Raw genomic sequence first — 71,928 nt, 5'->3', positions numbered from 1 at the left:
GATTTGGGGAGTTTCCTGCCTTATTTATTCAAATACCCTTTCTTTATTTTCTTACTATCTTCTCCTTCTGAGATGCTCATTATACATATATTGATATGCTTGATGGTGACCTCACAAATATCTAAGGCTCAGATAGTTTTTCTTTTTTTTTTTTTTTTTTTGTTCCTCAAGCTGGATAATATCAATGACCTACGTTTAAATTCACTGATTCTTTCTTCTGCCTGCTCAAATTGTCTCTTGAGCCTTCTTGTGAACTTGTTATTTCAACCTTATACTTTTCAACTTAATATTTCTATTTGGTTTTATAGAAATAGTTTCTGTCTCTTTATCGATATTCTCTATTTGATGAGACAACCTCCTTTAGACATGGTTTTCTTTAGTTTTTTTGAAAATATTTATAATAGCTGATTTAAAGTCTTTCTCTAGTAAGCTGATATGGTTTGGCTGTGTCTTCACCCAAATCTCATCTTAAGTTGTACTCCCATAATTCCCACATGTTGTGGGAGAGACCTGGTGGGAGATAATTTGAATTGTGGGGGCAGTTTCCCCCATACTGTTCTCGTGGTAGTGAATAAGTCTCATGAGATCTGACGGTTTTATCAGGGGTTTTCGCTTTTGCATCTTCCTCATTTTCTCTTGCCACTGCCATGTAAGAAGTGCCTTTTGCCTCCTGCCATGATTCTGAGGCCTCCCCGGCCATGTGGAACTGTAAGTCTAATTAAACATCTTTTTCTTCCCAGTCTCAGGTATGTCTTTATCAGCAGCATGAAAACGGACTAATACATAAGCTCTGAGCTTCCTTAGGGATAGTGTGTATTGACTGTTTATGCATGGGAGCATACTTCTTTGGGCCCCCTTTTTTTGGTAAGTTCATAATATTTTATTGAAAATTGGACATTTTAAACAATATAATTTGTCAACTTTGTAAATCATACTACTCCATCCAGGGTTTGCTTGTTTCTGCTTATTGTCATTGCTGTTTATTTAGTGTTTTTCCTGGACTAATTGTGTAAAGTTTGTATTTTTTTATTCTGTATGACTAGTGAAGTCAGCGCTTAGTTAGCTTAATCGACAGCCCTTGATTGGACAGAGACTTTCTCAAATACCTTGAACATATGAGTCTTCCAGTCTTCATAGAGGAACTCTGTGTGTGAGTTGGAACATACCTTCAACATTCTGGCTGAGAATTTACAACCCTGCCTTAGGCTTTACTTCCTGCATGAGAAGTACCTCAGGCTGGCCTGAGATGAGAACTTAGGACCCTTTCAGGTCTTTCTTGGGCATGTTCTCATCTCTGCACATGCATGGCCTTCTAGATTCCCAGGGATGTGTCAGAGCTTTTCAAAGCCCCCTGTAGATATTTCATTTCCCAGTTTTTTTGTTTGTTTGTTTTTGTTTTTTGGTCAGCCTCTTGTTGGCTCTGGAGGTAACAACACCTCCAGTTGCAATATTAAACAATTGCTACTGATTGTTTTTGACAAATGGTAAGGCTGTTCACACAGAGTGAGCTCTTGAGTCTAAGCCCTGAGAAGGTAGCTTTTCAGTAAGCTGTGAGATCAAATAGTGAATTTTAGTTGGGGGGTGGAGTTTTGAGAAGCTCCCAACTTGTTCTACTCACTCCAGTGACTAGTAGATACCAGTTTTCATAGCTGTTAAGGTTGCAGGGCTTTCAGTCTTCAAGGCTCACACTGTGGAGCTGGGGAGAGGAGAATGACATTAGAGAAGTTAAAATGCCACAGGCATTTCACCAAGATTCAGCTGTTTTGCTTGAATAAATTTTCTTCAAATTGTTGCTAGCCTTCAGTTAATTTCCAGATTCTGAAAAAGTTGATTTTTGACTGTTTTGGCAGTGTTTTTATGTCTTTCATAGAGGAGTGGATTTTTGAAGATTTTTACTCTGCTGTTCCAGAGGTAGAAACCTTAACTCACTTTTAAGTGTGGTTTGACATCACAATACCTTTAAAAAAAAAAAACCCTGCACTTTAAAATATATATATTTCTAAATATATTTCATATCTATATATGTATATATAAATAGAAGTATATATATAAATAGAACTATATATGTATTTATGACTGGTATGAAAATTGAACGTGTCATCTTCTAGTACTTTTATTTCAAAATCACCTTTCCTTGCCTGGCATGTCCAGGGACTCATCTTCCTGGGGAACGCAATTGCACTCAGAGGAATGAGACAGTAAACAATTAACAGATAAAGTGCACATGACTGTTAGCAGGAAGCTCCTAGTTCATAAGAATTTGGGACCTTTACTCCACGCTCCAAATTTTTAAACTAACTTTTTAAGAGATTCCACAGAAGTGGTCTCATTTACCATTCCCATAAGTCTTAAATAAATACAAGCTTTGTATCCCAGCTGTATCCTACATAAAAATACCTCAAATTTATTTGCCTGGATGTGTTGCTTGGCAGGTATATTTGTTACATAATAATATAAACTAGACTTTAATCTTGGACTTCCTGAATGAATTTGTGATTCAGCCCCATATCTGCTGACACACCAGCTCTTTTCAGCCTTCCATATGCCCACAGACTGTAAGCCAATTTAAACTTCCTCATGTAGCTGAACTCAGTTAGGTAAACCTGGAGTCAACAGAAATGCTCCTTATTTCTGCCAAATGCACATAAAACAGTCATTTCAGTCCATGAAGGAGGAAAGCCTGGTTGCTGTGAATTCCTTATTATCTCAGAGACTGAATGTCTGTCCTTGTGTAGCTGTGAAGGATTCTATGTTCTCCCTAAGTTGGGGAGATGATGTGAGTGGCCCCTCAGGAAACAGAAACCTGCCCAACCTCCCCTGCCTCCTGCCACTCTGGACTGCCTGCAGTTCTGGAGGGCTGTGTTCTTTGGGCTGCGTCCTGCACCTAAATCTGAACCAGCGGAGGAAAAAAAAAGAAGGGAAAAAATGCCCTTGACTTTTAAAATAGGATGTGCAGGACTTCTGCCAAGGCGCTGGAACAGCAAGCCAGGGAACAGGGTACCCTGGAACAAATGGGAGACCTGGGAGATCTTCACCTGGGAAGACACTGCTGGGGCCCATGGACTTTGTTCTGTTAAATCTTGGCAAGGACCTGTGACAAGGCTGTGGTGTGGGAGCTGCATGATGGTCCATGAAACAGGCCTTCTGGGCCCACCCATGAATGAGCAAGGGTCTGTTGTTCAGAACTCTCCAGGGTCAAATCACAGGATTTGTAAAGAGATTCAGGACATCAGTCACTGGGCCCTGCCTCCTGCCTCAGAGGCCTCACTCACATTTCCTCTGTTGTCAGAGGCAGCCTTAGTGAACCAGGCAAGGGTACATCTCGCTTTCCACCCTCCTTTGATCTCAGCAACTCTCACACTCCTTATCTCAAATTGTCCTCCCTGACATTCTGGAAGCCATGGAAGGGCATTTAGTGTACCTGCCCCATCCAAAGCTGTATTCTCTGCAAGGATCAAGCACATAAAAGGCACTTGCTCAATATTCATCATTAACATTTAAAACATTTAAATGGGTGCTGCTTTTTTCCATCCAACAATAAGAAAAATGGTGACCTTTAAGTGAAAGAGAATAAATAGGATTTTAAAAAACATTTAGGCTGGGTGTGGTGGCTCACACCTGTAACGCCTGTAATCCCAGTACTTTGGGAGGCCAAAGCAGGTGGATCACCTGAGCTCAGGAATTTGAGACCAGCCTGGCCAACATGACGAAACCCCACCTCTACTAAAAATGCAAAAATTAGCCGGGTGGTGGTGCACCTGTAATCCCAGCCACTTGTGAGGCTGAGGCAGGAGAATAGCTTGAATCTGGGAGGCAGAGGTGGCAGTGAGCCGAGATTGTGCGACTGCACTCCAGACTGGGGGACAGAGTGAGACTATGTCTAAAAACAAAATAAAACAAAAAACATTTACTCCTTATCCATGAAACAACATAGATGGAGGTGATGTGTCCTTCTGCTCAGGTAATTCAAGAATTCCCCAGACAAAGGCAGAAATGAAGGAGAATGGCCAAGTATGTAGCTAGTGATTCCCTATGCATAAGCCAGCTGCATACATGCCACCCCTTATGTGACATTCCCACGAACATCTGAGGTGTCCTCCATGGCTCTGCACAGTTCCTCCTGAGCAAGCCATACTCCTTTGTTATTTCCAAACTTGAGAATCTTAATTAGTACTAGCCACCAATTACCTAATACACACTTCACAGCTGATCACCACACTCCAGTGGATCAGGGATTGCAGTTGAGAGCACTGGTTGCTTGAGTTGGGAGTTGATGTCTCTCAGTCAAAGACCACCAGGAACCCACATATAGTCAACAAAGTCAGGTTTACTATTTGCTGCAGCAAAAGAGATTGCATATGGGGGGTGTCTTTGTCTGTTTTCTGTTGCTATAACAGAATACCACAGACTGGATAATTTATAAAGAAAATGTTTAGCTCATGGTTCTGGAGGCTGGGAAGTTCAAGAGCATGGAACTGGCATCTTGTGAGGCCTTCTTGCTGCATCATACCATGGTGAAGGGCATTACATGGTGAGAGGGCAACAGCAGGAGAGCCAGAGAGAGCTCGCTTCTATAATAAAGCCCTTCCCTCAATAACGAACCCACTCCTGTGATAGTGACATTAATCCATTTATGACCACAGAGGCCTCATTAACCCATTAATCCATTCAGGAGGGCAGAGCTAACATTAATTCATTCGTGAGGGCAGAGGGATTAATTTTCCAACACATGAACATTTGGGGGCACATTCAAACCATAGCAGAGAGGAACTGAGGAACATCTTAACAGGAGGGAATTAGGGACAGACAGGGCTTTTGAGACCAGAAAAAGTCATAGGATGATCCTGGAAGGAATGGGTCAGATTTTGTAAACTAGAGAGTTGCTGGAAGAGTCAGTACTCTTGTCTGGCTGTGTGAGTGAGTGGGTGTTAGGAGAGTTTATGCTTACATGATTTGTGACATTCATGTTCTGAATGGGTGCCATTTATGGGTTAGTTCTAGAGCAGCAATGTTGAAAAGTTGTGACTTGTTTCAACTGTCAGTTCTCCCTGACAGCCTTGCTGCCAATAGAGCAATTTTTCACTCTGTCACTGGAAAATGTAGCAAATGAGAGAAATGGACACCAGGAAATGACTCTGCCCACCCTACAACTGTCTCTCACCATGCAAAGAGGGAGAGTTGCATACAGAGATGCTAAAGGAGAAAAGACACCCTGGGCAATTTCTCAGGTAGGGGGACCACCTTGACCTGGAAGGCATTTCTGTGGAATTCCTGTCCATTTGTCTTTTGACTCACTTTTGATCTTGATTATAATTTTTTCCCTTCTGTTTGTCTAGGAGGAAAAGGAAATGTGGGTCATGCATCCTGGTTCTTAGGGCAGAGCCTGGCTTTAATCAGCATGCAGATGGAACCCACATAGTCTTTAACTTGCTCTGTAATGTCACCTGAAGTTAATAAAAGCAGAGATTCCAATTAGTTAGCCTGACTCACTGGTAGACTATAGTGGAGGGAGGCTTCCCTGGCTTTACTGAGGGTGTATCTTAGAGCATTCAGGTTGCTATAATAAACTACCTTAGGCTGGGTGACTAATAAACAACAAAAATTTATTTCTCACAGTTCTGAAGGTTGGAAAGTCCAGGATCAAGGTTCCAGCAGGTTTGGTGTCTGGTGAGGACCTGTTTCATGACCCATAAATGGTGCTTTTTGCTGTGTCCTCACATGATGAAAGGTAGCAGACACACTCTCTGGGTTTCTTTTTTTTGAGACAGTCTCACTCTGTCACCCAGGCTGGAGTTCAGTGCTGCGATCTCGGCTCACTGCAACCTCTGCCTCCTGGGTTCAAGTGATTCTCCTGCCTCAGCCTCCCAAGTAGCTGGGATTACAGGTGTCTACCAACACACCGGCTAATTTTTGTATTTTTAGTAGAGATGGGGGTTTCACCATGTTGGCCAGGCTTGTCTTGAACTCCTGACCTCAAGTGATCTGCCCACCTTGGCCTCCCAAAGTGCTAGGATTATAGGCATGAGCCACCGCACTCAGCCTCTGGGTTTCTTTTATAACGGCACTAATCCCATTTATGAGAGCTCCACCTTTATAAACTAATCACCTCCCAAAAGCCCTATTTCGTAACACCATCACCTTGGAGATGAGGTTTCAACATATGAATTTGGGTGGTTGGGGAAGACATAAACATCCAGACCACAGAAAGGGATAAGAGCCGAATCAGCTGCTGCAGGAATATTGTTAGAGAGGAGGGAGACAGCAGGCCTGGAAGAGGAGGTTTGGGGGAGGGAGTGTTTTTGATCCTGCAGATTCTGAGGAGAGAATGGCTTTGATTTTGTTTGCAGTTCTCCAGGCAAATCCAGGGTGGGGATTAAGAGTCCATAGCCCTTCCTATTCCTGGAGTCAATGAATCTCTTTATGAAATATGCTGATTGAGCCCCTTGTTTCATCTTTTTACTGCTGAAGTGAGTAGAATCATGTCATTACTAGTTATAAAATTAGTCCATGTCTTTTTTAGAAATAGAAAAAGAAAAAAGTCCACAATGTTTGAAAATCAGCGCCCTGAATGTCCCAGTATGACTCTGCCCTCATTGCAAAATGGCTTTCCTCTCTGGCTCTAAATTTAGCTGCAATTACACTAATAAAATCATCATCTTGCTCCAAGATTATTAGCAAAGAAAAGGATGGCTGAGCTGGGATGTGGACTTAAAGTGAAGTGACTGGTTGGAAGTTGGTGGCTGTCTATGTTCCCTAGGATGGGGATGACCCCTTTCAGCAATAGGTGATTTACCCCAAGCTGGTGTTTGGAGGGGAGGTTGGGATACTAGGTGTGTTCATTTCCTAGGGCTGCCGGCACAGAATACCACAAACCAGGTGGCATTCTCTCACAGTTCTGGAGGCTACAAGTCTGAAATAAAGGTATATACAGGGCCACACTTCCTCCAAAGGCTGCAGGGAATGATCCTTCCTTATCTTTTCCTAGCTTTTGGTGATTGCCAGCAATCTCAGCATCCCTTTGCTGTGAAAGCATGACACCAATCTCTGCTTCTGTCTTTTCTCTCTCTCTGCATGTTTCTCTCTCTGTCTCTCTCTCTCTGTGTGTGTGTGTGTGTGTGTGTGTGTGTGTGTGTGTGTGTGTGTTTTCTCTTATGGATGCCAGTCATTGTATTATGACTCCATCTTAACTAATTACATCTGCAAAGACATTATTTCTAAATAACATCACATTCATAGGTACCAGGTGTTAGGACATTGACTTAGTTTGGCTGTGTCCCCATCCAAATCTCGTCTTGAATTGTAGCTCCCACAATTCCCACGTGTCATGGGAGGGACCTGGTGGGAGATAATTGAATCATGGGGGCAGGTCTTCCCCATGCTATTCTTGTGATAGTGAATAAGTCTTATGAGATCCAATGGTTTTATAAAGAGGAGTTCCCCTGCACAAGTTCCCTCTTGTCTGCTGCCATGTAAGACATACCTTTGCTTCACCTTTGCCTTCCACTATGATTGTGAGGCCTCCCCAGTCATGCAAAACTGTGAGTCCATTGGACCTCTTTTTCTTTATAAATTACCCAATCTTGGGTATGTCTTTATCAGCAGCATGAAAACGGACTAATACAGACATAAACATATCTTTTGGAGGGACAGAGTTCAGCCTACAACACAAAGCCTATTACGCTCCTCAGGCAAGAGGCTGGGACAGAGCTAAGGCTGGCCCTGATCAGACTCTTCCATGATGCTGGAAAGGATATTCTAACCTTTGATACAGGCCATTTTAGCCTGAGTTTTGCAATTTAGGTAATCAGGCTGGGCACTGTGGCTCATGCCTGTAATCCCAGCACTTTGAGAGGCTGAGGTGGGAGGATCGCGCGAACAGGTGGTGACTGAAGTGGCATGAGAATATGCCACTGCACTCCAGCCTGGGTGACAGAGCGAAACCCTGTCTCAAAAAAGGAAGAAGAGGAAGAAGAAAAGGAAGAAGAAGAGGAAGAAGGAGAGGAAGAAGGAGAGGAAGAAGAAGAGGAAGAGGAAGAAGAAGAGGAAGAAGAAGAGGAAGAGGAAGAAGAAGAGGAAGAGGAAGAAGAAGAGGAAGAGGAAGAAGAAGAGGAAGAGGAAGAAGAAGAAAAGAAGAAAAGAGGAAGAAGAAGAAAAGAAGAAAAGAAGACGAAGAAGACGAAGAAGAAGAAGAGGAAGAAGAGGAAGAAGAGGAAGAAGAGGAAGAAGAGAAGAAGAGGAAGAAGAGAGAAGAAGAAGAAGAAGAAGGAAGAGGAAGAGGAAGAAGAAGAAGAAGAAGAAGAAGAAGAAGAAGAAGAATTAAGTAATTTTGGGGGAAGGGTAAGGCAGGTGCACGGAGTCAAATGTGTTCTATTCCTCAGTCCACAGCATAATCTCCCCATCAATGACAGAGGGATCTTGTCATTTTATTTTCTCCCTTTCTTCCCTGAGTCAGTCAGGATAGTTATGCTGGAGCAACAGACAACCTTAAAATCATTGTGGCTTAAAACAACAAAGGACCATTTTTTGCTCATGCTTTTGTGCCTCACAGATCAGCAGTTCACTGTGATCACTCAGACACCTGAGCTGACAGGGCAACCTCCACATTGAGTGGGGCCATTGGCCGTATGAGAGGAGAGAGAACTCTGGGGGTCCCAGCATCTGTGAGTTCCTTGGCCTGGAAGAGACTGGCACCATTTCTGAGCCACCACTGGTCCCAGTGCCATGCCCTCCCACGAGGGCACAGACTGCCAGCCTATCATGGGCCCAGAGGTGGGAGAGGAGGAAGTATTAGGCCAAATTTGCTAATGTCTACCACAAATGCCAACTGTTTTGTGCCTTGTCCATCACCTTGCCCACAGGACAGGCTGGCACTGGAGCTTCCTCAGTGAGCATGCAGACAAGATGCCTGCTCTTGTGGAGGTGGGATCCCAGCAGGTCAGGTCTGTAGGGATGCTTTTGGCTGCAAACAAGAACTCCATCTGAAACCTACTTAAATCATAACCACGTTATCTCACATAACAGGAAGTCCAGTATTCGTATGAGAAAGACTCCCTAGAGGGCAATGTTCTTGCCTCCTACAGCTTTCAAGCCCAGGTCTGGCACTCCCTGGGAGCTGGACAGGAATGAAGGAATGGGAGCAGTAAATTACCTTGCCACTCAGGGCCCCAGCAAGGGGCGAGGAGTGAACTCTTCCTCTGATGGAGTTTTGCCTGGGTCAGGTGGACAAACGAGTCAAAGAGGCAGAGATCTTTACTTGCAGAAACACGTCTGGCCACTCAGCCAACCATAAGAAAGGAAGGCAAGCTATTGCGTAAGTGCCACCGCATGGCTGAGGTGAATCCCGGCATAAGTAAGCAACGTATATGACAGAGCACACTTTCCCTCTAAAGAATGCATCTAAAGAGCTCCCTGACCTAAGAAACTAGATTGCTAAGATCTAATTTTTCATTAAACGTGGTCAGATTCAGAAAATCCCATCAGCCCAAATCTAATTTTCATCATCATAGTCTCTTGTTTGCAAGTCAGCTAATATTTCTGTGGTCTGGCCAATGCTGTGTTTTGTTGGAAATCCTCTTTGTGGCAAAGGGTGGCCTAAGTTTCTCATTAGACTTCCTCTAATAAGAACCAACTTCTCCATGAATCAAGTGCCAACTTCTCCATGAATTGGTCTTGACTCTTCCAGTGATCCTTTTCCCCCAACTTCTGACCTTGGTGAACCTGCAGCACCACGCACATTGGATTTTTCACTCTGTTTCTACCATTGTTCAAAGTATCCCCTTGTGACAGATGTGGAGATCTTACTTCTGAACTAGAGGGTAAGTTTTATTTTAGGCAGAAATCATTTGTTTGAAAAGAACACCCAAAAGAATGCATGCAAAGGAAGACTGAAAGGACACAGGGCTATCTGATAAAATCCACTGACTGGAAGCCAGGTTGCATGAGGCACTGGAAACCCAAACAGGAAACCAGAAGTGGCGTTTTCAAAATTGGCCCTAAAATCCTTTGAAACCTCTCAGCTCAATTCAATTTAGTAAGTACTCATTGGCCTATGTCCACCTCCTAGGACTCAGTGGCTTCTTGTGACTACTTTGATCAACAGAGTATGGTGGAGGTAACAATATGTGATTGGGTCCTAAAAGGCCACGTAGCTTCCACATTGTTCCCTGGACCACTCATGCTAGTAACACGAGCCATTGTGTTAGAAGCCCAACTACTCTGAGGCCACCTGGCTCAGAGGTGGGTTTACTGGGAGTCTGAACATGTGCCCAAGGAGAGATATGAGGAAGTCAGACTCAAATGGGTCACTTTCCACCAACCACTGCCTCAGCTTTACCAAGCTCTCCCTGCAGGGAAGGAAAGATGAATTTTTGTGAGTCTTAGCTTGTATATATGAAAATCTCTAAGTGTTTATGAGCTGCATAAATATTCCTGAATGTCTGCTGTGTCCTACACACTGTTCTAGGTGCTAAGCCACATGGAGAGCCCAAGGGTAGATGTTCCAGTTATCAGTCCTAGTCTTTAGGTCATCCCAGCCCAGGCAGACATGTGAGTGACCCTTAGGTAACCCCAGCCCCCAGGCATGGAGTCTTCCTAGCTGACGGAAGCAAAGACATTGTGGAGCAAATAGAAACTATTCCCCTGTGCTCTTTCTGAACTACTGGCCCACCGAATCCATGATAATTCATAATAAAATAATTGTTTTAAGCCACTAAGTGTTGGGATATTTTATGCAGCAATAACAAGCAGAACACAAAATTAAATTCTATCCTTCCAAGCCCCATGGTCTATTGTCTCCTTTCTTCCCACATCAGCATCATTGTTCTCTTTGTAGACAAGTTGTCTTTCCCTTGTGCACATGAGCCCAATATGGCCATCCAAGGCTTTACACCACTACCTCATTCAAACACTCAGGAGAGATTCTGAGTCCTAAGGCCAAACTCCTAGGATATGGGATCCAACTGTCATTGCACATGATTACAGTGTTTGCAACACCCAAGTGACGTGGATGATACACATTTGGCCCTCCATACCTGCAGGTTCTGCACAATCAACCAACTGCATATCAAAAATATTCAGAAAAAAGGAATAAAAATAACATATGTTTTAAAACGTATAGCAACTATTTACACAGCATTTATATCATATCAGATATTATAAGTAATCTATAGATTACTTAAATTATGCAAGAGAATGTGCATAGGCTCTCTTCAAATACTATGCCATTTCTGTTTTTTTTTTTTTTTTGAGACAGAGTCTCACTCTGTCACCTAGGTTGGAGTACAGCAGTGCTATCTTGGCTCACTGCAACCTCCACCTCCTGAATTCAAGTGATTCTCCTGCCTCAGCCTCCAGGTAGCTGGGATTACAGGCGTATGCCACCACACCCAGCCAATTTTTATATTTTTAGTAGAGATGCAGTTTCACCAAGTTGGCCAGGCTGGTCTCAAACTCCTGACCTCACATGATCCACTCGCCTTGGCCTCCCAAAGAGCTGGAATTACAGGTGTGACCCACCGCACCCAGCCCTATGCCATTTTTCTATCAGGGACTTGAGCATCCATGGATTTTGGTATCCATGGGGGGCCCTGGAGCCCATCCTCTGCAGATACCAAGGGATGACTGTAATTACATATATTACAAATACATTTACTACATACTGACAAACCCCTTTCACTGCTTTTTTGTAGCTCTCAACCCTCTTTGACATTACACATTTTTTCATTTACACATCTACTGTCTGTCCCCTTGCCAAAATGTAAGCTCCATGAAGTCAGTGTCTTCAGCAATCTTATCCATTGTAACTTCAGCAAGTAGAACAGTGCCTGGAACGCAGTAGACATTCAGGAATATTTACGCAGCTCATAAACGCTTAGAGATTTTCATATGTACAAGCTAAGAGTCATAAAAGTTTATCTTTCCATCCCTGCAGTGAGAGCTTGGTAAAGCTGAGGCAGTGGTTGGTGGAAAGTGAGCAACCCATTCAAGTCTGACTTCCTGTCTCCTTGGGCACATGTTCAGACTCCCAACAAACCCATCAAGTTGACTGTGACTCTGCAGTGGTATTTCATTGTTGGCTTATTTTTCTTTTTGTTTGCTAGTGTTGTAGGTATAATAATTCTTAAAAAGTGATTTTTAAAACCAATCCAGAATCCTAGCTAACTTTCTACTGCTCAAGTGCCCATGATCTATTTGGCTTGCCTCTTGTCTCTTCCTGGTGGCAGCTGACTGATACCCAGATACCCAAGTCAGGCAGGTGGGCTAGCTGTAGAATACCCCTCCATTCAGGCCTTTCTGTCCTTCCAAAGGAGGGTTTGGTGGGTGGGGCAGATGTGACAACTGGAGGCATCACTGGGGCCTTCTTTGATTCAGGAACAAGAATGCTCATACATTGCTATTGGGGGTGGAAAATAACATAATTCTTACAGAGGAAAAATTGGCCCTAAAGATACAAAGGCAAAAATACAAAAGGACATATGCATATTGCTGCAATATTTTTAATAGCAAAGGGCTGGAAACAACCCAAATGTCAATCAGGAGTGACTGGTTGAATAAACAATGGTATGTTGTCATAATGGAGCATTTTACAATGGAAAACATACTATATGGTTCTATGGAGTGATAGCCAATATTTTAAGCAAAATAGAAGGGTCCAGGAAGGTGTGAAATAGCATGCTATCATTTATCATTTGTTTATATTGCTTAAATGGAAGGATAAAAGGGGAAATTTGATTACAGCAGAAGAGAAGGAGGAAATAGGGTGGAGGGAACTGGTCAGAAGATAAACTCTGAATACATTTTGTTTTGTAGATTTGACTTTGGAACCATGTAAATAGTTTACATAATTATAAAACAAAGTTAAAATTAAAAAGCAATCTCTAAAAATTTCAGGAAAATGAATGAGGTATAATCAGTAAATCCTGATTCTAGTTTGGAGCATGCCACAGAGAGGGGAACCATTCCAAGTAACTTTACAACAGCAAGTTGACTGTCTGTCCCTAATTGCATAAATGCTGAGGACACAAAGAATTGAAGAAAAAAAAAGATTTTAACTGTTTTTAGTTATCACATTTGTGTGTTAAGGTTGGCATTGTTCTTATAAGAATTTTTTTAAATGTGTAGTTAACTATTTTGGTGATGTTTAGAAGGAGGTTTTCAGAATGAGAGAAGGAGAGCAGATAGAGGATCAATGAAGTTACATTAAAAATGGAAACAAGGCCAGGCGCGGTGGCTACGCCTGTAATCCCAGCACTTTGGGAGGCTGAGGCAGGCAGACCACTTGAGGACAGGAGTTTGAGACCAGCTTGGCGAACATGGCAAAACCCTGTCTCTACTGAAAATACAAAAATTAGCTGGGTGTGGTGGTGCATGCCTGTAATCCCAGCTACTCGGGAGGCTGAGGCATGAGAATCACTTGAACCCAGGAGGTGGAGGTTGCAGTGAGCCAAGACTGCACCACTGCACTCCAGCCTGGGCAACAGAGCTAGACTCTGTATCAAAACTAAAATAAAATAAAATGAAAACACTACAAAAAATAAAAATTTTCTGGGCATAATGGCATGGACCTGTAGTCCCAGCTACTCGGAGGCTGAGGTGGAAGGATCGCTTGAGCCCAGGAATTTGAGGTTGCAGTGAGCTATGGTTGTACCATTGCAGTCCACTCTGAGTGACACAGAGAGACCCTGTCCCTATGCCAGTTCTCCCCTCTAAACAACATAAAACCGCCAGTAGTCCTGAATTAAATTGGAAGTATCAGCATGAACTCATGTAGTGTTTTATCCTAAAAAATATTAATAATACATATTTCCTAGCTCTAGCCACTAAAGCCAAGAAACTATGATGTAACCACTACCAATGAGCACTCTGAGCGCCCAGACCTTGATGTCTAATTACCATTCCCCACTAGAAGGAACCAGGGATTATTGGGGGAAAACAGCTGATTTCAGGGCAGGGACAGAAAATATACAAGATGAAAAAGACTACTAGGGTCATGTCAAAAGGAATCAGCCACCTCAAAGCAGCTCCCAAGAACCAAAGATAGAACAATTTGAGCAAAAACAAAGACAGTAACTGTAATTACTATTAATACAGATGATAACACACATGATAACATCAGGTATGTTTCAACCATGAGTTCATAATGTACTCAAAGAAGAAAACAACTCTCAGAGGGCATATTGGAAAGATGCCTGTGAACCACCTCATTTTGAAAACTGAAAAATAAAGGGAGGAAAGCCAAGAATCAATCCTACTTTTCTCATACAAACCAAATCTCAGGGTAACCAAATAACTGATGAGAGTATGTTTCTCTTTATAAAGTATGTCAGCTAATAAACAATGAAAAAATCAATAGCACTAGAATATTAATTGCAACCCCTACAGAAGTAATGGATCTGTGCAATCAGCGGGTGCTGACATCAGAAAAGAGAGGCAACCAGATATTTTGCTCCTCCTACTGGAAGGATCTGTCACCACCAATAAAGTAGTCTTGCCTAAATAAATCTAACTTGAATCTGACTAACTCTCTAGACTTACAAGAAATAGAGAAGACAGAGATGCACTCAGAAAAACTCATACTGTGAAAAATTCTACAATATAAATGACCCTATATTTTGTCTTCCAACAAACCTTCAGATTATTCCAATATATGCTGAAGTGTGAGACCCACTGCTACAGATTAAAAAAAGACTTAAAAGGCATATCAATAAATTACAGTGTATAGACCTACTGCAAGTAAACCAAAAAATATAAGCCACTCAGAGAAATGTCAACAATGGCTGAATATTTAAAGGTATCAAGGAATTAATGTTTTAGATGTGAATAGTATTTTGGTTATCCTTTTTTTAAAAGTTGTCTTTTAGAGATACATTCTAAAATATTTATAGATGAAATGATAGGATTGGATCTACTTTGAAATCATCATGAGGTGGGGTGATAGTAGATCAAACAAGTTGGCCATGTGTTCATTGATGAAGCTACTGATTCAGACATGGGGTTCATTATACTATTCTTTCTACTTTTGCATATGTTTGCAACTTTGCATGATAAAAAGTCTTAAAGCCCCTCCCTCAAATAATATGAAACTATATTACCTGGAAAGGGGTGCAAATGAATACTGGTTAACCACTAGTTACTCTTAGTACAGAGTGGGGCTCTGAAAGGACAAAATAAAAGTTGATTCCATAGAGGAGAGTGAGGAGAGAGCATACAGAGAACAAGACACTCCACAGGGAGAAGTGCCCAGCCATTATCCACAAAAGACCCATCATCCACATCATCCACAAGAAGTGCCCAGCCATCATCGTCCACAGCCATCATCCACATCCTAAGCAGTCAGCCATTTATACTTTGGTGCTGTGGGGACCGGGGCTGGGTGCGTGATTTCATCAGTGGGAAGCAGGTTTGATGATGGCAGATCTTGGTGATGGAAATTGTTGCTTTAAACTGGGCTGTTTGGCATCAAAGTTCTATCATATACCAGTTTAGAGGGCACCTGCTCTGGAGACTCCCCAAACACTCCCCACCTTCTGGGATGTGAGAGGCTTGTCCCCCTGAACACATCATATCTCAATATATCCCACATATATCCCACATCATATCTCATCATATCTCACATATGATGTGTGTGATGTGTGGGCTCTCCCTAGCCCATAGCTGTGACATCTCCCATTCAGGAACCTGGCCAGGCCCTTAGACTCTTCCGCCTGGTGTTGCGCACATGGGACTGGGTGGTGTGCAGGCTTCTGGCCCAGCATAGCTACATTTAGAAACATAAGGCTGTGGATAATGTTTTAATGAAGTCTTGTGACTTTAGTTTGCAGGTCCTTTTTCTGTTGTTAGACAGAGATTGCAGCTGAGCCCATGGGAGAAGAAAAATTTCAAAAGCAACTCTTGACTGTGTCTCAACCTTTGTCCAAAAAACAGTACAAGAATAAACCATCTCAGAAACCATCTTGATGTAGGGCTTGATCATTGAACTAGTGACATACTTCTGGCTCCATCTCATACCAGGGCAAATACAAAGATTTAAATAAAATATGTGTGATGAAATCTCACCAGCAGCTTGACATGCAATTAGATAATGAAACTTTCTTACAGCTTCTCTACCTCTTAAGTTTTAGCTTGAATGATCTTCCCCACCCTACCCCACACCCCATCCTACCACACCCCACTCAGCTCTGGCCAGTGTTTTCTCTCTTTGATCACCTGGAGGGCGTCACCCTGTAGTGAATTCATCAGAAACAAAAGGCCATGGAATCTATGACAACTCAAGCACTTTCCTAAACTCTCCACGGCCAGGTATTGTCCTTACCAATCTCCCATGTGGTCAAAACAAATTTGTATTGTGCAACAGTCCCAAACATCACCTCTGTGTTCTCTGACTCATTTATTCCAGTGTATTCAACCCAGACAGGAAGAGAGCCAGCCATCGCCTCCTAGAAGGAAGTGGGCTGTCTCATGCTCAGGTAGAAGTCAGGCAGGCAGGAAGGAGCAATCGCTTTTATTTTTTCAGTTATATTACCAGCTTATGTATTTGAGATATGATTTCTCAAAAGGGAAGTAACTCAGGCAGAATCCATGCTTTTAACAATGGGTCCTTGGTCTAGAAGGATCTGCGTGGGATCTAAGGCCCTCCTGTGACTCTCTGATGAGAAGGCAGGCAGGCATGTCACAGAGGAAAAGGCAGATAAGAACAACGTGCTGGGTCATGGGAGAAGACTCCACTTCCTATGCCACATGCACAGAGGCATGACTAGGCCCCCCGCACGACTAGAACCGCTTCATTCATAGCAAGCCTGGCTATAAAAATGCAGAAGGGCTGATAGTCACCTGACACACATTGCCACCTTTTCTCTCCCCAGCTAGTTCAAACTCACAAGGCCATTTGCACAGCATTTTGGAAAGCCACCCATCCCCTGAATGAAAAAGTTTTAAGAAAGTTAGTGCATAATCTAAGGGAAGGGCCTCAAAGCAGGAAAAAAAAAAAAAAAAAACAGTGATGGCAGCAGTTGAGTTTTGTGGCTGCTCTTCTGTGCTATTCCATGGGACGCCGTGCAACGCTGCCCTAGAAGCCTGGGTGCACTGGCGAGAGGGCAGGAACAGGCGGGAGGATCCACGCAGTCAGTGCCCGAAGCTGAGCCTTCGGGGAAGAGAAATGAGGTCAGCTCTCCACACCCCAGTGTCCCTGTGTACCCTTAGAAGTCATAGGGGGATACAAAGATGGTGACCTTGGACACATGGTTGGCCTGGAAGGAGCGGTCCAGGTATTCCGACATGTCGACGTCCACCTCCAGCGTCTGAGGCCCCTCCAGGGTCTGCACGAGGATCAGCTCCCCAGTCTGCCGGTCTGAACGCTGCATCACAAAGTGGCCGCGGCTGTTCCCACCCACGATCCCAAACCGCAGGCTGTTGGGCCCAGCTCGGCCGGGGGCAGAGGCTGTGGCCATGCGGAAGAGCGTGATGGGCGTCTTCAGGTTGGAAGGCAGAGAGAGGTAATGGAAGGAGATGGTCTTGGGCAGATGGCGGCAGGGCCTGCTGTCCATGGGGCAGGGGTTCCGCTCACACTGGCTGGAGCGGAGAGGCAAAATGGAGGCAGTCAGCCTTGGGGAGTCTCATGAAGGGCTGCTCTGACCCGGCTGCCCACCTGCCCTCTTGCAGAGGCCACCTAGATGACCTTTCCCAGCCACGGGTCCTTCACCCAGGAGCTATGGAGCTGCAGACGAGTGAATGTAGCTGGTGTCAGGCATGGCAAAGGAAGGGCTGCTGCTTCTGTTCCTGCTCAAGGGTGCTCCCTGCCCACCTGTGTACGTGTGTATGTGCGTGCAGATATGTTTATTTATGCTATTACTATCATTTTTACAGAAAAATAAAGCCTGGGAATATTAAATAACGATGGCAATGCTGATATTCAAACCAGGTGCCCTTTCTCCATATGCTGCGACCTCACTCAGTAATGGTAGGACCTCAGCAGTTAGCCAGGAACATCCTGTAATGCAGTGCTTCCCACACGGTGTACGGTGAACTTCCTAAACACAGCAGCATGTATTTTATTTATTTATTTTTAGACAGAGTCTCACTCTGTCACCCAGGCTGGAGTGCAGTGGCATGATCTCGGCTCTCTGCAACCTCCGCCTCCCAGGCTCAAGTGATTCTCCTGCCTCAGCCTCCTGGGTAGCTGGGATTACAGGTGCCCGCCACCACGCCCAGCTAATTTTTGTATTTTTGGTAGAGACAGGGTTTCTCCATGCTGGCCAGGCTGGTCTCGAACTCCTGATCTCAAGTGATCTGCCCTCCTCGGCCTCCCAAAGTGCTCGAATTATAGGCATAAGCCACTGTGCCCGGCCATCACGTGTATTCTTAACGCAGGAAGCCCTGTTTTCCTTAATCATTTGGAAAGAGGGTCTTGTGGAAATGCTTTCGATATTTATCTTGTTAAAAGACAAATGCAATCTAGTATATTTGGTGATTCTGTAGCATCATGATTATGCAGTCAACTGTCACATCCAGCTGTTGGTCGAATGCCCCAGAGGCCATAATAGACAGGTTCCCCATCCCTTCACCGAGTGACTCCATGAGGAAGGTTCTGATGTCTTCACTCTCTCTAAAAACTGCCATGCTTCAATGCCACTAACTTTCTTGATGCTTCTAATCTGCTTTAACTCAACAGCAATTCAAATAATTAAGTTACCCTCCATGGCTGTTACTTCATTTTAAAGACAATGCTAGGGCTGTTGTGATCTCTTTTTGAGAGAAAATATATGTGCTTTGTGATAGCTGTAGTCATTTCCCTTAAAGGCCCATCTCCCAACTTAAAAAATAAAAAAAGCTCTACTTGCTGTTTAAGAGTTGCAGTTACTAGATGTAGAACCTTCTAGTACTATTGGAAAAGCAGAGCGATACAATGCAGGGTGCACGTGATATGCAGTGTAACTCAAGGGAGTCTGTAGTTCCTGGCTATGTGAATGCTGTCACCTCCCAAATCCATGTGATCTATACCTGTCTCCTGGGCTGCTATGGGTTTATCAGGGTAATGTCACCAACAGCTTCTTCCCTTCAGTGCCTGCCCTGGCTTTGCCATCCTCGGGTGGCAGCAACCCCATCAACCTCTATGCAGTGGGGGAGCACTTAATATATTACTCCCATGGGGAATGGGGTTCTTATTTCTCCAGAGCAGCAACACATTAAATGCAACCACTAAGGGGAAATGGAAATTCAGAGACACCAGCCTCCCAGCCTCCTGCCTCTCATCTTTCTATGGTATAACTGTACCTTCTCCCAAGAACCTCTAGGAAACATCCAGCCCAGCCACACTTGGAGGGCTGGGTGAGGGTGTGCATGCCCTGGAGATACTCACAATGGAGATGTCTTCACATAGCTCACATTGCCACTGCCCTCGGGGCACTCAGGGCTGACGCACTGGAAGCTTCCACTGGTGTTGATGCACGTGGTCCCTTGGGGGCATACCGGCTGCAGGCCCACACATTCATCCACATCTGAGATACGGGACATACAACGGGTGAGAATCGCCCAGTCCTTCCCTCCATTGCAGACAGAACCACATGAGAGGCCCTGCAGGCCCTGTAATGTGGTGCTCCCTGCTCCTGGCACTTATTCTTAAAGCAGAAAGCCTGCCTTCCTTAACTGTGTGGAATCAGGGCCCTGAGGAAATGTCAGGGAACGCCCCTCCCTGGGATCCTGTCCTCTTTCCCTGGGGTATGACAGGTGGCAGGGATGGTGGAAAGCACCAGGTGAGTGTTACTGGTCACAATACTTCTCTCAGACCTGTCTGCTTCTCAGCCCAAGTGCCCCATTACCCTCCATGGCTGTTATTTTTCATACGTGTGTGTGTGTATATATATGTATATGTATATATATGGTGTGTATATATGTATATGTATTATATATGGTGTATATATACATGTATATATATGTATATATGTGGTATATATATACAACATATATGTATATATATCACATATATACATATATATGGTATACCATAACATGGTATATATATGGTGTATATATACACACATATATACATATATATAACATATATATGGTGTGTATATACATATACATATATGTACATGTATATATACACATATACACATATAACATATATACACCATATATAACATATATGTTATACATATATGGTGTATATATACATACATATATACACCATATATGTTATATATGGTGTATATATACATACATATATACACCATATATGTTATATATGGTGTATATATACATACATATATATACCATATATGTTATATATGGTGTATATATACCATATATATACCATATATGTTATATATGGTGTATATATACCATATATATACCATATATACACCATATATACCATATATATACCATATATATACCATATACATATATATACTATATATATACACTTTTTAAATTAGAATCTTCTAGAAAGTCTTCCCTGCCAGCCTCATCCATGCGAGTGCAGACACCTCAATATCATGATTTGTATGAGTTCTCTGCTCCCTTTGCAGACATCCAGAGAGTCTCCCCAGCTGGAGGCCGTCCTTCCCAACCCCAAGCAACCCCAGGTGGGCCTTCGTGAGCACTGTGGGAGGGAGGGAGTGTGGGTGGCTATCTGGATGCCTTCTCCTGCTCCAGCCCCAGGTCACCCACTCCTCAGAGCCCTGCAGCGGGGCCCCAATGGGATGTCACCGGGGAGCCACCTCTCCCCTCACATTCCCACGTCAGCCCATGGAGGAGCCCTCTGCCCTCTCTTCTCCCGTTCTCCCTTGGTGGGTCAGAGCTGTTGTCTGGAGCCAGCGGGGCTCCCCTGTGTCCTGTTTCCATGGGGTAAGTCCAGCTGGGGAGGTGGGGCTGTCCACCCTCCTAGCGTGAGGTATGCCTGCAGGAGCAGAACCAGTCCCCCCGAAAGGCCCACTACAGCACGGTGGTTTAAGGGCCAAGGGTCAGGATGATCCCGCTTGGGCTTCAGGCCTGAGATGTGTGCTGTGACTCAGCTCATGTGGAGATTCAGCATGTCTACATCAATTGACATCTGTATTTTCCCTAAGTGGAGGTGGGGAAACACAGGAGGCTTCCTGTTAGGCACCCAGCGTCCCTGGGACTTGTCCTGTAGTGATGATGGTGACTGTTGCGAGGGTTCTCAGCCTCTCTGTTCTACAACCAACCCACTCTGCACACATGCTTCCTGATCTCTTAGGTGCTTCCCATCCCTGCTGCAGACATTCCTTGTCAGCTTAAGATGTTCTTTCCCACTCTGCCAGGAATCAGCCTCAGAAACCTCAACCCGGTCCTCCAGGAAGCCACTGCTGATGGACAGGAGTCAGCACTGGGGTGAAACCTGAGCCAGTTATTTTCCATCTGCACCCCTGCCCCCCAACCCACTCTCTGCACCTGAGAGGCTGACTGGTTTTCAGCTGGGGTTGGCAAATGACAGTGACCCAGCCTGAGGAGTCCTGACCTGCCTGGATGTGGTTCTGATGGAGGCTGTGTCCTTGATCAGAGCCACAATCTATCAGGCTCTGAAAAGCCCCCTCACTTCCTGTACCTCACAAGCCAGGGGTAGTGATGCCCCCGACTCTTGTCCCTCCCTGGGTGCTCCGCCTCCCTTGTTGTCCTCAGCTACCATCAGACAAGGCTGGTGCTGTAGAGCCCGACCTCACTAAGACATAAGTGCCTGTAAGGTGCTGCCCCTTTCAGAGGTGGACTTACAGGTGGCCACACAGGGTCATGGAGTCTCATGGGTTCCTCCAGATTACATGACATGGGTGACCACCTGGCCACTCTGCCTTTAGGCCCAGCCCCAGCTGAAGGAATTGTTGAGTGGGTAGAACTGACCAGACCTTGAAGAAAAAAAAAAAAAAACCCATTTACTCAAATAAAGTCAGAAAAGACTAGTTGCCAAGATGTTTAAGGAACTCATTTTCCTATTTATGTAGATGATGATGTGGCCTGACCTTTGAGAAACCCTTTGGCCGGTGGCTTTTTAAAAATCGAATGTATCTGAAACTGTGACTCTCCTAACCCCCTCACTCCCGATTGTGAGGTCCTGGGGGTTCACCACAGCAGCAGGTGGCTGGGTGCAGACGACACTCTGTAGCCTCACTCACCCTCACAGCTCTTCCCGTCGGCCAGAGTTCGGTATCCACTGGGGCAGGTGCAACGGTAAGAGCCCGGGGTGTTCACGCAGGTGTGCATGCAGAGCCGGGGGCGCCCCTCCTGCCCGTAGAGCTCACACTCGTTCACATCTGCAGACAGAAGTGCTCACTGTGACTTCAGGAGCCATGCAGCAAGTGTTGCCACTGTGACCCAGAACAGTCATGCCTCAATTCCTGGAGGCAATGGCAGCTGCAGTTAAGTGGCTGGGCCTCGGGAAGCCGCCATGCCCTACCCCCAGCAGAGCACTCACAAGAGGAGCAGGTGTGCTTCCCTTTCTCCTAAGCCGAGGGCCCAGAGGGCTAAAAGGAGGAGTGAGAGGGAGCTGACGTGCTAGGCCCTAGAAGGGCATCACTGTCTTAGGTTGAAGACACCTGGGGAGACCTTGCAGAGGCTGGCAAATCAAGCCTATTCCCAGAAAGTAGGGATGGGTTAACAGCCCCATGTTAACTCTCTTTATCTTTGGGAATGGAATAAGAGGGCCTCCTTTCTGTGCTGTAAAATGAGGCTATTAGCACCAACTGACCAGATCTCAGATTTGAACTCCTGCTTTGCGTTGTTTGGGGAGAGAACTCTGGTAATCAGGAGAGCACAGCAAACTGAGCCGTCAGGAAAGCTAAGCCCAGAGGGGACCAAGGAATGAGTCCCACACCCCTACCCAGCTCCGGGCCCTCTCTACCAACACAGCGATTTAAGCTCCTCCTTGCCACCCGTAGATGTGACTCCAGCCAGGACGGAGGGGATGGAGGGTCTCAAGGCCCTCCTGAACCAAGCGCGTGTGGCTTGCGCATAGGCTGGACCAGGTTCTGAGGTGGGGCGAGCTCTGATTTCTATGAATTAGCTGCCTTCTAGCAATCATTAGGTCAACACTTACCTATAATGCAAAGTGGCCAGGCCTTCTGAGACCGCGCGCAGAAAACCACCCGTGCCGGCAGGAGGACGGTGGGTGAGAGCCCCTTCCCCGCCCCATGTCCTCCCCGTGCTGTCCCCAGTGTCCTGGCGGAGCCCGCGCCTACCCTGGCAGACGCTGTCGCCGGCGGCGCCGCTCAGGTGGAATCCGGCCTCGCAGCTGCAGTGCTGAGCCCGCTCCACCTGCGCACAGCGCGGCGCGCGGCTGAAGGCAGAGTCGCCGGCCACACTGCCCTCGGGGGCGGCTGCGGGGAGAAGACACGCTCAGTGCCGGGCCCTGGCGCACCTGCCGTGGGCCCAACCTTGGGTAGGGGCCGGGAGCAGAACCAAGACGGAGGCACGGCCCCTTCTCAAAGAGCTTACTCTGGAGTAGGGAAAGGAAAGACAAGTAATTAACCACAAACCCAGACGACCCGTCCAGGGCCCACCCAAAGAGGGCGCAGGACAGGAAGCGCACTCGAATAGAAGGGTGCATGAAAATGCAGGCCACCAAGCTGCACCCCGAGAAGGACAGCTAGGGCAAATCCACGTTTTCACTTAAAAAGACTTGAACACCCCAAAATTCTAACAGTGATCACTAGAGTATAAACCATGGGACACTATTTTTTGTTTCTTTTTGTGTGTTTGTATTTTTTGTTTATTTTATTATTTTTAATTTTAGGTTTGAAGACCTTCAACATGTGAAGGTTTGTTACATAGATAAACACGTGTCACAGGGGATTGTTGTACACATCACCCAGGTATTAAGCCCAGTACCCAATAGTTACCTTTTCTGCTCCTCTCCCTCCTCCCCAACCCCTCGAGTAGACCACAGTGTCTGTTGTTTCCTTCTTTGTGTTCATAAGTTCTTATCAATTAGCTCCCACTTATAAGTGAGAACATGCAGTATTTGGTTTTCTGTTCCTACCTTAGTTTGCTAAGGATAGTAGCCTCCAGCTCCATCCATGTTTCCACAAAAGACATGATCTCATTCTTTTTTGTGACTGCATAATATTCCATAGTGTATATGTACCACATTTTCTTTTTTTTTTTTTTTTTTTTTTTGAGACGGAGTCTCACTCTGTGGTCCAGGCTGGAGTGCAGTGGTGCGATCTCCGCTCACTGCAAGCTCTGCCTCCCGGGTTCATGCCATTCTCCTGCCTCAGCCTCCGCAGTAGCTGGGACTACAGGTGCCCGCCACCACACCGGCCTAATTTTTTGTATTTTTTTAGTAGAGACGGGGTTTCACCGTGTTAGCCAGGATGGTCTTGATCTCCTGACCTCGTGATCTGCCTGCCTCAGCCTCCCAAAGTGCTGGAATTACAAGTGTGAGCCACCGCGCCTGGCCCCATGTACCACATTTTCTTTATCCAGTCTGTTATTGACGAACATTTAGGTTGGTTCCATGTCTTTGCTATTGTGAACAGTGCTGCAACGAATATTTGAGTGCATGTGTCTTTATGCTAGAACGTTTTATGTTGCTCTGGGTATATACCCAGTAATAGGATTGCTGGGTCAAGTGGTAGTTCTGCTTTTAGGTCTTTGAGAAACAACCATACTGCTTTCCACAATGGTTGAACTAATTTACACTCCCACCAACAGTGTATAAGGGTTTCCTTTTCTCCACAACCTCTCCAGGATCTGTTACTTTTTTACTTTTTAATAATAGCCATTCTGACTGCTGTGAGATGGTATCTCACACCAGATAGTTTTGATTTGCATTTCTTTAATCATCAGCAATATGGAGTTTTTTTTTCATATGCTTGTTGGCCAGATGTAGGTTTTCTTTTGAGAAGTATCTGTTCGGAGGAGCCAAGATGGCCGAATAGGAACAGCTCCGGTCTGCAGCTCCCAGCGCGAGCGACGCAGAAGACGGGTGATTTCTGCATTTCCATCTGAGGTACCGTGTTCATCTCACTAGGGAGTGCCAGACAGTGGGCGCAGGTCAGTGGGTGAGCGCACCGTGCGCCAGCCGAAGCAGGGGCGAGGCATTGCCTCACTCGGGAAGCGCAAGGGGTCAGGGAGTTCCCCTTCCAGGGGTGACAGACGGCACCTGGAAAATCGGGCCACTCCCACCCGAATACTGTGCTTTTCCAACGGGCTTAGGAAACGGTGCCCCAGGAGAGTATAGCCTGCACCTGGCTCAGAGGGTCCTACGCCCACGGAGTCTCGCTGATTGCTAGCACAGCAGTCTGAGATCAAACAGCAAGTCAGCAGCGAGGCTGGGGGAGGGGCGCCCGCCATTGCCCAGGCTCGCTTAGGTAAACAAAGCAGCCTGGAAGCTTGAACTGGGTGGAGCCCACCACAGCTCAAGGAGGCCTGCCTGCCTCTGTAGGCTCCACCTCTGGGGGCAGGACACAGACAAACAAAAAGACAGCAGTAACCTCTGCAGACTTAAATGTCCCTGTCTGACAGCTGTGAGGAGAGCAGTGGTTCTCCCAGCACGCAGCTGGAGATCTGAGAACGGGCTGACTGCCTCCTCAAGTGGGTCCCTGACCCCTGACCCCCGAGCAGCCTAACTGGGAGGCACCCCCCAGCAGGGGCAGACTGACACCTCACACGGCCGGCCAGGTACTCCAACAGACCTGCAGCTGAGGGTTCTGTCTGTTAGAAGGAAAACTAACAGAAAGGACATCCACACCAAAAACCCATCTGTACATCACCATCATCAAAGACCAAAAGTAGATAAAACCACAAAGATGGGGAAAAAACAGAGCAGAAAAACTGGAAACTCTAAAAACCAGAGTACCTCTCCTCCTCCAAAGGAACGCAGTACCTCACCAGCAACGGAACAAAGCTGGACGGAAAATGACTTTGACGAGCTGAGAGAAGAAGGCTTCAGACGATCAAATTACTCCGAGCTACGGGAGGATATTCAAACCAAAGGCAAAGAAGTTGAAAACTTTGAAAAAAATTTAGAAGAATGTATAACTAGAATAACCAATACAGAGAAGTGCTTAAAGGAGCTAATGGAGCTGAAAACCAAGGCTCAAGAACTACGTGAAGAATGCAGAAGCCTCAGGAGCCGATGCGATCAAATGGAAGAAAGGGTATCAGCCCTGGAAGATGAAATGAATGAAATGAAGCGAGAAGGGAAGTTTAGAGAAAAAAGAATAAAAAGAAACGAGCAAAGCCTCCAAGAAATGTGGGACTATGTGAAAAGACCAAATCTACGTCTGATTGGTGTACCTGAAAGTGACGGGGAGAATGGAAACAAGTTGGAAAACACTCTGCAGGATATTATCCAGGAGAACTTCCCCAATCTAGCAAGGCAGGCCAACATTCAGATTCAGGAAATACAGAGAACGCCACAAAGATACTCCTCGAGAAGAGCAACTCCAAGACACATAATTGTCAGATTCACCAAAGTTGAAATGAAGGAAAAAATGTTAAGGGCAGCCAGAGAGAAAGGTCGGGTTACCATCAAAGGGAAGCCCATCAGACTAACAGCGGATCTCTCGGCAGAAACCCTACAAGCCAGAAGAGAGTGGGGGCCAATATTCAACATTCTTAAAGAAAAGAATTTTCAACCCAGAATTTCATATCCTGCCAAACTAAGCTTCATAAGTGAAGGAGAAATAAAATACTTTACAGACAAGCAAATGCTGAGAGATTTTGTCACCACCAGGCCTGCCCTAAAAGAGCTCCTGAAGGAAGCGCTAAACATGGAAAGGCACAACCGGTACCAGCCACTGCAAAATCATACCGAAATGTAAAGAACATCGAGACTAGGAAGAGACTGCATCAACTAACGAGCAAAATATCCAGCTAACATCATAATGACAGGATCAAATTCACACATAACAATATTAACTTTAAATGTAAATGGACTAAATGCTCCAATTAAAAGACACAGACTGGCAAACTGGATAAAGACTCAAGACCCATCAGTGTGCTGTATTCAGGAAACCCATCTCACGTGCAGAGACACACATAGGCTCAAAATAAAAGGATGGAGGAAGATCTACCAAGCAAATGGAAAACAAAAAAAGGCAGGGGTTGCAATCCTAGTCTCTGATAAAACAGACTTTAAACCAACAAAGATCAAAAGAGACAAAGAAGGCCATTACATAATGGTAAAGGGATTAATTCAACAAGAAGAGCTAACTATCCTAAATATATATGCACCCAATACAGGAGCACCCAGATTCATAAAGCAAGTCCTGAGTGACCTACAAAGAGACTTAGACTCCCACACATTAATAATGGGAGACTTTAACACCCCACTATCAACATTAGACAGATCAACGAGACAGAAAGTCAACAAGGATACCCAGGAATTGAACTCAGCTCTGCACCAAGCGGACCTAATAGACATCTACAGAACTCTCCACCCCAAATCAACAGAATATACATTTTTTTCAGCACCACACCACACCTATTCCAAAATTGACCATATACTTGGAAGTAAAGCTCTCCTCAATAAATGTAAAAGAACAGAAATTGTAACAAACTGTCTCTCAGATCACAGTGCAATCAAGCTAGAACTCAGGATTAAGAATCTCACTCAAAACTGCTCAACTACGTGGAAACTGAACAACCTGCTCCTGAATGACTACTGGGTACATAACGAAATGAAGGCAGAAATAAAGATGTTCTTTGAAACCAACGAGAACCAAGACACAACATACCAGAATCTCTGGGATGCATTCAAAGCAGTGTGTAGAGGGAAATTTATAGCACTAAATGCCCACAAGAGAAAGCAGGAAAGATCCAAAATTGACACCCTAACATCACAATTAAAAGAACTAGAAAAGCAAGAGCAAACACATTCAAAAGCTAGCAGAAGGCAAGAAATAACTAAAATCAGAGCAGAACTGAAGGAAATAGAGACACAAAAAACCCTTCAAAAAATAAATGAATCCAGGAGCTGGTTTTTTGAAAGGATCAACAAAATTGATAGACCGCTAGCAAGATTAATAAAGAAAAAAAGAGAGAAGAATCAAATAGATGCAATAAAAAATGATAAAGGGGATATCACCACCGATCCCACAGAAATACAAACTACCATCAGAGAATATTACAAACACCTCTATGCAAATAAACTAGAAAATCTAGAAGAAATGGATAAATTCCTCAACACATACACCCTCCCAAGACTAAACCAGGAAGAAGTTGAATCTCTGAATAGACCAATAACAGGAGCTGAAATTGTGGCAATAATCAATAGCTTACCAACCAAAAAAAGTCCAGGACCAGATGGATTCACAGCCGAATTCTACCAGAGGTACAAGGAGGAGCTGCTACCATTCCTTCTGAAACTATTCCAATCAATAGAAAAAGAGGGAATCCTCCCTAACTCATTTTATGAGGCCAGCATCATCCTGATACCAAAGCCTGGCAGAGACACAACAAAAAAAGAGAATTTTAGACCAATATCCTTGATGAACATTGATGCAAAAATCCTCAATAAAATACTGGCAAACAGAATCCAGCAGCACATCAAAAAGCTTATCCACCATGATCAAGTGGGCTTCATCCCTGGGATGCAAGGCTGGTTCAATATACGCAAATCAATAAATGTAATCCAGCATATAAACAGAACGAAAGACAAAAACCACATGATTATCTCAATAGATGCAGAAAAGGCCTTTGACAAAATTCAACAACCCTTCATGCTAAAAACTCTCAATAAATTAGGAATTGATGGGACGTATCTCAAAATAATAAGAGCTATTTATGACAAACCCACAGCCAATATCATACTGAATGGGCAAAAACTGGAAGCATTCCCTTTGAAAACTGGCACAAGACAGGGATGCCCTCTCTCACCACTTCTATTCAACAGAGTGTTGGAAGTTCTGGCCAGGGCAATTAGGCAGGAGAAGGAAATCAAGGGTATTCAATTAGGAAAAGAGGAAGTCAAATTGTCCCTGTTTGCAGATGACATGATAGTATATCTAGAAAACCCCATTGTCTCAGCCCAAAATCTCCTTAAGCTGATAAGCAACTTCAGCAAAGTCTCAGGATACAAAATCAATGTGCAAAAATCACAAGCATTCTTATACATCAATAACAGACAAACAGAGAGCCAAATCATGAGTGAACTCCCATTCACAATTGCTTCAAAGAGAATCAAATACCTAGGAATCCAGCTTACAAGGGATGTGAAAGACCTCTTCAAGGAGAACTACAAACCACTGCTCAGGGAAATAAAAGAGGATACAAACAAATGGAAGAACATTCCATGCTCATGGGTAGGAAGAATCAATATCATGAAAATGGCCATCCTTCCCAAGGTAATTTACAGATTCAATGCCATCCCCATCAAGCTACCAATGACTTTCTTCACAGAATTGGAAAAAACTACTTTAAAGTTCATATGGAACCAAAAAAGAGCCCGCATCGCCAAGTCAATCCTAAGCCAAAAGAACAAAGCTGGAGGCATCACACTACCTGACTTCAAACTATACTACAAGGCTACAGTAACCAAAACAGCATGGTACTGGTACCAAAACAGAGATATAGATCAATGGAACAGAACAGAGCCGTCAGAAATAATGCCACATATCTACAAGTATCTGATCTTTGACAAACCTGACAAAAACAAGAAATGGGGAAAGGATTCCCTATTTAATAAATGGTGCTGGGAAAACTGGCTAGCCATATGTAGAAAGCTGAAACTGGATCCCTTCCTTACACCTTATACAAAAATCAATTCAAGATGGATTAAAGACTTAAATGTTAGACCTAAAACCATAAAAACCCTAGAAGAAAACCTAGGCATTACCATTCAGGACATAGGCATGGGCAAGGACTTCATGTCTAAAACACCAAAAGCAATGGCAACAAAAGCCAAAATTGACAAATGGGATCTAATTAAACTAAAGAGCTTCTGCACAGCAAAAGAAACTACCATCAGAGTGAACAGGCAACCTACAAAATGGGAGAAAATTTTCGTAACCTACTCATCTGACAAAGGGCTAATATCCAGAATCTACAATGAACTCCAACAAATTTACAAGAAAAAAACAAACAACCCCATCAAAAAGTGGGCGAAGGACATGAACAGACACTTCTCAAAAGAAGACATTTATGCAGCCAAAAAACACATGAAAAAATGCTCACCATCACTGGCCATCAGAGAAATGCAAATCAAAACCACAATGAGATACCATCTCACACCAGTTAGAATGGCAATCATTAAAAAGTCAGGAAACAACAGGTGCTGGAGAGGATGTGGAGAAATAGGAACACTTTTACACTGTTGGTGGGACTGTAAACTAGTTCAACCCTTGTGGAAGTCAGTGTGGCGATTCCTCAGGGATCTAGAACTAGAAATTCCATTCGACCCAGCCATCCCATTACTGGGTATATACCCAAAGGACTATAAATCATGCTGCTATAAAGACACATGCACACGTATGTTTATTGCGGCATTATTCACAATAGCAAAGACTTGGAACCAACCCAAATGTCCAACAATGATAGACTGGATTAAGAAAATGTGGCACATATACACCATGGAATACTATGCAGCCATAAAAAATGATGAGTTCACGTCCTTTGTAGGGACATGGATGAAATTGGAAATCATCATTCTCAGTAAACTATCGCAAGAACAAAAAACCAAACACCGCATATTCTCACTCATAGGTGGGAATTGAACAATGAGAACACATGGACACAGGAAGGGGAACATCACACTCTGGGGACTGTTGTGGGGTGGGGGGAGGGGGGAGGGATAGCACTGGGAGATATACCTAATGCTAGATGATGAGTTGGTGGGTGCAGCGCACCAGCATGGCACATGTATACATATGTAACTTACCTGCACATTGTGCACATGTACCATAAAACCTAAAGTATAATAATAATAATAATAAAAGAAAAAAAAAAAAGAGAAGTATCTGTTCATGTACATTGCCCACTTTTTAATGGGGTTGTTTGTTTTTCTCTTGTAAATTTAAGTTCCTTATAGATGCTGGATATTAGACCTTTGTCAGATGTATAGTTTGCAAATATTTTCTCCCATTCTGTAGGTTGTCTGTTTACTCCTTTGATAGTTTCTTTTGCTGTGCAGAAGCTCTTAAGTTTAATTAGATTCCATTTGTCAATTTTTGCTTTTGTTGCAATTGCTTTTGATATCTTTGTCATGAAATCTTTGCCTGTTCCTCTGTCAGGATGGTATTGCCTATGTTGTCTTCCAGGGTTTTTGTAGTTTTGAGTTTTACATTTAACTCTTGAATCCATCTTGAGTTGATTTTTGTCTATGGTGTAAGAAGTGGTTCAGCTTCAGTCTTCTGCATATGGCTAGCCAGTTATCCCAGCACCATTTATTGAATAGGAGTCTTTTCCCCATTCTTGTTTTTGTCAGCTTTGTCAAAGATCAGATGGTCATAGATGTGTGGCCTTATTTCTGTGCTCTCTATTCTGTTCCATTGGCCTATGTGCCTGTTTTTGTACCAGTACCATGCTGTTTTGGTCACTGTAGCCTTGTGGTATAGTTTGAAGTTGGGTAATGTGATTCCTTTAGCTTTGTTCTTTTTGCTTAGGATTGCCTTGGGTATTCAGGATCTTTTTGGGTTCCATATGCATGTTAAAATAATTTTTTCTAGTTCTGTGAAGAATGTCTTTGGTAGTTTGATGGGAATAGTATTGAATCTATAAATTGTTTTGGGCAGTGTAGCCATTTTAATGATATTGATTCTTTGTATCCATAAGCATGGAATGTTTTTTCATTTGTCTGTGTCTTCTCTGATTTTTTTGAGCCATGTTTTGTAATTCTCATTGTAGAGATCTTTCACCTCCCTGGTTAGCTGTATTCCTAGGTGTTTTGTTTTTGTGTGTGTGGCAATTGTGAATAGGATTGTCTTTCTGATTTGGCTCTCAGTTTGGTTGTTGGTGGTATACAGGAATGCTAGTGATTTTTCTACATTGATTTTGTATCCTGCAACTTTGCTGAAGTTGTTTATCAGCTGAAGGAACTTTCGGACTGAGACTATGGGATTTTCTAGATCTAGAATCATGTCAGCTGCAAACAGATAGTTTGACTTCCTCTCTTCCTATCTGGATACCCTTTATTTCTTTCTCTTGCCTGATTGCTCTGGCCAGGACTTCCAGTATTCTTCCAATACTATGTTGAATAGAAGTGGTGAGAGAGGGCATCCCTGTCTTGTGCCAGTTTTCAAGGAGAATGCTTCCAGCTTTTGCCCATTTAGTACAATGTTGGCTGTGAGTTTGTCATAGATGGCTCTTATTATTTTGAGGTCTGTTCCTTCAATACCTAGTTTGTTGAGAGTTTTTAACATGAAGGGATGTTGAATTTCATCAAAAGCCTTTTTGCATCTATTGAGATAATCATGTGGTTTTGCTTTTAGTTCTGTTTCTGTGATGAATCACATTTATTGATTTTTATATGTTGAATCAACCTTGTATCCCAGGAAGGAAGCCTACTTGATCATGGTGGATTAGTTTTTGATGTGCTGTTGGATTTGGTTTGCAAGTATTTTGTTGAGGATTTTCGTATCAATGTTCATCAAGGATATTGGCCTGACATTTTCTTTTTTTGTTGTGTCTCTGCCAGGTTTTGGTATCGAGATGACTCTGGCCTCATAGAATGAGTTGGGGAGAGGTCCCTCCTCCTCAATTTTTTGGAATAGTTTCTGTAGGAATGGTACCAGCTCTTCTTTGTACATCTGGTAGAATTTGGCTGTGACTCCATCAGGTCCTGGGTTGTTTTTGGTTGGTAGGCTATTTATGGCCAATTCAATTTCAGAGCTCATTATTGGTCTGTTCATGGGCCACTATTTTTTGTTCCTGGTTTTTTTTGTTTGTTTTCTTTTTTCTTTTTTTGTATTTCTTGTACTTTTCTAAAGTGTTCACATTTTTGGTTTTTACCAAGAACATAAATTTCTCTTTCTCTCTCTCTGTCTCTTTCTTTCTTTTTGAGACAGAGTCTCGCTGTGTCACCCAGGCTGGAGTGCAGTGGCACGATCCCGGCTCACTGCAACCTCTATCTCGCACGTCCAAATGATTCTCCTGCCTCAGCCTCTGAGCAGCTGGAATTACAGGTGCGCGTCACAACACCCTGCTTTTTTTCTGTATTTTTAGTAGAGACAGGGTTTCACCATGTTGGCCAGGCTGGTCTCAAACTCCTCACCTCAAATGATCCACCCACCTCAGCCTCCCAAAGTGCTGGGATTACAGGCATGAGTCATCGTGCTTGGCCAAATTATATTTCTAATCAGGAAAAAATGTTATTTTTCTGAAAGTTTTTCAAGGATTGGTGGGAATCAAACACAAGTGGACAAATCCTGCATGATTTTACTTAGATGAGGTCCCTAGAACAGTCAGACTCACAGAGACAGAAAGAAGAATGAATGACGATTACCGGGGGCTGTGGGGAGGGAAATGGGGAGTAGTCCTGTTATGGGTACAGAAGCTCAATTTTGCAAGACAAAAAGAAATCTGGAGCTGGATGGTGGTGATGGTTGCACAACAATGTGAATGTGATTAATGCCACTGAGCTGTATAGTTAAAAATGATTAAACTGGTAAATTTTATGTTATATATATATTTTATCATAATAAAAAATAGGGCGAATGGATTTTTTTTTTTTTTTTTTGAGACAGAGAGTCTTGCTCTGTTGCCCAGGCTGGAGTGCAGTGGCGTGACCTTGGCTCACTGCAACCTCTGCCTCCCGGGTTCAAGTGATTCTCCTGCCTCAGCCTCCCGAGTAGCTGGGACTAGTGCCTGCCACCATGCCTGGCTAATTTTTTGTATTTAAGTAGAGATGGGGTTTCACTGTGTTGCCCAGGCTGGTCTCAAACTCCTGAGCTCAGGCAATCCTCCTGCCTCGGCCTCCCAAAGTGCTAGGATTACAGGTGTGAGCCAGCGTACCTGGCGGAATGGATTTTTAAAAAAGGAATTGGAGGGATGCTCCTCCAGGGAACTGGAAAGGCATGGGCCAGCTGATGGGAAGGAAGGTGTCAGGCTGGGGGATAAGGTGAGCAAGAGCCCAGGTGTGTGATGGCTGTTCATGGAGACTATGAGGATAGGAGCTGGCTTCGGATATGCCTGCTTGCTTACCCTCCTTCCCGTTCCTGGGGAAGATTCTGCTCATGGGCCCACTTTATAACAGGCCCCCCCTGGACCTGAGCAACAATTGTCTAAAGATCCTTGGGCGGGCTTGGTGGCTCATGCCTGTAATCCCAGCACTTTGGGAGGGTGAAGCAGGCAGATCACTTGAGACCAGCCTGGCCAACATGGTGAAACCCTGTCTCTGCTAAAAATACAAAAAAATTAGCCAGCAGTGGTGGCACCTGTAATCCCAGCTACTCAGGAGGCTGAGGCAGGAGAATCACTAGGAGGCAGAGGTTGCAGTGAGCTGAGATGGTGCTACTGCACTCCAGCCTGGGCAACAGAGTGAGACAGACTCCATCTCAAAACAAAACAAAAAAAGATCCTGCAGTGGGAGGAAACCCTAAAGAGTGGAGTTTAGAACGTTCAATGACCAGGACTGGCATATTTAGGGTGAAAGGGAACCCATTTCTTTTTCCCTCTTGTTTGTAAACAAGGGGAGAGGCAGTGAGGTATCCATGAAGTCCATGTCTCTGGCCTCAGTTTCCATAGAAAGCAGTGCCAGGGACAGGAGCTGTAAGGGGACTCTGAGCTCAGGAGGACAGCCTCATTCTGAGAAAGTGCCCAGCCAGCTGACTCAGCTGAACTGAATCAAGGCATATTAAGCAGCAAATCTCTTGGGGCACTATTTAAACCTGACCTTGGGCTGGGTCCAATGCCAGGATCACAAGTATTGATAAAGCTCTTATCCACTGGACACTGCACTAGCCCCAATGTCCCTTCCCCCCACAGATATTTCATACAGAAATAAAGACAAACAGACATAACACACCAGCCTTTTCTGGCGAAGGAACAGGACATCTTTGGGGCTGAATGAAATCTTGGTTGCAGCATGGCGCGGGAACCCCTATCCATCCTCCACAGATTCCTTATCATTGGATTTTCTTGCCATATGCAACACCAGGCACCATGTGACTTCTTAGACCTTCTGGGTCGAGATATGTTGAGACTCGAGATGTGAATAATAATCTCAAAACCAGTCAAATGTAGTTATCCAGCTCTCAAAATACTTGGGCCTGCATCAATTGCTGCTAATTTTGCAGGATGTGATGGGAACACTGGAAAGAAAAGGTGGTTCTGCTGGCGGAAGAAATGCTGACTAAGCAAAGGTGGCAACAGTGAAACTTCTCGGGCCACATTCCCAATCTAGGGGATTTTTAGGTTGGGAGTCAGTTCTTGCACTCATGTTTTCTACTATAAAAAGGATCAAAACTCTGGTTGCATGAAAGAGCTAAGCTCTGTCAAGTGACCACCTTAGAAAACCAGAGGGATCGACGGATGTGAAACAGAGAAGAAAAGCTACATCTTTGAGTGGGGGACTGAGCTCCCTACATGTCTACAGTTGGTGACCTATGCCGAGGGTCCTCCTCTCCCCACAGCAGGATGTCCTCACCTAACCCCACGGTGGCTACATACCAGTCTGGGCCTGATGCTGACAGCGGTTCCCAGTCCTTCCTGGAGGACAAATGCATCTGTACTGGTTGACTCCTTCTACACACGTACCACCATTTTGACAAGGCTGGCTGGAGCATTCACTGATATCTAGGAAGATAAATAATTTTCAAATATAAGGATGTGAGTTCTAGGTCTAAAACAAATACAATAAAAAACCGATGAAGGGTTAACTTCCTTTACATTGTAGGATAACTCCCACTTTCTACCTGACCCCACCCACTCTTTCCACCCTCTCCACCGCAAGAGCTGCCAGGGGGCCGATGGGGCTGATATGCAGCCCTATTGCATCTCCATTCAGCGGGCCCTGCCCCCAGGCACACACTGCCCACCTGGGGCTCTGCATGCAGGAGCTGGCCTATGACCTGGCCATACCCCGCCCACAGGCACCATTTTCTAATTTGCAAAGGTGCAGTGTAGACAGCTGTAGCCAGACAGAAGTGGCTACCTGTGGGCATCTGCCCACATTGCCTTTGAGTCAGGCCCTGCAACCCACAAACCCTCTGCTCCATCGGCCAGCACCGGGGAGAAACACTTTTAAACAGGAACAAAATTCAGTGCAGTTTTAAAGGGGAGGGATGGCCCACTGGAATATCCAGGGTTGGGGAAAATGAATTCTCCAAATTCCCAACCAGAAGCCCTACTGTGCTTGACCAGGTAAGAGTTTTTTGACATTTCCTTAACGTTGGTAAAGGGAGATGTTCCTTGCTCATCTACACAACATTTCTGTGGAAAAGGTCTTTGTAGAGAGAGATCGTTATTTTAAAAAGCTCAACAGACTATTTTTCTCTGAGTGGTAGGCTTACAGGTGATTTTTCTTTGCTAGTTTATAATTTTTTGTATTCTTCCCTTTTCCCATAATAATCATGTATACATTTTTTTAATTAAAAAAAAAAGACTGTTTTAAAAGCTAGAGGCCACATGTTAGCTGGGCATGGTGGTGTGTGCCTGTAGTCCCAGCTACTTGGGAGGCTGAGGCAGGAGAATCGCTTGAACCCGGGAGGTGGAGGTTGCAGTGAGCCGAGATCGCGCCACTGCACTCCAGCCTGGGTGACAGAATGAGACTCCGTCTCAAAAACAAAAAACAAACCAAACAAACAAACAAACAAAAAAAAAACCCATAGTCCACATGTGCTTGTTATGAATTCCCTAAGCCCATTTTAGTGACAGAAATAGGCCATTTCCATCAGAGAGAGGCTTGTCAGTCCACTGACTTGACCACATTATCTTCGGAAAGAAAGCCGAAAACACCGCCTTGTTGGCATAAAAGCAGCCTTTCCTGCGTGTCTATCAAGAAGAAGAAACAGGTGCTTTGCTCCTAACGAGAACGACAGACTTGTTTTGGATGGAATGGGAGGGACTTAGGCTTCCCTTAAGCCTCCTGGAGATCGGGATGTCATCAGACTCTTAAACAGTTTCTATTTGTTGCAAAAAGACAAGACTGCCCGAATGCTGCTCATCCCTAGAGAAAGAGCCCTTTCAGTTTCTCAGTAACCTCAGCCTGGTTGCACTGTCCCTCATACATTCTGTTTGCAGATGACCGGTTTCCAGGAATGTGTCTGAAATGACTGTACACAAATGCTTGGGGTTGCTTAGAGCTTAGGGTTACTGTTTCTATCCACTGTCCAGCTCCATGGTTGCCCACCAGCGTAGTCTGGAAGTGGGCAGATCACTAGGCCGTGAAGTTGTGGGCAGAGAGCCAGAAAAGGTGAACACCAGTATCTTGTAGCTTGGCCCCAGTAGGGCCAGTGCCATGGTCTCTCCTTTGCTGCCTGCCAGAAGAAGGCATTGAGCCTGATCTGTACCTGAACCATGTGGATGGGGGTTGGGGATCATCGGTGCAGCAGAGAAACGCACAGGTGTCCCAGGACCGTACACTCTGTCTCCCTCTCTGGATCCACCCAGTGTATTCATTTCCAGACAGGCTGCATTCAGACTCTCTTTATCTGTTATCTTGATATGCAATCAGAGGCATCCAATGGCCTGATGTCCAGCCCGGCACCCACCCTGTGTCCTGATTGAAGTACAGTTGTCATCACACCCACGTATGTCCCAGGCTGTGGCATTCAGTCAAGTGCATGGCAGGGGCTGGCAAGCCAAAGCCCAGATGATAATTCTGCTTTCATCTGCTGTTCCGTGAAGATGAAACTTCACATAAGTAAGTTTCACCTTACTGTTTTCATGAAGCCTAGCTAAGGATGTTATATGCATGACCGAACTTTTTTCTTTTATTTCTAATTCCTTCCTGACTTTTTTATTTTATTTCTAATTCCTTCCTGGGTCCTATCAACTCATTTCCTGTTTTTCATTTTTCCAATCACCTCATTTTTGAGTGTTTTCTCATTTTTATCTAAACTGTTCTTTCCTTGCTTTTATCTTTTAAACATTTCTTTCAGCTTGTGATACTCTAGGTTATAGTTTTTATCTGTTTTATGGGCATGTCTTTCCGGCATTTCTTTATTGTCTGTAGAAATTTTACTCTTTTTTTATAGTATCCTCTAAGGAATTTGCCAAGAATCCTTTTCATTACTCATAATTAAGTGAAATGCTTTCCCATATAGCTTTGCTAACTTAATGACTCTGAAATTCTCACTTCACTTCTGTTGTTTTTCCAACGTGAGCAAACACAGGCCCTCACACTTTCTCAGCTCTGCCTCCTTTGCACTTTTGTCTGGATGACCATCTCTTTCATTTGCACCTATTTTCCTTGTTGTGCACAGTTTGGACTCTCCTCCCCTTAAAGTCTCCTTATTATTAAGACTTTGCCCTGGAAAATTTTGGAGGTTCCTATGGGGCAGGCTGTTCTAGCAACTGAAACTTCCTATTGAAAAGATGAACTTAGAGCCAGGTGTGGTGGCTCACACCTGTAATCCCAGCACTTTGGGAGGTTGAGGTGGGTGGATCACTTGAGGTCAGGAGTTCAAGACCAGCCTGGCCAACATGGCGAAACCTCGTCTTTACTAAAAATAGAAAAAATTAGCTGGGCGTGGCGGTGGGCACCTGTAGTCCCAGCTACTTGGGAGGCTGAGGCAGAATCGCTTGAACCCAGGAGGCAGAGGTTGCATGAGCCGAGATCGCACCACTGTTCTCCAGCCTGGGCAACAGAGTGAGATTCCATCTCAAAAAAAAGAAAAAGAAAAAGAAAAGGTGAATTCCATACCTGAGAAAACTGACCCAGAAAGGCTGGCACTGAGACAGATCCTAATCAAATGACTGAATTTTAAAGAAAAAAAAATATATTTTGGGGGCATTCAGGCAAAAAGACCAATGTAACAGTACAACAGCATCGGTTTAAAACAGAAGACACAGAGTGACATATTTAAGATACTCAAGAAAAATGTGAGATAGGTGTTTTATATCCAATGAAACTAACAACCAGTAAAAAAGCTGCATTTTTGAAAGTGGGAAAACTCAGGAAATTGCTCTAACTAGACAGACATCAGAATGAGTATGGCAGTGACACTCGCTGAGGCAGAAGAGACGTTATCAACCAATTCTAAGTTATAAAACTGATTTGGACCCTGATTCAAACAAAGTGTTAAAAAAGTGTGAGACAATTGGGGGATTTTTACTCTAATTAGATATTGATGATATTAAGGAATTTGCTGTGTTAATCACTGGATTTTAGGTACATAAGTTCATTCTACTATTCTCTGTAGTTTGGTGTGTTTGAAACTTTCCATAGTGAAAAAATCTTTTAAGATGCTTAATGGCCGGGTGCGGTGGCTCGCACCTGTAATCCTAGCACTTTGGGAGGCCGAGGCGGGCAGATCATGAGGTCAGGAGATCGAGACCATCCTGGCTAACATGGTGAAATCCCATCTCTACTAAAAATACAAAAAAATTAGCTGGGCATGGTGGCAGGCGCCTGTAGTCCCAGCTACTCGGGAGGCTGAGGCAGGAGAATGGCGTGAACCCGGGAGGCAGAGCTCGCAGTGAGCCGAGATCATGCCATTTAATAAAGCCTAGAATAGCCCTTACGAGGAAGTGCTTCCTAATCATAAAGATTTACATTTAGAAAGAAGAGGTAATGAAGAATTGTTCATGTTAATATCTATACACAGATGATACTGAATATATGCGACTTGGATGTATTTGTATGGGCTTAGATAAAAGACTAGAAGGAAATTCATCTTTTTTTCATTAATTTAATCATTTGGTAAATCAGCCAGCCAGTCAGTTACTCAGTAACTATTTATTGAGTGGCTACTATATATTTAAAAGGGAGCCCTTTCTACTCAAATCCTTTTTTTAAAGGTCTCAGGGGAAAGGCCTCATGATACAGAAGGTGAGATGGACTGAAGCTCTGCTCCCTTCTTATTGCAAAATGCCCTTCCAAAACTCCATCTGGCCCTGCTTTCCACTGGCCCTGCTTTCCACAGCCTCCCCGAAGTCTGCCTCTCCTGGCCCTTCCTGTCTCCTTTCGCCCTCCTCCTTCTCCATTTGACTTCTCAGTGCCCTGCAGGTCTCTGCCTGAGTCACGTTTCTGTCTCCACCCTCTCCTTGCAGGTCCTCCTACCACTGCCCATGGATTTCAGTACTATCTTATGCTAATAACTCCCAACTGGGTATCTCCAACCCTTCTGCTGCCTTGAGCTCCAGACGACGTCTACCCATCTAGGGGGGAATGAATGGATCTCCACTAGGGTGTCTTACAGCCATTTTAACGTAATATGTCCAAAATGGAATTCTGATCAATGACCCACACACGAGCTGTTTAAAAACAAACCACATCCATCGCTCAGTCTTCATTATCTCTGTAAATGACACCCTGCACACCATCATCCAAGCCTGAGCCTGGGAGCCTTCATTTCTCTTCCTGCCTCACAGCCCACATGGGATGGCAGCAAATTCCATCAGTTCTGTTTCTAAAAATACCTAGAATCTCTGCTACCACAATCTCTCCCCTGGACTTCTGCAATAGCCACCTATGTGTTTTCCCAGCTTCCATTCTTGTCATCTCCAATGCATTCTCTAGGCAGCAGCGACACTTGTCTTAACCCTGTTTATTGGGCTTAGAACTAAAATCCCACCACCTGCATGGCCCATGACTACAGTGCTGGCCTGTGTGTCTCTCCACCTCGCCCGGCTCACTCTCAGCTCATATAATCTCCAGCAACGAGGTTCTATAATTTCATTTTTCATTTCCTCAAATGTGCCAAATTCTTCCCTTCCCTGGGGGTCTTTGCTCATTCTCCTTCCTTTTCTTTTCTTTTCTTTTTTTTTTTTTTTTTCACTTTCGAGACAGGGTCTCACTCTCTCACCCAGGCTGGAGTGCAGTAGCATGATCTCAACTCACTGCAATCTCTGCCTCCCGGGTTCAAGTGATTCTCCCAGCTCAGCCTCCAGAGTAGCTGGGATTACAGGCACATGCCACCACGCCCGGCTAATTTTTGTATTTTTAGTACAGATGAGGTTTTGCCAAGTTGGCCAGGCTAGTCTCGAACTCCTGACCTCAAGTGATCCACTCACCTTTTCTTTTTCTTTTCTTTTCTGTTTTTTGTTTTTTGTTTTTTTTGGTTTTTTTTTTTTTTTTTTTTTTTTGAGATGGAGTTTTGCTCTTGTCACCCAGGCTGGAGTGCAATGGTGCGATCTCAGCTCACCGCAATCTCCGCCTCCCGGGTTCAATCGATTCTCCTGCCTCAGCCTCCCAAGTAGCTGAGATTACAGGCACCTGCCACCACGCCCAGCTAACTTTTTGCATTTTTAGTAGAGATGGGGTTTCACCATGTTGGCCAGGCTGGTCTCGAACTGCTGACCTCAAGTGATCCACCCACCTCTGCCTCCCAAAGTGCTGGGATTACAGGCATGAACCACCGTGTCTGGCCCCTCCTTCCTTTTCTTAAAACAGTGTCTGCCCTGTGCTGCCCAACTACCTGCTCTTTGCCTGGCTAGATCCCGTTCCTCCTTTCATCTCAGTGTCATTGTCCCCTGCTCAGAGGCCCTCAACTGCTCCTTGCCCCATGCTGTTTACTCTGTCCCTTGTTAGGTCATGTGTGGCCCTCACCACAAACGTCAGCTCGCTTCCCTTGGTGTGTGGCTGCCTGCTTTGCTTTGCCTCCCCTCTTAGCCTGTGCACCCCAGAGGCCAGGGCTGTGTCTGTGGGATTCGGCATTGAGTCCCTAGCATCTGGCACAGTGCTTTGTGCATGGCTGGTGCTCAGTAAAAATTGGCTGAATAAAAGAATGAAGGTTAAAAATAAAGGGTGTGGACGACTGACAAAGATTCCTTTTCACCAGCATGATGATAAGTGACAACGGTATTTATATCTCTCAAATTCGTTTCTTTGGTTACCCACGTTGTCAAAGGCACAAGATCTTCAGCTATGGTTCCCAATTCAGAAAGCTTTACATCTTAAAAACATGGCCTTCAGAGAAAGGAGGAGGAAAAAAGGAAAATAAAGGAGAAATGGAGAAAGCCAAGTGGCTGCTTTCCACACTGGAGTTCTGGAGTCCACCTATGCCTGCTGTTTTTTTGTTTTGTTTTGTTTTGTTTTGTTTTGTTTTGTTTTTCTCCCGAGATGGAGTCTTGCTGTGTCGCCCAGGCTGGAGTGCACTGGTGTGATTTCGGCTCACTGCAACTTCTGCCTCCCAGGTTCAAGCAATTCTCCCTGCCTCAGCCTCCTGAGTAGCTGGGATTACAGGTGCCCACCACCACGCCTAGCTAATTTTTGTATGTTTTAGTAGAGACAGGGTTTCACCATGTTGGCCAGGCTGGTCTTGAACTCCTGACCTCAGGTGATCTGCCGCCCTGGCCTCACAAAGTGCTGGGATTACAGGCATGAGCCACCGCTCCTGGCCTGCCTGCTGTTTTTTAATGGCGTAATTGTGTGTAATTTCCTTCCCTGACAAGTTGGGTTCATCACTGTCTTTCCAAGCAGCTGACTAGGGTTGGAATGAGGGACAATTATGACAGCACTGCCAAATTTGTCACTGGCACTGATATTTTGGGCCTTGAAATGAATTCTCTGTAATTAAGAAGATTATGCCCCACCCCCTATCCGTGGTCATAACACATGGTGACCACACGACTGGTGGTTTGGAACATGCAGTGGGTGTGCTCAGTGGTTGCTGGTAAGTTTCTAGGTTTGGTCACTAAATTGTTGAGTTCCAGCCTGTGTCCCGTCCACACCCTTAATACTGTCACAATTGGTCATCAAACAGCAGTCAGGAGCACTATTTCTCCCTCCTGGCAGGTTTGGCTGGCACCGCTTTGAGGCTCTTGCTGGAGACAACATCCATGAATCACATCAATTCCTGCTGAGAACGGAAGTGTCGGTACAGGCACAGTCTACTCACTTAGGAGGGGCCGTGGCCAGCAGCTGCTGGAGCAGCTTGGTTGTAACACATGAGTATTTTTGTTCAATCACCACCATGGAGTCAATGCCCAGGCCCCATCTACGCTTCAAGAGAAGAAAAATCTCCATCTAAGATCTCATCCTGGACTGGCCATCACCTTGTTCCCTGAGTTAGTCCTTCCCAAGTTTTTGATAGCACATGCTGCCCGAGTAGGCATCCCCAAGGTGGGCTGCACCATGCAGCTCTTTGGTGTGGAAGTCAGGGAAGAAGGAAAAAGGGCTACGCAGGAGGCTATGGGGAGATGAGAGACGAGCACAAGGTGCATCTGAAATGAGCTGGTACATCCAAAGGCAAGACTCGGGAGGATACCACGTTGGACCACGGGAAAGGTCAATAGGCTTGCTGAACGCCTGGCAGGTGGGACCGTCTGCTTTGCACCGTGGTCCTCCAGGCAAAGTCCGCCCTCCACATCTCAAGAAAGGGAAGTCTGCCCAGCAGGGCTGTGGGCTCTGATCTTTGTAAGAGTTGGCTTGGCCTTCCCAAAACATCAGGGCAAGTAGCAGTGAACATAACATAACATAACATAACATAACATAACATAACATAACATAACAACAGGTGTCTTTCCTGGACAGAGATGACACATATACATCTGTCTACTGTTTTGCCTGTGGCTGGCAGTCATTCTGACTGGTTTGGGCCCAAAATGCATTAGCACTTCAAAATTTTCAATATATTTTCTGCTTCTGGCAATAGCAAGAACGAACCAAGTGGTGCTTCTCAAAATTTAGTTAACAGCAGTATTACTTAGGGAACATATTAAAAATGCAGATGTTTTGGGTCTCATCTATAAAAGTCCCGACTGGATAGGTCTTTTGAGACCTCAGAATCTATCTTTTATGAGCTTCCTGTGTGACTCTGGAGCACCTGAATGTTTGAGATCATGGCACAAGTTAGGATGCGGCAGGACCCTCTTTTCCATTGAGGGGGTCCTGCTGCAGCGAGGCAGGTGCAAATGCATAACTAAAGCACCCAAAGTCAAGAAGGAAGCTCGTGGACACACCCAGGATCCTCTAGGAAGGCATTCTTGGCCAGCCACTAGGATGGAGATGGACTGTGGGGAGCGCTTTGGGTCTTCACCTTTGTCAAGTAACCACGTGTTCCTTAGCTTGAGTCACTTCTCACGACTATGTTCCCGGGCCTCCAGTGTTTTGTATCTATCTCCCTAAAAAGGCATTCTTTCTGCTATCTTCTCTGATGAACTCATCTTTTCATTTTAATCACATGATGTGCATTGTAGTATGTCACCATTGAGGACAGAATATTTGGATAATATCTGAGCAAGCAATAAAAAACAGCACACACATAAGTAAGATGTGCTTTCACTTGCAGCACCGCTTGGGGGCGCGTGGGCAGGTGCAGCCCTTCGGCCGAGTGGCAGGCAGTGCTCAGTTCAAAGACAGCCCGAAGCCAGTAGGCCCCCTCCAGCCACAGATACACAGCCCAGAGACAAAGTAGGGCGATACGAAGGCCTTATCAACATTGTTTGTGGTGGCCGGGAGTTGACTGCAATCAGGTGTCCATGGCAGGGGGTGGACAGATCAGATGTGGGGGTGCACCCCAGAGAGGAAGAGGCAGCTATCAGAGGCACTGGAGCAGACTGCACGTGGCAATGCAAATGGATCCTGAAAGTGCTGAGTAGACTGAGAAGGAAACCAACCAGGGTCTGTAACTCAATCTGTAAGTTAAAAATAGTGACACCCAAAGCAATAAAAATGAAATATCTGTGTGTACCCACTTCCCTTGCCATGGCTTATCACCCAGGAGGTGCTTAACCTGGCTTGAGATCTTTCAGAGTCAAGTAAGTAAATACCAGATATTGGCATTTCCCCTGTTTTGTTTGCATGTTACATGACTTGTATTTCCTGGCTGGTTCCTAGGTGGGTCTGAGAGCTGGTCATCAACCTTTGAACCATCATCACTCTTTCCAGGGGTCAGGAAAGAGAAGCCTAAATTGTAAATGTGGTTCTGGTTTCCCTGAGCTTCTCACGGCAATCCATACTCATCTTTAGGATGGCATACTTTCTGGAGTTCCTCTATGTTTTCAAATAATTTAAGCATCCAAAGTCCTCTCTTGGCCAGGTGCGGTGGATCTCACCTGTAATCCCAGCACTTTGGGAGGCCAATGCAGGCAGATAACTTGAGGCCAGGAGTTCGAGACCAGTCTGGCCAACATGGTGAAATCCCTTTTCTACTAAAAATACAAAAGTTAGCTGAACGTGGTGGTGGGCACCTGTTGTCCCAGCTACTCAGGAGACTGAGGCAGGAAAATCGCTGGAACCCAGGAGGCGGAGGTTGCAGTGAGCTATTATGCCACTGCACTCCAGATTGGGCAACAGAGTGAGACTCCGTCTCAAACAAAAACAAAAACAAAAGCAAAGTCCTCTCTCTACTCTGCTGTTTGCAATCTTCTTGTTTATATAATGTCCGTGTTTCTCCTTCAACTCTTTGGCTAGAATCATGGACATTCTGCCTCAGCAGATGTCCCACGAACCTTGCTCTGAAAATGACTGGTGACTGGTAGCCAAGATTTTTTTGACCATGGGTTTTTGAAAAGCCAACAGATTTTTTGTGCCAAGGCTGATTTTCCTCTATATCAAAAAAGTGCTGTTTTTAAACCTAGCACAGAGAGAAGCCTTCTCGTGCCTCCCCCACACAGTGGACTCTCCTGGAGCCTGTTGATACCAAGTCCCAATGCAGACAGAAAGGACACCTGAGGAGTTTCCTCAGCCTCAGAGGATACCAGCAGGCTCACAGACAGACTGCGGGCCCAGAACGGAGCAGCCACAGGAGCATCATCCTGCGGTACCTTCCTCTGGTCCCTTTCCCCAACCCACGAGCAGCTTCTTGCCCTCTCATTGATAAGAACAAGTCACTGGTGTCCAGAGCAGAGAGTGGTGTGAAGGAGCGCAGACTCTGGGGTCAGAGTGTCCAGGTGTGAAGCATCTTAACTGTGCCCCCCACCCCCCAGCTGTGTAACCTTGGGCAAGTTCTTTAACCTCTGTGTGCCTCAATTTCCCCATATGCAAAACAAAACTAAGTTATTGTGAAGATATAGTGAGCTCATACAGATAGAGACCAGCGCCAACCCGGCATGGAGGTGAGTGATCAGGCATATTGGCTGCTGTTCTGTGGCTGAGGAATGATTAAAGAACCAAGCAGAAAATGTTCCAAGCAATGACCCTTTCTATGCAAGAAACCCTTGCTATGCTGTGAAGGGTCCAGCGCAGTGGGATGGGAAGGAGAGACAATACCTCTACAGTGGGGCTGCTCCCCTGTCCAGGTGCCATTGGGAAGACACACCACGCTGCTGGGCCCGACCAGCCGGAACCCAGGGTTGCAGGTAAAATGGACTTCGTGATCCACTAAGTACTTGCTTCCAAACTTTCTGCCATCTGCGGGGGTGTTCAGAGCCGGGCAGGAAACTGTAAGGAGAGATGGAAGGATTACGAGCTCCTCATCCTGGACCACAGCACTTAGACATTACTGAATTACAGGACTTCCCATCTTGAAGTGCCCTCTGTTGCATGCCTGCTGCAGGCTGTGTACTGTGCTAGTCATTCTGCATGCTGTGTCTCATCAAGTCCTCAAAGCTCTCTTGGGGATGGGTGGTACGATGCTTGCTTAGCAAAAGGTGATGAGACTGGGGCTCGGAGACACTAAGTGCTGTGTGCAAGGCCTCGAAGCATGGGAGGCCCACCCTGCAAGGATCCGCCTCATCACTGCCACCTACTCACTCTGGTTTTCTGGAGCTCCAACCCCACTGAGTTTCTTTAGGTCTCCTGAACAGGCCGGGCTCAGCCCCAGCTCCAGGCCTGGGATTTTGCTCCTCTCTGCCTGGAATGTTCTTTCCTCAGAGCTTCCACAACTGGCTCCTTCTCACTCTCCAGGTCTCCACTCATATGCCACCACCTCCCCGCATGTTCCCTGGCCACCGTGCCTAACCCAGACCTCCCCAGACACTCTTCCCCAGGTGCTCACTCTGCTCTCTTCTCAGTGTTTGTAACCATCCGAATTTTCTTATTGACTTGCTTCTTTCTAGATGTGTTGTCAGTCCTCTCCATCAAAATGTCCTATGTTCCTGTGTATCCCCAGCACCAGCCCACTGCCTGGCACATAGTGAATACTGGATAAATTATAAATCATTCTTGAACAAATGAATGAATGGAGCCTTATTTATTGCATCTTTACTATGTGCCAGGCACTATATTAGGCACTTGGGCTATATCCATGAACAAATAGACAAAACCCAACCCTCAGGAAGCCCACCATCTAGCAGGGTAGATAATAAGCAATGGCGAAGTGTGGGGCCATGTAGAAAATGAAAGCAGGGAATGGTGCTGGAGATGCCAGAGAGAGCATCATTTGAATACGGTGGTCAGGGCAGGCCTCACCAGAACGAGTTGAAGGTGAAGGCATAGCCAGACAGATGTCTGGGGAGGGCAGAGGGACAGCTGGTCAAACATCCTGAGGCGGGGATGTGCCTGGCAGGTCTGAGGAATGTCAAGGAGGCAACAGGACTGGAATAGAGTGGACAAGGTGGAAAGTAGTTAGACATGAGTCAGGCAACAGGAAGAAGATGGCTCAGAGTTACACGGGGCATTGGAAAGAAAACAAAAAGGCCATGCAACTTGTTCTCCGTGTGAGACCGGGCCACTGGAGGTTTGAGCCCAGGCAGGAAGCAGCCTGACTCTCAGCAGCACTCCTGCTGCAGTTTGATGGTGAAGTGCCCATACAAGAGGAAGGGGAGGGAAGCTCACGCCAGGGTGGTAGCTGAGCGTGAGGGACATGGTTCAAATCCTGGCTGCTCTGTGAAGATTTCCCGAAGGACTGACGTGGTTGGAGAGAGACGGGGTGAAGCTAGCCTGTTCCTCTTCTTTTTGCAACAGAGCATCATGCATGGGCGACAAGCGAATGCCCAAAGTTAGGATGGCGTGGATTTGGATTCAGTTTAGATGGAAATTCAGAGCCACTTCTAAAATGCATTTAAGGTAAATTCCAAGTGTCATTTGCCATGTTCGTATTTTAAACAGGCACAAACAGAACTGTTGCTTCAACTGTGCAGGTCAAAACAAGTGACAGAGTCACTGAGCATCCCCCATGAGGATGCACTGATCAGGGTGTCCTGGACCAGAGGCCACTAAGGAGCGTGATGGGCCTCCCTGTCCAGGAGTGCAGCTGGCAGGATGCTGTAGCCCTGCCCAAAATCCCACCTGGGCTGGACACAACCCGGGGTTCTTTGAGGAGCAGCCGTGGCAGCATGAGCTGGGGCGGAGGGAGGTGCCGGACCCTCCAAGGATGCTCGGTGGCCTTTGGCGATTGGGGAATATCTGCCCATTGCTGCATCGCCTTCCTTGAGTAAAGCTCCAAGTTGGCCCCCAGTGGTAATAACCTTGTGAGTAGAAAGCGAGTGAGAGCTCACGTCCCAGGACTCGGCTGCTCCCGGGGTGCTGCCTCAGCCTCTGAAATAAATTACTTTATAGTTCTTTTTTTTTAAAAATCTAGCACTTTATTGTGTTAAAGAGTTTTAAAATGCATTGGGGGAAAATAGTAGGTCTCTCTGGGGATGAAAAAATCTTTAAAAACCTCAACAAAGGAAAACTGCCTACAACTCACAAATACACCATACTTTAATAGATTGAACAGTATCCGGCACTTAGTAGATGCTCAATAAATGTGAATGGAGTGGATTAATGGATACAAATTAATTAAAAATCAATTTGTAGTCACATCCCAAACGGGAGCTGAAGGCCCTTCTCTAGTGACAGTAGGAGAATGTGCCCTTTGGTTGATTCTGTTCATGAGGAGCACATCCTACTGAGTGTGCAGAGCCATAGTGAAGCTCCCTGTGCCTTCCGAGGTGAAGTTAGCATGTAAGGAGTCAGATCCACAGTTAAGCAGTCTCAGCAACACGGGGACATGAATCCGCTGAGGCTGCTCTGGATGAGCCCTGAAGCTGATGGGTTGTGATGATGCACCCAGGAAAGAAAGACCAGGAAAATAAGAGGGAGATACTTCATATGGAAGCCGGAAAGGAAGACCAAGAATTCTCCAGAACTAGAAATTATTCTTCCTGACTCCCAGCAAATTCCCTTAAAAAAAAAAAAAAAAAAAAAAAAGGCAAAACAGGCCTGGCACAGGAGCACCTTCCTGTAATCCCAGCACTTTGGGAAGCGGAGGCTGGAGGATCGCTTGAGCCTGGGAGTTCAAGATCAGCTTGGACGACATAGTGAGACCCCATCTTTAAAAAAATTTTCAAAGTCAGGTGCAGTGGTGTGCACCTGTAGTCCTAGCTACTTAGGAGGCTGAGGTGAGAGGATCGCTTGAGCCTGGGAGGCTGCAGTGAACTAGGATCACTCCACTGCTCTCCAGCCTGGGTGACAGAGCGAGACCTTGTCTCTCTTAAAAAGCAATATGGTAGTTTTCCCACTATGTGCCATTTGATCTGGGCAGGTGTCTGGCTTTCCTCCAGGTGCGGGCCCAACCCCCACCACACCCTGAAAAGGGATCCTGACAGCTGCCTGTCCTCTGCAGTGCTGTCAGAGGATCAGCCTCTGCACGCATAAAGTACCCAGCACGGGGTCCCCCACACACTTAGAGATACAATACATGATGTCAATTTTTTAAAAAGAGAATTTGCCACTTTAAAACATGTTGTACATTTCAGAGATGAAAGCCCCTGAATCTTGGGAAGGAGGATGATAACTGCCTGTCTATCTATCTAGCAGGCAGGGCCCTCTCACATGGGCAGGGGAATTGTATAACATTCCCTGTGGGCTCCACTGAAACTCCCAGGGACCGCAGGCAGCTCTGACCCCATGAAAACAAGGAAGGCTTTGCGGAGTCAGGCCTTGAGCAGGAAAAAAAAAATCACTAGATCAGGGACCTCTGACCGCTAACTTACTTGTCTTGGCCTCAGTTTCCCCATCTGGAACAGGAAGGAAAGACACCCTGCCTGCCCCGTGGAGTTGGGGTGTGTGGAGCCCCAGTGAGGGCTTGGGCCTCACAGTGCCTTGGAAAGTGTGAGGCTTGGCTGGTGGTTATTTCTGCAGCTGTGGAGCCAAGGAAAACAGGAAGAGACTCAGTGCCATTGAGAGCTGGATTTGCTACCATCATCTCCGAGAAGGTAGGAAATCCAACGCCTTCCCCAGGAAACTTCAACTCACTCAACAAAGACAGCCCTTGATAAATGTGTCTGCAGTGAGTAAATGATGTCAGATATTCCACAGGCTCCTGACTTTGAATGAACATGATGACTGCCCCCTGCCCTCCAGCACCCTAAGAGACAGGAGGAAAACCAGCCGCCCATCTCTGGGCCTTGGCGGTGTGAAAGCTGTTACAGGGCAAGCATGAAAAAGTGCCCCTGTGTCTGTCAGAGTCTTGCCCTCATGGGAGGGAGTCTGGGGTGTTCGCTGTAGCCTCATCAGACAAGTGGAGCTTGTCCTCAGCGGCCCTTCCCTCCCAACCGCCCTGGTACTAACGGGGACTCCCTGGAGGGTGCACTTTCACGCCTGAAGCACTGGAGCCAACCTTGGTCATGGAATGGAACCAGTGTATTGCACTGGCGCGGGCTGGGGATTGTGTGTGTGTGTGTGTGTGTGTGTGTGTGTGTGTGCACGCACAGAGGGTGTGGAGGAACTCAGTGCTTTCCACTCAACTCTGCTATGAACTTAAAATTGCTCTAAAAAATTATATTAAAGTAAAATCAAAAATGAAAACGAACCAAAACTGGATCCAACTTGTGGATGGGGAAGGGAAAAGCAGTGCGTGATCTAAAAGTGGCGCCTTGCAACAGTTTGGTCAGTATGAAGACATGATAGTTGTTAAGGCTAGAATGAAAACGCTTCAGAAGAAAAGGGGTGACATTCAGGCCGAGGGAGAAGAAAGAGGGCAACTGCCTTTCTAATGTACTCACCCCACCCCCACTGCCACCAACCAGGGTTACAAATGGGCCACATATTGGCCCGGCGCGGTGGCTCACGCCTGTAATCCCAGCACTTTGGGAGGCTGAGGCGGGCGGATCACGAGGTCAGGAGATCAAGACCATCCTGGCTAACACGGTGAAACCCCGTCTCTACCAAAAATACAAAAAATTAGCGGGGCTTGGTGGCGGGTGCCTACTGTAGTTCCAGCTACTCGGGAGGCTGAGGCAGGAGAATGGTGTGAACCCGGGAGGCGGAGCTTGCAGTGAGCCGAGATCGTGCCACTGCACTCCAGCCTGGGCGACAGACAGAGCGAGACTCCATCTCAAAAATAAATAAATAAATAAATAAATAAGGGGGGCCACAGTTGGAAGATGGAAGGTGATGGGGGAAGGGTGAGGGGTGACGAAGGGCCCTCCAGCTGGGAGCATCTCAGGGAGAGTGCTTGAGTGCTGCACTGCCACCCCAGTAGTGCCGACGTGGGGACCCACCTGGAGGGGCATCTGGGGCCACCCTGCTCACAGAGTTCTGCAGCGCGGCCAGCCGGCTCTTCATGTGCCGGATGCCCTCGGCGAAGCGTGTCTCCTGGCCCTTCAGCAGCTGCTGCAGCTGGCGGATGGCCGAGAGGAGCTGCTGTTTGCTGAGACAGTTCTGCGGAGAGAAGACATCGCCACCACCACCCATTGAGACTGACTCAGTCTCACATGCTCGTCTGAGCTTCCGAAATCACAGAAGCCGCGGGGTCCAAACCGCGTTTGAGGCTCACTAAACGCAACGTAAAAGTGAACTGCCGCTGGACAGCCCCAAGCACACATATGGTAGCCCCAGTTCACCCCTTGACAAAAACAAAATGCAGGCAGGACGGATGACTCTAAATGACCGGGTGGATGAACAGTTATTTGAACCCAAAGAGCCTTATAATCACTATGCTGCCACTCTGAGAGACTCTCTCTAATTCTTCACTCTAAGTTAATGCTCTGAAACCCCTGGGCCTTGGCAAACATTTTCTTTCTGTCACTCTTAGACGTTTTTAAAAGCAAAGGGCCAATAATACATGTAAAACAGGCAAAACAGGAATGCCCAATGGTTCCTATTCTTTAAAGACATACAACATGGGAAATAAGAAAAAAAAAATCACTAGAGTTAAAGAGGCATTCAATAAAAGCCAATGTTCAGTTCTGATGATTTTTTTTAAGCCTTAGAAAGGCTGAAAATGGAAGATCATGCTTATCATGAGTAACTTAAAGCAGCATCCAGCATCATACTTTTTGTTTGCTTGTTTAAACAACAGAAACTTATTTCCTCACAGTTCTGGGGCTAGAAGTCCAAGATTAAGGCACTGGCAGTGTTAGTTTCTAGTGATGTCTTCTAGATGGCAGATGGCCACTCTCCCGAGGTGCCAGCATTCTACTTAATGCTAAAATTCTCAAGGTTTCCTGGCCGGGTACGGTGGCTCATGCCTGTAATCCCAGCACTTTGGGTGGTCAAAGTAGGTGGATTGCTTGAGGCCAGAAGTTCAAGACCAGCCTGTGCAATATAGTGAGACCTCATCTTTACAAAAAATTAAAAACTTCAGCCGGGCGCGGCGGTTCACGCCTGTAATCCTAGCACTTTGGGAGGCTGAGCGGAGCGGAACATGTGAGGTCAGAAGTTCGAAACCAGCATGGCCAACATGGTGAAACCCAGTCTCAATTAAAAATATTTTAAAAATTAGCCGGGCATGGTGGCAGTTCCCTGTAATCCCAGCTACTTGGAAGGCTGAGGCAGGAGAATCGCTTGAACCTGGGAGGCAGAGGTTGCAGTGAGCCGAGATTGCACCACTGCACTCCAGCCTGGGCAACAGAGCAAGACTCTGTCTCAAAATAATAAATAAAATAAAATAATTAAAAACAAAAAAATTAGCTAAGCCCGGTGGTGTATGCCTGTAGTGCCAGCTACTTGGAAGGCTGAGGTGGGAGGATTGCCTGAGCCTGGGAGGGAGGTTGCAGTGAGCTGCAATCACATCACTGCACTCCAGCCTGGATAACATTGGAACCCTATCTCAAAAACAACAACAAAACTAAATACTTCCAATCTCAACTGCCTTTAAGAACCAGGACAGGCTGGGTGCGGTGGCTCATGCATGTAATCCTAGCACTTTGGGATCACTTGCATCCAGGAGTTCAAGACCACCCTGGGCAACAGACTGAGACCCTGTCTCTACAAAAAATAAAAAATTAGTTGGGCATGGTGGTGCGTGCCTGTAGGCGGGAAGATCACTTGAACCTGGGAGGTTGAGGCTGCAGTGAGTCATGATTGCACCACTGTACTCAGCTTTGGTGACAGAGTGAGACCCTGCCTCAAAAAAAAATTAATTGCCTAATTAAGAAAAAGAGCCAGGACATGAAAAATAGTAAAAGAGGGGTGAATCAAGTGGGGAGGATGGGACCTTGGCCTTGTGAAGCAAGGAGGTCTCTACAAAGGCCATTCACATTCACTGGGGGCTGTGTGTTACAACAGCACAGCCTGGACTCTGCTGCCTGCACAGGAGACAGGAGACACATCAAGACAATGATGATGGTTATCTTTAGGGATAGGCTTATGGATCATGTTTTAATTTAATTTAATTTTTTTTATGAGATAGAGTCTCACTCTATCACCCAGGCTGGAGTGCAATGGCACAATCTCTACTCGCTGCAACCTCCACCTCCCGGGTTCAAGTGATTCTCATGCCTCAGCCTCCCTAGTAGCTGGGATTACAGGTGCCCGCCGCCATGCCCTGCTAATTTTTGTATTTTTAGTAGAGATGGGGCTTCGCCATGTTGCCCAGGCTGGTCTCGAACTCCTGACTTCAGGTGATCTGCCTGCCTCGGCCTCCCAAAGTGCTGGGATTACAGGTGTGAGCCACCACACCCAGCCTTAATTTTATTTTTTCTACTTAATTTTTTTTCTACTGAGTATTGGTTTTATAATTCTAAAAAACTCTCTAAAATACAGTGGGACAGTAAAGTGGCAGGGAGGTGTGTGGCCCCCACAGCCAGGGTGGCTTCCAGCCTCACCAGCGAGGCACCACAACCACAACTATCACCACCACTGCGGTGGGAACCGAGCCACTGCCGCTCTCCCAGGGAGGCTGCCAGGCCTCTGCACCGTGGAGATTTCACCAAACCGATGACTCACTGGCCAGACTGAATGGATGCTTTTGACACAGTTGAATCCCCAGTTGCCCCTGGAATTCGTTAATCCCGGGGGCTCCTGGGCCTCCACCATATGCAGGGCCTGACCAGGCACAGCCCCAAATGCAACTGCTCGGAAGAGAAGTTTGGTTTGTTTTCCTTCCTCCTCCCCCATTGTGGTCCCTCCCACGCAGGTCCTGGGGCACTCGGGAGCGACCTCCAGCAACCCTGTACCTGCCCAGCACCGTGCAGCCCTCCCACCCAAACCTGATTTCCCACACCCACATCCCCTTCCTTAAAAAGGGGGGGGCTCTGCTTTTATAGATGACTTCATGGTTTACATGTCAATTGCATTAGTGTACTTCAGTCTACAAAGAGCTTCTTCGCTGTAACAAAGAGTAGTTCAGCTACTGGCGGCAGCAACCCTGTGGAGAAATGGGGCTTGTCTCCATTTCATAGAGAAAGATATGGAGGCTGAAAGTCAAACACCTTGCCCCGAATTATGGGGCTTAGGAGCAGCAGAGCCAGGCCGGGAACTCTGACTCCCACCCAGCCCCTCTGGCCACCCCAATGGACTGCCTCCTTTGATCTCACAGGGTCCTGTGTGGTGAATGATCTTATTGATGAATTTGCACTAGGGATTGATAGGACTGAGCCCAAATGCCCCACAGTAGATTTCTAACTCCCGTGCAAAGTTCAGGTTGGGCGCCTGGGCAGCGGGGGCAGGAAGCGTGAAAGGAAGGTGGAGGAGACGTCCTTGCCCACATCCAGCCAGGTGAGCAGCTGCCTCCTGCGCTACGAGCTGGCCAGGCCCTGACAGCTGAAAGTAGGTTCGCGGAGCCACAGCTGCCCCGGGTACATGGAGGGCTCAGTTTTGAAACCGGGAGAAATTTGTGCCAAAGGCTGTGCTGGGAAGGGCAAGCATACTGCCAGAAACCTGGGGTGATGGCCTGGGGCTCCAGGAAGTAAAGGAAGCAGGGGAATGTGTGTGGAGGGACAGGGTCTTGTTTTCTACTTGGCCACTGGGCAGCCAAGTATTTCTAACCCCAGTGCTGCTGGCTCCAGGCACAACTGCCCTCTGCTTCCAGTGACACTTCCTGCTCCATGGGCAACAGGCGCCAGCTGCTTTCTCCCCGGTGCTCATTGAAGGTGAGATGTGCCCAGCTTGCCAGTTACCACTGAAAAACCTTAAACATCTTCAAGAGCAAGCAAACCAAGGCCTCATCTCCATCCCAGGTGGGGAGGGAGACAGAAAGGCTGCAGGCTGACTTGCCGAGGGAAGGTCAGGAGGCTCTGGCCCATCCCAGCCTCCAACCTCTCTGGAGTGAGGCTAGTGAAACAGAGTGTGGTACAAGGAAGCGCCCTGCTGCTCTCGGCAAGCCAGCATGCCGGGGTTGGGGCCAGGGAGCCCGAGAAGCAGAGAGTATCTGTGCTTTGACATGAGGTTTGAGGGTCTGAGCTGCAACTGCTCCTAACAGGGCAGGTCCTGGATGCCATGCTCATCTGTCACCTGAATTGGCACAGGCACAGACATCACTGAGCTCCTTTGCAAAGCTAAATGATGAAGCTGGAATCCTTACATACCAAGACAAGCACCCATGAGACCCACATGGGGACAAATGAGGTCATGTGAGGGGCCTGAGACCCCAGTGTGCCCTTTTTCCAAGCTGAGAAAGTTTATCATTTTGCTTGATCATAAAAAGAAAGCATAATCTCTGCAAAACAATTCAAAATACAGAAAAATGCATTCAAACAAAGAACAAGCCCCACAACCAGAGACAACCGCTGTTAACTTTTCGTTGGGTTTCAAGTCTAGGGTTAGATACAGCTGCTCCCTTGCACAGATGTCATCACACAGCCCCACAGGATGCAGGTTCTATGTCAGCTCTTTCCCCTCAACACTGGCTGTGGCATCATTTTCACATTAACGAGCAGAGCAACCCGTCTGTCTCTGCGTCTCAATTCTCATTCCTCAATGCGCTCTTTTCAGTCTGGGCAGGGGGCTCCTTGCCCACAGCCACAGTTGTCTGCCATTCCCCTCCCAAACCCACCACCCTCCCCTGCTCTGAGCCATGCATGGAAGCAGGCCATTTCCTTCCGTGCACATGTGGCCCTTGCCGAGGTCAGGCCAAGGGTGCTGTGAGGGGCTGTGGGACGGACAGGAAGCCGGCCGGACCCTCAGGGGCTGTCCACCTGCTGTTCAGTGAAGGGCTGGCTTTTGGGCGAGGCTTTCCCATCTCAGGGTTCCAGGTCCCAACTGTGAAAAGCAACCCCAGGCTCTGCACAGCCCTCCAGAGCTGACCTCCCACTCTCCAAGGTGGGATTGGGTGAAGGTCAGATCCAGACAGGGTGGCAAGGGGAGGCCCCTGCACCCCAGGAAGGACACAGCGTGTTCCAGAGGCCGTCCCCTCGAAGCTGAGGAAGCTGCCATGTCTGGGCCCTCACTTTCCCAGGCCTTTTCCAGGGCTCTTGAGGCGCCCCCATTTTAAATCTTTTTCTTAGAGAGATCCCCTCAAATGGTATAAATTTTCATCCCTTCAAAACCAGTCGTGGCCCAGCTTGTGTCATTGACAATAAACAATGACAAATAGTTTCCATTTCTTTGAATTAATAACTTCTTTGAAATGGAACCAAGAGGAGACATGCAGTGAAACTCTTCCATCTTTGAGTAGAAAAATATCAAGGTTTACCATTTCTGTTATGAAACTCTTTAAAGGGGTGAGTACTTCATCTAACTCGACACCAATGGCAATGTTTGCAGAGAACCAGTTAGAGAAGGAACAACAGATGTCACCCCATCCAGGTTTTTCCAAGCTGGGGTAGAGGCGGCATGGATGGTTCTGGAAGACGCAGACCAGTGCTGAGAGCTGGGTGAGGGAGGAGCTGGTTTTAAGGCTCTTGGAAGCAAGAAGGCCCACGGAACACTCCATCCACCCCTGCCCTTCTCCGGGAATTCTTGTCCATCTCCCCTCCAGCCCCTTCTCTCACAGTGTTTACTCCGGTGGGTCCGCAGAAGGTTCCTCAGAGATCATGAGGCTCCCTTCCTCTGAGAACCAACTACCACTTGTAGGACGGCTGGGCCTCCAGAGACATTTCATACCCCCAGACCCCACCTCCTGGTCCAAGGGTGGACACAGCCAAAGATGGGTGTGTTTCCCCTGGCTTACCCAGTCCCCTGCCAGCAGACCTGACCCCTCCCATCCCATCCAGTCCCCCATGCTGTTTGGGCTCACCCGGAACCTGCTCTGAAGGCACCAGACAGCACAGAGAAGCTTCAGGGGTGTGTACGGGAACATGGGGACTGGTCCCTGGGGCTTCTGTTCTCCTGTTACCTGGCTCGATGGTCTTCCTCAGTGACAGTCTTGGTACAGTGACACCTTTTGAGAGCCTCTTTGGTGACAATAGAGCTCCGAGACCTCCGATGGCCATGGATGACCCCTAGACTTGGAGGGGCCATCTCCCACGCTGGTTTCTCCCAAGCCACAGCTATGCGTCATGTCAGCATTTTGTTAATGGGAACACAGATGTTTTGATGCCTTAGGTCTCTGAAAGGACCAAGCAACTTGCCAAATGTGTGCCTTCTGGCCAAGGCCCGGAGCCTTCAGCGTGTGAGTCATGCCGAATTCGTGAATGTGCTTTCTCCAGAACTTATTTTTATTTTTCAGCCGAGCCAGAGGCGGGTTATAAATCCTCGACTACTCTTCATGCCAGAGACCTCTGCTCAGCACCCACATATATGAGGAGAGAAAGTGGGCGCTTCTGGGGGAAGTGAGAGAATTTCACTTGGGGAGTTGCCTGAGACCTTTGGATTAGTCAGAACTCTCTACAGAAACAGAAGCAATAAGAAAGAGATATACATTATATATACACACAGATGCATACGTATACATATGTAATATTGTAATATATAACATACTTATTAATACATGGAGAGAGAAAGAGAGATTTTAAGGGATTGTCACGCAGTTGTGGGGGCTGGCAAGTCCAATTTTAAGGAATTTTAAGGAACTGTCGCACAGTTATGGGGGCTGGCAAGTCCAACCTCCGCAGGGCAGGAGCAGGCTGGAGACCCAGGGCCAGTTGCAGGTGATGCTGCAGCTCAAAGTCAAAGGCAGAAGGCAGTGTGGAGGCCCAACTCCCTCTTCAGGGGACCTCAGTCTTTTGCATGAGGGCCACCCACATTAGGAGGCAGATCTGCTTTTCTCAAAGGCTGCTGATTTAAATGCTACTCGTATCTAAACAATCGCTTCTCAGCAACATCTGGACTGGTGTTTGAGCAAATATCTGGAAACCATGTCTTAACTAAATTGACACATAAAATTAACCACCCCAGCCCTCCAGCTGGAGCCTCCCTTTGGGGCTGTGCACCCCAGGATGCTCAGGGTACTTTGAGTTTGAACCCTGCTGGCTGCCTTAATTCTACATTTACGCTCCATGCGCATTCCAGTCTGGTTTTTAAAACAGCCACGGGAGCGATGACAACAACAGCGGGTGCCAAGAGCCGGCACTGCGGCCACACTTCACACAGGAACCCGCGACAGCCCAGGATGTGGCACCATTACAACACCCACTTGACAGGGGCAGAAGCCGCGTTAAGTCTCTGAGCCACGGTGGCCTATCCAGGATTTAAAACCCAGTGTGCCTACTCCAGCCCCTGGTGTGACAAGATGGCTGGACTTACCTTAGAGAGGGGTGCACAGAGAACCTTCGTGAGTCCTGCCTCGTTCATCCTCTCACTTCACAGCACCCCCGCGAAAGCCTTGGTGTCCACCTTTGGTCACCCTCCCAGCCACCTCTCCCCTGGCCGCTTGGCATTCTTGAGGACAGAAAACAAATTTTAGACAACTTGGAATCCTTGACACTGAGAATAGGATCTGAGTGTACACTAGATGCTCATTTGAATGAACAAACGAGTGAACGAGTGAATGAGGAGTGAAGGAATGGTGTCAGTATGAGCCAAAGACAATCTCTTGCTCATCTTACCACCCAAACTCACTTTCCCCATTTCACCTGTTTGCTGCCCAGCTAACCTTCGTCCAGATGCCACCTGCACCTGTGGACTGGGTTGTGCCTTTCACAGCCTCGGTATTATCTTCAGCAAGTCTCTGAGGTCCCCAATGCCCAAGCCAAGCGAGGAGCTTGGGGTCCACACACATGGCATCCAGCAGCCGCAATCCCCTCCTAGGTACACAAGCCAGATATACGAGCCTTCTCCTTACATCTCACAACCTGAGAGCCTCCTACCAGCAAAAATGGCAGCACATTTTGTCTATTTCCTTTTGGGATTTAACACAATATGAATATAGAAGGGAGAGAAAGTTTAGTAGATAAAAAGGAATCAAATAAGGCAGCAATGAAAAACTAATACATTCTGTCAGCTCCATGGTGAGGAGTTTCCCTTTATTCTCAGGGGCGAGGAGACTTGTTGTGGGGTGTAGCCAGGGGCTTGATGCAGCCCGGCCTCTGACCTCTGTCTTTGGGAAATACAGATGTTACGAAAGCAAGTGAGGATGCAGGAAGGGGAGACGCGACAGGACTGCCGTGGTACAGGAGAGGATAATTTCTGTTGCACCATTGCCAACCCACTCAGAAACACTTGGGATTTTCCCCTAGAGAGAGTAGGAAAATCGGAAAACACACTCCACTTTTTATTTAGCCATCATCACCATCCATGTTAGTTACTCCAAGAATAGACTCCAAGACCCCAGACCCTGACAATGTGCTCAGGCACACCGCCATCATTTGATCCTTCCCTTCCTGTTTGCCCACGGAATCCAGTGGAATCCATTCTGCCAACGGAATCCAGTCCCTCTCACCGCGAACCTCCCCAAGCTATATCCACCTCGGGGCCTTTGCACTGGCTGGGTCCTCTGCCCAGGGAATCTGACCCCAGGTCCTCTAGAGTTGAGTCCTCTAGAGTTGTCTTTCCACTTCGACTTAGAAGTCCCTTCCTTAAAGAGCTCCCTACCTGCTTGCTTAACCTGGAGTAGCTCGTGGCCACCCTCCAAAGCAGCATCCTGCTTAGGCAATCATTGGCCCTCTGATACTTTTCTAATTTGTCTGGTTTTTCTCTTCCTGCTTGGTGAGCTAAGTGGCAGTGGGGACTGTGTCAGCTGCATCTTTCTCTCTCCTGTCACGTATTTAGCATTTGTTATGGACCTGGTCTTTCAATATTATTCATTTTCTTCAACTATGACCCTATGAGATGGGAATGTCTATTATCTCCACTGTTCAGAGGAAGAAACTGATTCACAAGGGGCAGGAACTTGCCCCAGATCAGTCAGCCAGGAAGGATCCGAGCCAAGACCAAGCCAGGCCTGGGAGTCTTCACCACCTGCTATGCTGCCTCAGACCCTGCTGCCTCCCAGAACAGCATCTTTCCTGTGCTAGCCTCTCAGGACATAGTTGTGGGATGAGCACATTATCTTACTAGTTAGATTCTTTTTGTCATGCAATCAGAGAAAAGGCCTAAATTGCAGGAGGACTGAGGTGATACTGACCCGTTCAGGTGATACTAACATGTTTGTATGTTTTTACACTACAGTGTGATGCTTCTCTGGATGCATTTTTTTTTTTCCTTCTGGTACTGCAGAGACCCCTGTCTTGGAGCTCAGTGGTCCTCTGTCTTTGTTCAAATCAGCCTGGGATTCATCCAATGCTCTCAGCTCTCCAAGGGCAGTTGAGGCTTTCTGGACAATGCAACCAGTTGCTGGTCTTGCTCTCTGACCCCAGCCCCTCCTTCAGAGATGGGGTGAGTATGGGGAAGGGCTGCTCCAGAGCTCATAGCCCCCTCCCCTTCCATCTAAGGTCCAGAGGGAACTGATCTCTAGCAGACGAGGAAATGTCTCAGATAGTGGCCAACCAGATGGCAAGAGCGGGGCCAAGGGTGGCTCGGGGACTTTCCAGTTCCCTCCCAGTCACCACCAATATCCCCCATGCCTCTGGTCTTTGATGTGAACAACTGTCATGTCTCAATCTTAGTACTTAGGCACCCAGCCCCACGCTGAGTTCCTTGGGTCTCACTTCCCATCGAGGCTGCCTCCTTTGAGAGATTCTGATGCCCAGAGAGGAACACGTTTTCCTATATACAGGAGGGGAGATGATTACTTCCTTGAGATACACATTTTACTTACTTGAGTTACAAATTGTACTTGAGACTTGTGCAAATGGATGGGTTTGGGTCCAGTCAAATTATGGGTGCTTATTTTTTCTTTAACAAAAATGTGTGTCGTGTCCTTATTTTAGGTTTCAGGCAGTTACTGAAGAGCATGGCAAGTCCTGGCAGGGAGTTTGAAAGGATAAAGAAAGTTCAACCCACCCTGGGAGTCTTCTCTGGAGCCCCAGGGCTGCACAAACCCTTGCCCCTATGGGTCAGGGGAGAGTGGCCAGCACAGTCAGGCCTTTGTCAACAGCTGTGCCCAAACAATGGACCCTGATCCTGGCACAGCTGGCTGAGAGGCAGGTCTGAGCCAGCATATGGAGGGAGGGCTGGTACCCAAAGGGAAGGGGAGCAGCTTCAAAGGCATCTGGCTCGATCTGCCTAGAATCAAGTCTAGTGCCAAATAGGATTCCCCAGGGTGAGCAGATCTGGGAGGACATCCGTTCCTGATTGAAAGACTCCAGGCTAGCCCGAGAAACCACTGAACTGGCTGGCCACGTCTCCTTTCCCAGTGGGCCATGGTGTGGACCGGGCCCTTTACACTCACTGCCCAATGCCCCCAGGGCCAGAAATGACCCCAAGGGAGCAAGGGGACTTCCATTCTCCTCTGCAATTAGGGCTGCCCTTGACAGGACGTAGATCTCATTCTTAAATGTGCCAGGGAGAAGTGGAGGCTGCTAGAGAAAGCAGAAGATGCCAGGAGGACCTCCCCGTCACCACCCTGCCCTGATTCCACCCATTTGTCTAAACACAGGTGCCTGTGGGAGTAAGTCTCTGGGTCACTATGATGGAGGATTTGCAAAAATCACCCCAGGTCTTCCTCCCTGTGCCAACACCATATGCAAGGAGACTCTGCTCTCTTTGCATCAAAAAGGAAGTCTGTTTTCCCACCTTTCATATCTGGGCTGGACTTGTGGCTTGCTTTGGCCAACAGGATGCAGTGGAAGTCATGCTCCAGTTCCAAGGCTGGGTCTCAAGAAGTCTGTGAGCTTCTGCTCAGTCTTGGTGCTCTACGACCACCATCACCACCACCACAACCACCATGAGAAAAGCCCCAGCTAGCCTCCTGGAGGATGAGAGGCCTCATGCAGCAGAGCCTGCATGCACCAGATGAGCTGCCCTAGACCAACCAGCCCCAGCTAGCTTGGCAGCTGACTACAGACAAAAGAGCAAGGCCAGTCCAGATGAGCTGAGTCTGGCCCTGACTAGCACAGCAGACCAGCAGAGCTTGGCTCAAGTTGCTACCCTGGCCTGCGAACTTCAGATCCAGAGCTTCTCTCTTAAAATCAAAGCAAGATCACTGTCTGTTTTGTTCCCAGTGCCTGGGCCATTGTAAGCACCAAATATCTGTTTTATGAAATACCTCATTTTAGACAGCAGTATTTATCTCAGATCAATAGATCTGAATGATTCACAAGCCCCTGCTGTTTCAGCTCATCTTCATGTATTAGTATTAAAATCTCTACTTCAGGGTTAGTGAACACTCCTGGTGCTAGGATGAGGGCAGATACCCCTGTCTATCATGGTGTCCTTTCATGCCAAGCTCTAGAGTGATTGAGGAGCCATCTCAACCTGGACTCTAGGCAGTCCCAGGCAATCGATCCGAATCAGCAGCTAAATTGACACTGATGAGCTGACTTCCCAGGTCACACTAGGCTGGAAATGAGCAAGCTTTTGTTTTCATTTTTCCACCCTTCAGCTCATTTTTTTTTCTCAGACCAAGAAATAAGTCTCAAGTCCTGCTCCAGCGCGAGGTCTTGATTTTCTCTGGGAAGTCAGCGGGGAGGAGAGCTGGCGGGCAGTGAGTCGGAGAGAGCGCGGGTCAGCTTTCCTCCCCTCACTTCCTCCTCTGGCCTTGCTCCCAACTGTACGATTCAGCCACTCTTTTTGGCCACAGCAGACCCCCCACCTACGACCTGGGATCATGATGCTACTGTTGGCTGCTTAAAAGTTTCCATGTAGAAAAAGTGTGATATCTACTGTAGGCAAGTGATTTGACAAGCCCAGCAATAATGAGTTAAAAATCATTTTTCTAAGGATGGGTTCAAAAAAATAAGGGAGTAAGCCAAAGAAAGAGGAAGACATGTGATCTCGAAAATGTAGACTCCAGCTCAGGATAGCAGAGAGACTCTCTCCCAAAGCCCCTGTGTAGCCGCAGGGCCACGAGCCCAGGGAGGGCAGCAGCAAGGCGGGAGCCGAATGCAGAGAGGCCGGGGGGAGTCTGGGCTCCAGGGACAAGCAGCCCTGGCAGAACACTGACTGGGAAGGAGATCCTGGAAACAATTGTGCTTGTGTAGACGGCAGACTGAGGCAAAAGGGAATAAACTCTAGGAAAATTAAAAAGTTACACAAGAAAGGAAATTAATCATAGGGGACTACTTGGCTCTGTAATGGATTATGGAACAAAGCACTCATCTGTCATTATAGGAGATCAATTGCGTAGAAATGCGGAGTGGTCCCCAGAGTATTTAGAAGTAGGTGCCTCAAGAGACAGGTGCTATGGACCAATTTCTTGAAAGATACAAACTACCAAAACTCACCCCAGGGAAGAAAAATTGCTAACCTAAATAGCTCTGTATCTAAGAAATTGAATTCATAGTTAAAACTTCCAGAAGTCTCCAGGCCCACATGGTTTCATTGGTAAATTCTACCAGACATTTCAAGAACTGGCACCAGTTCTACACCATCTCTTCCAGAAGACAGAAAATCCACCTTATTAACAGACTAAAGAAAAACCACAGGGCCATATCAAGTGAAGTAGAAAAAAAGCATGTGAAAAAATTCAATGTCCATTTATAATAAGTATTGTATCAAACTAGGACAAGAAGGAAACCTTAGCCAGACAAACAACACCTACAAAAAACCTACAGCCAGAACCATACTTAATGTTGAAAAAACGAATCCTTTCTTCCTAAGTTCTAGAACAAGGCAAGAATGTTCGGTCTCCTGTTAAAAACTGTACTTGAAATTTTAGTCCATGTAATAAGGCTAAATACATAAATAAATGACACATACATTAGAAAGGAAGAAATAAGACTGCTCCGATACATCGATGACATGATTGTCCATGTAAAAAACCCCAGGAAATGTATTTTTTTTAATTCCCTATAAATAATGATTGAGTTCCACAAGGTCACAAGATACAAGGTCAATGCAGAAAAGCCCATTGGATTTCTCCATACTGGGGATATCCGCTTGGAAATGAATTTTTAAAAAAACTATGTAAAATAGCTTCAAAAATGAAATAATTAGGTATAAATCTAACACAGCATGTTTGTGTTGAAAACTAAAAATATATATATACTGATGAAAGAAACCAAAGAATATCTAAATAAGTAGAAAGACATTTTGTGTTCACAGATTGGAAGACTCAGTACATTTAAGATGCCAATTCTCCTCTAATTGATCTATAGATTTAATGCAATCCCAATACAAATTCCAGTAGTTTCTTGTTGTTGTTTTTGAGACAGAGTTTTGCTCTTGTTGCCCAGGCTGGAGTGCCATGGTGCAATCTCAGCTCGTGGCTCACTGCAATCTCTGCCTCCCTGGTTCAAGCAATTCTCCTGCCTCAGCCTCCTGAGTAGCTGGGATTACAGGCATGTGCCACTACGCCTGGTTAATTATGTATTTTTAGTACAGACGGGGTTTCACCATGTTTGCCAGGCTGGTCTCGGACTCCTGACCTCAGGTGGTCTGCTCACCTTGCCCTCCCAAAGTGCTGGGATTACAGGCGTGAGCCACAGTGCCCGGTCCAGTAGAATTTCTTATAGACATAGACAACTGATTCTGAAATGTTAATGGAAAGGCAAATAAACTAGAATAGCCAAAGGAATTTTGAAAAGGAATAATAAAGTTGGAGGACTCACTTTACTCAATTTTAACACTTACTGTAAAGCTACAGTAATCAAGATAAGTGTGTTATTGGCAGAAATTGCTCCATACATGTATGATGAACGATTTTTGACAAAGTTGCTAAGGCAAGTGTGTGAATCAGCAGTCTTTCAACAACAAATGGTATTGGAACAATTGGATATCCACATGAAAAAGTGGCCTTCAACGTGAATCTCACGCCTTATTTTTTAAAAGTAACTCAACATGGATCATAATAAAAATGTAAAACTATAAAAATTTTAGAAGAAAATTTTCATGACCTGAAGTTAGGCCAAGAGTGCTTTGACTTGACACCCAAAACACAATCCATTAAAATAAAAAATTGACAAACTAAACTTCATTAAAATTTAAAATTTTGCTCTGCAAAAGTCACTGTTCAGCTACAGACTGAGAGAAAATATTTATAACTCACATATCCAAAAAAGGCTTTGTATTTAGAATATATAAAGAGTGCTCAAAATTTATTAAAAACAGTCAGGGTTCACCTGTAATCCCAAATACTCCAGAGGCTGAGGCAGGAGGGTCACTCGAGCCCAGTAATTCCATGGCTGGCCTGGGCAACATAGAAAGACCCTGTCTCAAAAAATAAAAAGAAAGAAAAGGAAACAAACAATCAATTTTTTAAATGGGCAGAAGGCTCGAACAGACGTTTTGCCCAATAGACTATTTGGCAAATAATCACATGAAGAGATGTCCAATGTCATTAGTCATTAGGGAAATGGAAATTAAAACCACAATGAGATACCACTGCATGCTTACTAGAATAACTTGGAGAAAAACAAATCAACCTGAGAACTCTAAGTGCTGTTAAGGATGCAGTGTAGTGAGGTCTTTCATAAATGTAAAGTGGTAAAACTAATACAGAATATAGTTGGGCAGTTTCTTACAAAGTTAAACACACATTTACCATATGACCCAGCAATCCCACTCCCAGGTATTTGCCCATAAGAAATGAAAATACATTCACATGAAAAGCGTATGTGAATGTATTCACAATTGCCCAAAACTGGAATGATACCACGGGTGGGTGTTGTTCAGTGGGTGAACCGATAAACAGTAGAGGCCAGGCACGGTGGCTCACACCTGTAATCCCAACACTTTGGGAGGCCGAGGCGGGCGGATCACAAGGTCAAGAGATAGAGACCATCCTGGCCAACACGGTGAAATCCCGTCTCTACTAAAAATACAAAAATTAGCCGGGTGTGGTGGCGGGAGCCTGTAATCCCAGCTACTCTCGGAAGGCTGAGGCAGGAGAATCGCTTCAACCCGGGAGGCAGAGGTGGCAGTGAGCCAAGATGGCGCCATTGCACTCCAGCCTGGCGACAGAGCAAGACTCCGTCTCAAAAACAAAACAAAACAAAAACAAAAACAAAGAAAAACAAACAGTAGTACACCCACACCACGGAGCCCCACTCAGCAATAAAAAGGAGCCTGGCCGGGCATGGTGGCTCATGCCTGTAATCCCAGCACTTTGGGAGGCCAAGGGTGGTGGATCACCTGAGGGCAGGAGTTTGGGACCAGCCTCACCAATGTGGTGAAACCTCGTCTCTAGTAAAAAATACAAAAATTAGCCAGGCATGGTGGCGAGCACCTGTAATCCCAGCTACTTGGGAGGCTAAGGCAGGAAAATCGCTTGAACCCGTGAGGCGGAGGTGGCAGTGAGCCAAGATCAGGCCACTGCACTCCAGCCTGAGTGACAGAGCAAGACTCCATCTCAAAAAAAAAAAAAAAAAAAAAGAATAGAAAAGAAAAGGAAAACAAAAGCAAAAACAAAAAGGAGCCTGTGACTTGGGTGATTCTTAGATGCATTATACGAAGTTAACCCTTTTCTCATTTAGAAACAAAAAAGTGCAGCTTGCTGCCAGTGCTCATTTAATTTTACAGAAACATGCTCTTTGAAGCTGAAGGAAATCTGAATGATTTTCAATGTGAAAAATAAAATATAAAAATTGTTCTTGTAGTTATTTCTAAGCAGAACATCAGAATTGTCTGAATCATCAAAATCATCTATTTTGGAAAAATCGGATGCATCAATTGAATCTTCGGCCAACAACTGTTCCAGAGTGATGTTAATATCATGCGTAGGAGTGCTATGTTTTCTAGGATTTGACATTTTCAGCGATCAAGAATTACTATATTTTGTAAATGGAAATACCACTACTAAGAACAGAATGCTATAAATAGAATGATGTCTGTTGTTTCCAAAGTTGATATACTAAGCAATGTGAAAATAATAAAAGGGAGATATTTTGTGACAAAGTTATCTCGGGGTAAATGCTGCAGCCACAAGCACTGCCCAACACATATTCTCAGAGCAAATGAGATTAAAGAAACTAAACCCAAAAGGCCATGTACTCTTTTCCATTTGTATGACATTGTGGAGGCCGGGTGCGGTGACTCACACCTATAATCCCAGCACTTTACCAGGCTGAGTTGGGAGGACTGCTTGAGCCCAGGAGTTCGAGACCAGCCTAGGCAACATGGCAAAACCCCGTCTCTAAAACAAAATAAAATAAAAAATTGTATGACATGAAGGAGAAGACAAAATTGTAACGATAAAGAATAGATAAGGGCTGCCAAGGCTGGGGTGGGCAGAGGGTGTGACTTCAAAGAGCAGCATGATGTAGTTTTGGGGGCGTTGGAACTGTTTTGTATCCTGATTGTGGTGGTGGCTGCCACACATAGAATATAGTTCCATGGTTAAAATCATGAAATTATACATGAACAACATTTATTTTTATTTAATTATAAAAAGCAATGTATCAAATGGGAGGAGGCAACTGAAAGAACGAACCTGTCATGGTGGAATTTGGAGACCTGTGACATCTGATCACAGGGAGAGGATCAGGGAGGGAAGCCTGCTTAAACACCATAGCAGCTCCCCACACAGGCGAGGAGGTGGCTGGAAGCCTGCGTCCCCCGCCCACCCAGAGCTACTGTGGGCTGAAGGTGAAGTGCGAGATGATGGTTAGATACTTGTTCTGATCTCCCCAACGAGGTGTTTCTCTTCCAGTGGGAAGGCTACAGGGTGGGCACGGTGTCCAGAAAGGGCTCCCGCTCTCTGCACCCCCCATACTTCTCAGCCACCCTTCCTTCCCCATGACTACCTGCTCTTCATCAGCCAGTGACAAAAACCTGCAGAGTGACTTGGGACAGATGTGCTGACAAGAGGGACACAGTGGATAGCCACAGAGGAGAGCAGGAGAGAGAGGAGACTCCATCCTCGCAGGACCACTGATCTGGACCCTGCAGCACACAGCCTCCCCTCCCCTGTAACACACATACAATCACAGAGACACAATCACAGGCACCAATACACAAAGACATGTGCATACCCAATCACACACAGCACAGATATGCACACACACATACACTTACCATCACACATACAGTCACTCATTCACACAGACACATGCACACACAACCACAGGTACCAACGCAAAAAGGTGTGTACACACAACTACACACAGAGACACATACATCTATTGACACACACACACACACAAACACACACATACGCTCATGATATTACCCTTGAGCTGTCTCCTAAAACACAAAGCAAGCACATTTGCCAGCAAACAGGAACCCCAGACAGGGTTGTGGCCCGCCCCCATGAGGAGCATCGCAGCCTCCATCTAGAGCTCCTTGGAGTTGCTGTGTCAATGGGCCTTGGTCGAGGAAGCCTGTCCTCAGTGACTCCCAGCTGACTCATCTCATCTCCTCCATGGCAAGATATGATCCTGTGGGCACAGTTCATTCTCCAAACTTGCCAAGTCTCCACCAGCCAACGGCTCTTACTGGTGGGTTCAGGAGTCCCAGGGCTCACACTACTTTTAGGCCAGGTGGTTCCCTGCCCCGGAGCCCTATAGTGGCAATACAGACAATAAACTTGAAACCTACCAAAATATATCATTACAAATGATGATCGGTACTATGCCAGAGCCCTTCAAGGGACCCAAACAGAAAATACAGGGGCAGAGAGAGGACTTGTTTAGAGTAGAGAGAGGTCTGGAAGGCCTCTGCAGAGGATTACTTATTTGAGCTGAGACCCAAAACGTGGAAGGAGTCAGGTAATGCTTGTTCCAGCATGCACCAGGCCCTGGGGCCTCCTTTATAATTCACCCTTTAAGCTTGCCTGGACAGGGTTGAGGGTGGAGAAGGGGAGACCCCTGGCCACATAGGACTGTGGGTGAAAGAGTCTCACTAGAATTTTTAAATGAACATCTATGCGCAATCTCTTTTGTTCCCTTTCCCCTCACAAAGCACCTAAGACAGGTGTTTTGCAGCTAAAGACAGTAAGGTTTAGAGGATAAGAAACTTGAGAAAGCCTGGATGCGGCGGGACAGGGATTGGACCCAGAAGTTCCAGGTACAGAGTCTGAGTGAGCTCACTTTGCCTCTGCAGCAGCTGCAAACATGTGACAAGTGCTTCGGTCTCACCTGGTTTCTAGGTAACCTCAGGAGACAGGTGTTTACCTCATTCCCTGACCAGCAAAGGTCACACAATGGCAGGGCCTGGTTCTCAAGCATCTCATTACACATCCTGTCCATGCTGCCTCCCTGGAGCCTAAGCTGGGGAGCTGGCTTAGGGACGTACCCACCTATGGTTCCGGCATTGGGCTCAAGGTCTGAGGTGGGGTTTTATTTTGTTCTGTAACCTGCAAAGTTGGTAGGAGACCCCATTGCTCTGTTGGGTGGGTTTAGCGTGGCCCCAAACTGGGCCTCTGCTGCCTGGTCACTGAGTATCTCCCTGTGGTGCCCCCTCACCACCTTCCGCACTAACATCACCAAGTCTCGTCTGAGCCAAATTCTGCCTGCCTGGAATCCCTTCCTGCACCCTAGGGGCTTCTAGGTGGCCATGGGCATGCCTGCCTGGCCCAGGAAGTCAGCCTCCGGCCAGGGAGTATGGACAAGTGTCTGCAGGCAAGGAAGAAATCTTGGAGCCCAACAAGAGAGACTGGGTTATTCTGCTCATTTCTGGTTGTGTGACCTTGAATACGTCTCATCCTCCCTGGGCCTCAGTTTCATCATCTGCAAAATGGGGGTAACAGTCCCCACTTCACAGGGTTGCTCCGGGAATGAAGGGACTGGAAGATACCCTGCAGGGAGCCTGAGACGCACCAGGCACTCGGGAAGCGTGTGCAGGCTCTCCGCTACCCACTGCTGTTGGTATTGTGCGGGTAGCGGGTCGACAGTCCATGGCCGGGCCCCTCACCCTGGCTTGCCAGGGCTACTCTGCTGGATGCGGGTCCTGGACTCGGCAATTCAAGTTCTCGCCTTAATTTTAAAAATCAGTTGCTAATGGTTAATATAAAAGCGAATCCGGTCAAGTATTAAACAAATAAATCCGGTGAGATTCGAACAAATGCCAGTGGCAAGAACAGAAAAATTAAACAGCAAGCCGCCTGTATATGTGTTTAAGAAAATGTCATCCCACATCCAGGGCCTCGCCGGCTCAGCAAGGGACTGCTTCAGAAACCTCCTGGGCCACCTCTGCCTTGGAAATGCCACAAACTGCCAAGAAATTCCTTTGAGTGTTCTAATATTTCGGTTGGAAATTTAAATGTCGGAGTTTGGAGGGCGGGGACGTTCTCTAAGCTAATTGGGTGACCCGGGGCTCTCATGGAGACCCAGGAAAGACCAATGACTCATAACTCCCTGAGAAATCTTCCTCCTCCCGGCGGTTCTCACGCGGAGCCTTCTCCCACAATGGACCGACGCTTTCGCACCCCAGTCCGGGTCCTCCCAGGCGCCCGGCCCGCGATGCATCTGAGATGACAGATGGGGGACCCTGCACCTCTCTCTGAAAACTGAACCCCAGCCCAGGCATCGCTCCAAGCTCTCAACCCAGGCATCCCAGTGGAAAGTGGCAAGCCCAGGTCCCCCAGCCTTGGTGCTGCCTCCCCTGAGCGCGGGACAGGGGAGAGAGGCGGGAGGGACACTGACCTGGGAAGCCCGCGGCTCGGGGCAGGCGAGGATCAGGAGCAGAAGGAAGAGCGCGCGCGGAGAGCTGGGCACCATCTTGCCAATCGGAATCCTGCTGCTTGGGAGTGGGAAATAACTTTGTCTGCCTCCCCTGCCGAGTTTGTCCCAGCGATGCGGCAGCCGCCCCTGCAGGGTGCGGGGCGCCGCGCGGCCCGGGGGCGGCTGGGGCAGGGAGGGAGGCAGGAGGCCCCCGAGCGCAGTGCGTCCCGCGGGGATCAGCGCCGCCCGGCCCTTGCTAGGGTCCAGGTGCGCCGTGCACCGGACCCTGGAGCAGCGCGGCCACGAGCGTCCGCAGCTGCCCGCACGAGACAGTCCGGGCGAGGCCGGGAGGCGCCAGCCCCTTGGCTAAGGCCGAGGGAGGAGGGGCTGCCCGGCCAGGAATGCGCCTGGGAGCGCGCCCAACCCGCGCGGCTCCCGGAGGAGGCCGGGCGCGACGCCGAGGACGAGCGCGGGCATCCTCAGGGCCTGGCAGGGATGGGCGGCCAGTGCCCCGCATATGTGCGGGTGACTGGAAGCCCACCCTGGGCAGGTTCACTCCTGACTGTCCCATTTCCCAACCAAGTAGACTGAGGCTCAGTCACCAAGGACAAGTGGCAGAACAGAAACCCAAACCCGGGTCTGTCCTACTTCAAAGTCCACGAGACACCCTCCTCCCGACATTCCTAGAAGGGGACCAGGAGATGGGCTTCATAAGCTTGACATGGGGTGGACTGAGTTCTCCATCCGAATAAACTAGTGTCCCTTTAAATAATGCAATGGGGGTGTGAGAACACGCACGCACAGTCAGTAGGTACACACACAGTGATACAGTGAGGGGATCTACAGCCCTTCTGATTCACCGTCCTCCTTGCTTAAGGGAAGGAGAAA

General features: G+C 46.5%; 1 protein-coding gene across 2 annotated transcripts; it reads right to left on the bottom strand.

Annotated features, from left to right (window-relative positions):
- Nucleotides 1–16,482: 16,482 nt before the first annotated feature.
- On the bottom strand, nt 16,483–71,445 carry FBLN7 (fibulin 7). 2 transcript variants are annotated; one of them, XM_054475091.2, is made up of 8 exons: nt 71,023–71,445; nt 51,364–51,523; nt 46,205–46,375; nt 35,557–35,682; nt 23,187–23,324; nt 22,125–22,262; nt 19,352–19,490; nt 16,483–17,565 (listed from the first exon to the last, which is right to left on the bottom strand). In XM_054475091.2, exons 1-8 carry the CDS (start codon nt 71,095–71,097, stop codon nt 17,193–17,195), a joined length of 1,320 nt encoding a protein of 439 aa, XP_054331066.1. In that variant the 5' UTR covers nt 71,098–71,445; the 3' UTR covers nt 16,483–17,192. The 2 variants fall into 2 exon arrangements, with proteins under 2 accessions (XP_054331066.1, XP_063504627.1); XM_063648557.1 differs by lacking the exon at nt 23,187–23,324 and having other exon boundaries at nt 71,023–71,407.
- Nucleotides 71,446–71,928: the final 483 nt, after the last annotated feature.

The sequence above is a fragment of the Pongo pygmaeus genome, chromosome 12 (genome assembly GCF_028885625.2).
Source record: "Pongo pygmaeus isolate AG05252 chromosome 12, NHGRI_mPonPyg2-v2.0_pri, whole genome shotgun sequence".
In the NCBI taxonomy this organism is placed as follows: domain Eukaryota; kingdom Metazoa; phylum Chordata; class Mammalia; order Primates; family Hominidae; genus Pongo; species Pongo pygmaeus.
This window is presented reverse-complemented; position numbering and strand designations above follow the sequence as displayed.

Bases quoted from the DNA above. Each gene is read 5' to 3' on its own strand.
- FBLN7 (XM_054475091.2), bottom strand. From the start codon at position 71,097: ATGGTGCCCAGCTCTCCGCGCGCGCTCTTCCTTCTGCTCCTGATCCTC. The intron at 22,263-23,186 runs GTAGGCGCGGGC...TTCTGTCTGCAG, and splicing joins CGGCGACAGCGTCTGCCAGG to ATGTGAACGAGTGTGAGCTC. The intron at 17,566-19,351 runs GTGAGTATCTCC...TCTCCGCTCCAG, and splicing joins TATGTGAAGACATCTCCATT to CCAGTGTGAGCGGAACCCCT.